The sequence below is a fragment of the Rhamphochromis longiceps genome, linkage group LG9, assembly GCF_057381845.1.
Source record: "Rhamphochromis longiceps isolate RC_006_pf linkage group LG9, R_longiceps_female_GT1.1, whole genome shotgun sequence".
NCBI lineage: Eukaryota > Metazoa > Chordata > Actinopteri > Cichliformes > Cichlidae > Rhamphochromis > Rhamphochromis longiceps.
The window spans coordinates 6,420,546-6,492,634 of record NC_140565.1 but is presented as its reverse complement, the minus strand read 5'-3'; the positions used below and the strand labels follow the sequence as shown (position 1 = coordinate 6,492,634).

General features: G+C 45.2%; 3 protein-coding genes and 1 pseudogene across 3 annotated transcripts in view; 2 read left to right on the top strand and 2 right to left on the bottom strand.

The window, feature by feature from the left end:
• Positions 1-422, bottom strand: part of LOC146661602 (dual specificity calcium/calmodulin-dependent 3',5'-cyclic nucleotide phosphodiesterase 1A-like) — a 41,281-nt gene extending 40,859 nt beyond the window's left edge. Inside the window, exon 1 of the mRNA XM_085418085.1 lies at positions 195-422. Within this exon, the coding sequence (XP_085274211.1) occupies positions 195-367 (173 nt within the window). The 5' untranslated portion in view covers positions 368-422. The remainder of the gene's footprint in view (positions 1-194) is intronic.
• A 45,811-nt stretch (positions 423-46,233) lies between these two features.
• On the bottom strand, positions 46,234-55,107 carry LOC146661601 (uncharacterized). Its single transcript, XM_085418083.1, has 2 exons — positions 54,382-55,107; positions 46,234-48,333 (listed from the first exon to the last, which is right to left on the bottom strand). The coding sequence occupies exon 2, from the start codon at positions 47,980-47,982 to the stop codon at positions 46,570-46,572; it is 1,413 nt and encodes a 470-aa protein (XP_085274209.1). The 5' UTR covers positions 47,983-48,333; positions 54,382-55,107; the 3' UTR covers positions 46,234-46,569.
• Positions 52,854-64,532, top strand: LOC146661600 (uncharacterized; annotated as a pseudogene).
• A 4,848-nt stretch (positions 64,533-69,380) lies between these two features.
• The window catches only part of LOC146661599 (uncharacterized), a 3,326-nt gene continuing 617 nt past the window's right edge, over positions 69,381-72,089 (top strand). The window contains exons 1-2 of the mRNA XM_085419488.1: positions 69,381-69,630; positions 70,411-72,089. The exon at positions 70,411-72,089 is cut by the window's right edge and continues 617 nt beyond it. Of these exons, the coding sequence (XP_085275614.1) occupies positions 69,381-69,630; positions 70,411-72,089 (1,929 nt within the window). The remainder of the gene's footprint in view (positions 69,631-70,410) is intronic.

Here is a 72,089-nt window from a genome sequence, read left to right as displayed (position 1 = left end):
CCTTATGAATAAAATAAAGTTCACTATCAGTAACATCATAGCACCCACCCAGTTGTATAAAAACTCCGTCAAGCTGGCTAGAACGCAGTACGAGTTATTGCAACTGAGGGTAAATAGTCAGCACAACGAAAATAAACTCCACCTAAACTTGGTTTATATCTGACCCAGATAGACTGCAGGTCATAACTTCTTACCTGAAGTTCAGTTCACCTGACACTCGGACTGGCGGCTGCCTCGGGGCTCTCCTCCTGCCTCCCCTTCCCTCATCCACCTGCTGGCCTCTGTGGAAGCCCCGCCATAGCCACCACCAAACAACTGAGTTATTTTTACACATTGACCTGCATCTGGCCAATCCACCACCTCTCATTGTTCATGCCATTACAAAATAAATAAATAAATAAGTCACCGGGCACATGCCCGGTATGCACGATGGCCAGTCCAGCTATGTTAACCTGCAACCAAATCTGCAGCTCCATACAGCAATGTTACGACTTAGATTATATCTTATAACTCATAACTCTTATGTTAGCTCCCCTCAGTAGCATACTGTCTGATATATTCGATGGCTGCAATAATTCTTTAACTGTTATTTTTTTTCTTTGGTATTCTAATTTCACCGAAGTTTACTAAACTCAACAAACTTAATATTACTTACCGGGACATTTATTCTGTCCTCATTTTCTTTCACCGAAAAATTGTTTCCTGCGGTGCCGTCTTTCGTGCTTGGCTCTCCTACCTTTGCTAACGTGATACACATAGCGCAGAAGCCGATGCTGCATTCACTTACACTCGGATATCTGAGCTTCGCCGTGAAAACATAATCGGACATTTGATATTTGATTGAATTTTATTGTTTTGCCTTTGGGGTGGCCACCCCGCTGGACACGCCACTGAGTGTGTGTGTGTGTGTGTGTGTGTGTGTGTGTGTGTGTGTGTGTGTGTGTGTGTGTGTGTGTGTGTGTGTGGTTCGATAACGTGAACCACAGTATTGTTTCGAAGTCTCACCTTGCTGGTTACTGTACTTCTGATGTTGACTCTGCATTGCTACCCCGGAGTGGCGTTATCTTGAACAGCACTTAGAATCACCATACTGGTTACACTAATATTATCAGCTACAGATGTTAGTGTGCAGAGAGGTGGTGGCAATGGTTAATGTCCTTACCCTCCAGATGTTCATAATAGGTTAGGCAGCACACAGATCAGCAATATACCCTCTTTTAACACGTAAGAACTGCATGCACATATTGATTGAAGAGACATCTCTGTCAATATTCCCTCTAAGCTGCGCACGTGCGCAATCTCTCCCGTATGGGATTAGAACGATGCCACCTTATTCCATAGTCCAGCCAATAATGCGATTTACATTCGTATATACGCAGCTAATCAACGTCGCTGACAGGTTATGACAGCGTCCTTATGACAGCGGTGTTTTAGCAAGCAAAGCGGCATGGCTGATGTGGAGTGAAGCCACGTTAATGACAACGTGGACAACCATTGGAGATGTGAGCAGGACAGACGGAACAATTGACGGAAAAAGTGTGTGGACTTTATACTGTGGAGGTATGTAGTAACGACAGGAGAGGTCTCAGTGTCTCACTCCAACTTTGTTGATAGGCCACGTAAAACCAGAGTTATGATAAAAAATATCTGCAATGTTTGGTTTTCTTCCTGAATACTGTCGTTGTTTATATTTACTGCGGGAAGAAACGGTAAAAACGACGTTTTATAAGAAAAAAGGCTCGAAAGCGCTCTCCGCCTGTGAGCAAAAACAAACTCCATCCCCGTCTCCCTTTCCTATTCGTCCAAAAAAGTACCATGTCGACCAATCAAAAAATGATATGGCAACGTGGCATCTAGTTGTTGTTGTTTTTTTTTTTTCTTTCTGTCTGTCCCGTTTGGCTCTTTTGCCATCAGAATTGTTGTCTAAAGGCAAAGAAAGATGCCCAACGGATTTACTTTACCAAATTGACCATCCCAGCCTTGCCGTAATGGTCTATTTGATTCACCTTTTATTGTTTATTTTATTTTCACTTGCTGAATACGGGACAGACTTGACTGGAGGAAAGAAGGGGAGAAAGAAAGAGGGAAAGAGAAACAGCTGAGAAGAGGGACGGGGGAGAAGGGCAAAAAACAAAAACCAACAGAATGAGCAGAAAAAAAAAAAGAAAAAAAAATACATATTTCAATCACCTGGATCACCTGCTGAGAAAGAAAAAAGAAAACAAGCAGAAGAGAACAAGAGTAATAGAATAAACAACATCACAATGATATATGGGAATATGACAGTAAATACTAAATATTAAACATTATTGTGCAGCACATAAGATCAACAGAACACAGTGTGCTTTGAGGTAGGAGCCAAAAAGGGTGTAGTTTGTGGGTGTGATCACCCGTGTGTACACCTGTGAGCATGGACGCGCTTGTTTTTTTTAAAAGGTTCCTTCATGTAATGATCTGCTAGAGGGTGTGGGGGGGCCACAGCCCCGTCCTCCAGGGCATGAAGCAGGTATGGAGGAGATCAAAACTCCAGACATCCAGAGGCCCCCAGAACACAAGAGACCAAGGAAGACCAACAGAGGGGCAGCCGCGCCACTGTCCCAGAAAGAGCTGAGGAGAGTCCCAGATGAGGGCTCACTCAGCAGCCGCGGAGCAGAAGCCAGGGGGAGTTGCAGTGACGCGCCCGTGAGCTCCGCCGGCAGCCAGCTGTGCCTGAGTGACCGAGCCCCAGGCCGAGAGGCCGGGGGCACCCCACCTCCGAAGTGGCCCGAGCGAGCCCCAGGCTCCAGGCCCCGATAAGCGGCCGCCAAGGAGCATCTAGTTGTTAAGAAACGGGGGGAAGTTTTGGGAGTGACGGCGGTGCTTTGAGATGTGAGAGATTTGAGACGTTTAGCGCAAATCTTGTGTCGTTAGTGTGTAGTGTAGTTTTGTTGTGTGTGTCAGAACAATGAGGCGACTGCTGAATGTTACAGATGTTACAGGAGTGATACATCTCCTGTTGTCAGGCCTGCAGGTATCAGGCTGTTGTTCTCCTTTATCTCATAGTGGACAGGGTGTCCATTTAACGCTAAGTTCCTTACAAAGACATATTTTCAAAAAAGGGAAGTATTTTTATAATCCAACCATATCTGAGCAAGAACATGAAAACACACATGAGAATCCACAGAGAGACAGAGGTTAATATTAACTATTGACTGAATGCTTTGTGCTGCATAAAGAAATGGTGAGTGAAAAAAGTTGAAGGAGAAACAAAACTAAACTTAACTTAAATATCCTGAGCCACAACTGAGCCAGCAGTCTGAGTAAAGATCTACATCTGTGATACCATACTATAAGCTCTTTAAGATGAGATGGGTCCTGATTATTGATGTGTAGAATGATTACAAATTTATAGTTTGGATTTAAAAAACTGAATTATTGATTTGGAATGATCAATTATTATCTTACCATTTAGAGAAGAGCTCCTGTCCAATCTGATGGTGCTTTTCTGTAACAGTACCTCATAAAACTTGAAAGTGGCAAAAAGGGCTGATCTACAATATTACTAGAGCTGGGCGATAGAACGATAACGATATGTATCGCGATATAACTTTTACTCGATAGAGAAATTAAGCTATCGCGATAGACCTCGCCGCTCTTGTCCTCTTAAAAAAAAAAAAAAAAAGGTCAGCCAATCCAAATTAAGTAGCGCAGAGCCGAACCAATCACAGCCGCAGCGTCACGTCGCGTGACTTGTTACGTACAGCACAAGTGCCAAGCTGCATGTGTGTTTGTTTGGGAAGCAGCCAGCGGGTAATGGAGCCAGCGCGTAATGGAGGAAATGAGTGTGCCGACTAGAAAAATCAACCGAGCGTGACCGAAGAGAAAACAGATGATGGTTCCAATGCCGGAGAGATTGTCGAACGGAAGAGCCATAGAAGTTCCGTAGTGTGAAGGTATTTCGGCTATTTCAAGTCTGACAAAAAACAGAGTAGCGTGCACTGTAAATTGTGCCGAAAGCAAGTCTGGAAATACAATAAACTGGTGCATGCGTCACACTGTGCGTCACGTTATTGTTTCGGTGAAATGAACTTCTACAATACTGTTACTGTTAATTGTACTCTCTGCAGTGTTTAAATGCTTACATATACACACAGTCCACACATACGACTCTGTTCTGCTTCTATGCCCCAGCTTTGTTTACTTTTTCCCACCGAGGCTTCTAGACTTCTGATTGGCCAACATTTCTGCACGGTTAGGAATCTAGCGCCACCTGCTGCTTTGGCATGTTCATAGCAGCGTTTTCTTTCATTTCTCCCTTTATGTGTGGACGGGATTATTTTTAAAACGAAAACGGAAAATCTCCGTTTTCAAAAATACCCGTGTACGTGTGGATGTAGCCTCAGTCTCTGACTGGAAGCGCTAATTCGTCATTCGGCTTTTGTCAGACTAAAGTAACTGTTTGAAAAGCTCAGCTATACAACAAGGAGAGATTGAGAATTTCCTTTTAGTTCTCAGTTTATTTGATATTGACAAAAGTTAGTCAGTTTTGTCTGTTCTTCTGTAAAACAAACTAAGATTTATTTTTAGAATTAATATTTTGTTTCTAAGTGGAATTGACAATTTAGTAGTCTGTTTCGTTTGTTCTATTTTGAAACTTAAACGCTTTAGCCGCTGCCTTTTGTGTAGTTTGCAATATTTGCCTTTATCTATCTGAAAAAGTCTCATGTTCCTTAAGTACATCTACCCTGTTGAACTTATTATGGGAAATAAATATTTAAATAAAAACAAGCTGCTGATTATTTCACATTTTACTTGTGAGCAACGGCACATTTAAATCTTATAAATACAGTTATTTGGCTTATATCGTGATAGATATCGTTATCGCCTGAAATGAAAAAAACATATCGTGATATGAAAAAATCTCATATCGCCCAGCTCTAAATATTACCCATTAAAAATGTTATGTGGCATTAAAATGTCATATTACAACATCAGTGCCATATCAACACCAAGTGTTTATGTTACCTAGGTTTCACAATAATGAAACAAGCCCAGGCATAACTGATAGCAAATGTCATTCACCATTTTTCAACAATGTAGAAACTAAAAGGAAGCTACTTTAACAACTGCCAACCAAGTACTTTCTAAAATATGCAAAAAAAAAAAAAAAGGTTCCTGTTAAAAGTATAAACAACAAATTTGTTTCACCACTTAAGGCATAAACACCATTGAGTAAAACTTAGCTATGAAGAACGAGGTGATGTCCTAAGCAAACGTAAAGACAACTACACCAACTGCTCCTGAAGTACTCCCTAGTTGCACTACAAAAGAATAAGAAAAGCAAAGATAGAAATTACTGATGTGGTTACATGTTGCAAAAGCAGTGGTTTAGGCAGCTGGTTTAAAAGCCTGAACCAAAATATAAAATTCCAGGCATCTTATTTCAACAGAGTCGCTCTTCAAATTGGGTAGTGTCTCTTCTCTCATCCCAACCGGTCGCAGCAGATGGCCCTGCTGGTTCTGCCAGAGGTTTCTTCCTGTTAAAAGGGATTTTCTTTTCCACTGTCGCCAAAGTGCTTGCTCATAGGGGGTCATATGATTGTTGTCTTTTTTTCTCTGTCTACCTTACAATATAAAGCACCTTGAGGCAACTGTTGTTGTGATTTGGTGCTGTATAAATAAATAAATTGAACTGATTAAAATTGAATCATTGACAGTAACTCAGTAGAAAAAGAATAGAAATGCTCTACCTTTATTTTTATTTCTAAATGCTGCTGCCTTCAAGCATCAATAAAACATTTTTCAGGATTACTTTCTTCTACATTTTCAAAAATGTTGTTATTGCATTTTTTAAAAAATATTGTAATGCATTTTTGAGGCACACTTCTACTGACTGGAAAGAATCTTTTTGTCAGTATCTTAACTATCTAACATGACAATGATCCAAAACACACTGCCAATGCATTATTCCTGGTTGAAAAACCACATCGACACATTTTCAATATTACTGAAGCAATCTGACAGAGACAGAGAATGGAAGAAGAGGCAGCCAACAAAGAAAGAAGAGAAGAGATTTGAATGCCGTTCAAGAAAAACATTCTTTAAGACCATTTAAAGAAATAAACGATGTGTGTCTATCTATTTGATAGTTATTTTTATGTATGTGTCCAAATCTGACCTTATAGCAGTCTTCTCAATGCTGTCTGGTGCATCAAGGATTGGCAGTTCATCAGCCAGGATCTCATCAGCACTGCGTGGGTCGATCAGAATTTCTTTGGAGTCAGTGACACCTGTTTGAGCTGTGACATCAGTGCACAGTGCATTCTGGGACCGTGAGCCTGGACAATTTTAATACAGATTGTTACCAGTAACACACACCACATTAACGTAACTCCTGAATATCCAGAGACTTTTATGTATTTTAGTGAGCAAAATACATATATTCATCATGGCCTGAAGACACTTTCAAGTATATAGAAAATTACATATACTGTGCAGAACTTACGTGAAAAGAGGGGTAGTGGGCGCTGGTTGTTGTCCCCTGCCTCATTGGCAACTGTGAAGCATAATTGTAATAAATACTCTTAAAATTGTAATTCTTAATATAAATCAGAAATGTAAAAGTTTGAAACTTTCATAATTCAGATATTTGAATCTATTTTTCTTGCCTGTTCAGACCTTCTGTCCAAGATTCATCCAATAAATTAAGTATAATTTGTAGTCTGTTACAAAAAAAATGGATACACCTTAACCAATGCATTTTGACTGCGGAAGACTGTTTTGTTATATACTAAGATACAGCTTTGTCTTATGAAAGATGTTGGAAGACACATGCAAGTTGTCTTAAAAGCGTTTTTGTATCAACATGAAACCTCTAACTAATTTGCTTGGAGTAAAATCTTATGAAAATCATAATACTACCTTACACAGAGAAAGGCTTTTGCTGTTCAACTGTGGGGTCGAGGAATGCACATAAAAGCTATCATCACGTTTAATGCAGGAACAGATGTTTAAAAAGTTGCTTTCTAAGGACAACGCTAGCAAGCACTCTGCTTGTGAGCAAAAAGACAAAAACAAAAAAACCCACCTGTTCTCTATTGGATTGAGATGTGAGAGATTTGTGACATCTAGTGCGTTTGAAGTGTCTAGTTAGTGTGTAGTGTACTCGTTTTTTTGTGTGTGTGTCAAAACATACTCAGATTTGGGGGGGAGGGGGGGGGGGTTGTCTGATTTTAGTTCAATTGTCTTAATACCATATGTCAACTTGAAAAAATAACTGTAAGTTCAGACGTGAGATTGTATAGAGGTAAAATGAATCAAAAACAGCTAATTTTACCCTAGAACCCAGAGGGTTAAATACACTTGTTTGTTATCTAAACCTTGTTTTACAAAATGGTAACACTGTGATTTTGTGTGTGTGTGTGTGTGTGTGTGTGTGTTCTATGCAAAGCCTTTTTTCATTGCTGAATGAGGCAGGTTGTATAGAGCGCTTTGAGTGCTCAGGTAGAATAGAGAAGTGAACCAGTTCATATACCATTTATGAATGAAATTGCCCAAAATGTCTTGCTATGCTAAAGCAGAGTTCGTTTCAGTGGAACTAAGAGCCCAAGCCCAACTTGTGAAAAACAACCCCACATCATAATCCCCCGTCAACCAAACTTTACACTTGGCACAATGCAGTCAGACAAGTGCCATTCTCCTGGCAACCACCAAACCCAGACTTGTAATCCAATTTGCGAAATGATGAAGCGTGATTCATCACTCAAGAAGACATGTGTCCACTGCTCTAGACTCCAGTAGTGCGGTGCGTTACACCACTGCATCTGATGCTTTGGATTCTGCTTGGTGATCTAAGGCTTGGATGCAGCTGCTTAGCCATTTAATGAAGTTCTCCCCAAACACTGTTTTCAAACTAATCTGAATCAGTATTGTGGATGAGTGAGTGAATACGTAATATAGTGTGCCCCCAAATGTGTCTATGTGAGTATGTGTGTTCAAGCACACATCTCTCTGTGTGTTTGTGTTTACATACCGCAGTATCCATGAGAACCAGAAGGCATGGGAAATGACTATGTCATCATTTTGACTGGTCCAATTAAATATGTGTTGTCAGTTGTTAGGATACTGAGCTCAGGGAGTTATTATCACTAATTGTGAGGCAGAGATAAAGAACAGGCAAATTATCCTTTGTGACCATTTTCTGCTGTAGTTTTCATCAATTCAGAGAAAAATATACTGGCTTACATTCATTTGACAAATTCCCAACAAAACCCTAATATCTATACCCTGACCAAACACACACACACACACACACACACACACACACACACACACACACACACACACACACACACACACACACACACACACACACACACAGAGGGATCTAGTTCTGTTAATGTAAATATAGGCAGTACCTCATTCACAATATAATTTCATCTCAAAATTTTCATATTGAAAAGGTTGTGATAATCACATTCTGATTAAAGAGTAGTCATTTAAGAATTCATAAGCTAGATAGAAAACTACCAAGCATTAACACAGAAATTATGCTTCAGTGTTGCATAGACCTAAATATGAGATCATACCGTGTTTAAATAAATAAATAAATAAATAAATAAATGAATGAATATATATATATATATATATATATATATATATATATATATATATATATATATATATATATATATATATATATTTTTGGGTTTTTTTTTCAAAGTCTCTTACCAATTGTAAAGCTGAAGCCATCAATGCTGAACGTGGCACTCCGACATTTTTTAAATCCATGTTTTTTAGATTTAGATTCTGCCATCGTGACTCTTGATTCTCCTGTACACTCCTGTAATACCTTGTTTGTGAGTGGATTAATGTTGAAAGCAGATCACTGTTTCCCAGGAGGGTTGAGATCCAGGAGGCTTTTTCCCCTCAAGTGGGTGTAACCTTGGCTTTGCTGATAGTCATTTCAGATGCTGGAGGCGGTGCTGAGCTTTGAGCAGTTGTTTTAAGATAAGATGAGATAAGATTACCTTATTTCATCCCACACATGGGGCATTTGTTTTGTTACAGCAGAAAGTGGACAGTGCAAAGTTATATAGCAAAAATTAGAGAACACTGGAATACAATAAGAATAAGATACTGTATAGAATAGAATAAAATAAAATACTATATACAATAGAATAAAATAAAATAATATATACAATAGGATAAAAATAGAATACAAATGCTATAATACAACTTTGTCAGAAAAAGAGTATTGCACTTAGTCTTATTGCACATTTGTGGGTTTGTGTGTTTGATCAGCTGCAAATTCTTTGTTGTAGAGTCTAAAGCAGAGGGGAGGAAAGACCTGCGAAATCTCTCCGCCCCACATCGTGGGTGCCGCAGCCACTGAAGGAGCTACTCAGTGCTGTCAGAGTCTCCGGTGGGAGATGTTGTCCAACAGGGATGACAGCTTAGCCACCATCCTCCTGTCACTCACCACCTCCACTGGGTCCAGAGGGCAACCTAGAACAGAGCTGGCCCTCCTGATCAGCCTGTTCAGTCTCTTCCTGTTAAGGAGTGGGTCCTTCACTCCAAAACACCTGAGTCTCCACAGCAGGTACAGCCTGCTCTGCCCTTTCCTGTAGAGGGTTTCAGAATTATGAGTCCAGTCCAGTTTATTGTTCAGATAAACACCAAGGTACCTGTAGCTGTCCACAGCCTCAATGTTCATACCTTGGATGTTCAGTGGTTGCAGTGGAGGATGTTTGTGCCTGCGGAAGTCTACCACCAGCTCCTGGGTTTTAGTGTTGATCTGGAGGTAGTTCTGCTGGCACCAATCCACAGTTTTTAAAAGGAATGTAGGTTTTCACGTGCTGCCTAACTCTTTTCTCTTCATTTCTCAAAGCTACTCTGATCCTGGAAGAGTATTCACAATAGCACCTTCCTCACTCACTTCTGTTTTATTGCTATTATTAACAGCCAGTGTTGGTCAAGTTACTTGAAAAAGTAATTATTTATTTTCAAAAGTAATTAGTTACTTAGTTACTATTTAAAAACATGTTACACAACCTGAATACATAATAAATAGACCTTTGTTGCACATTTGGATTGAAAGGAATTGCAACCAGTGTAGCTTTGTGAGTTCACCTTTACTGTGTCTGCATTGTTACACATTTGTTTTACACAGTCTCACACAGCTCTTTTAGGAAGCACTGCATTATGGTTAGTGGCTGGGCTTATTTACTCCTGCTAGAGCTGCTCATTTTAGGGGATACTCCCTCTTGTGGTGTAACAAAGGAATAACTACCTTTCCCGCACTATGTCTTATTGGAGACTGAGGCACACATTATTTTACAACAACCAAAGAAAATAATATATTTGAACAATCAGACCATTTTAACCAAATATAATATTGTAACTAAAAGATTATGGGGGGATGTCTTGTTTTTGTCCATAATGCCTCTCTTGTCCTTCGACCTTTCAGCCCTATTCTTTTTTTTTTCTGCATAATCCACCATGTGAAACTGAATCAAATGAAAAAGCCTCTTCTTAAAAATTGTTTCACTAGTTTTAATCTTTTAACTTTATGCACATTGCATTAAGCAAAAATTAAATTGTATGCAACAGTGTTTGACTTGAAGACTCAGGTATTGGAACAGGTTTTCTACCCATCAGTAGATACCCCAAGGTCATTGTTTCAGTCCCAGCTCCTACAATTTATTTGCTGTAGTGAAATACTGAACTTCGAGTTGCCCCTGCTTAATGATGAAGTTCTTGGAGTGTTTAGGTGTAGATAAAAAGACTGTAGGATAGGTCTGGCTGTAAAACCACTTGCTCATTGGCTGACAACTGACAATGTTGTCAGCCAATATTTTTCCAGTTTTTTAGAATGTTTTGGAAAAGCCATGTTTTTTTCCCTCAAATATCATAGTAAGCATTTATATTAAAGATCGGATACATACGAGTCAGCAAGTGTATTATTAAGTGATGTTTCAAAATCAAGTTTCAGAATCTATTGGATACGACTGTTTGAACAAGTCATAATGTTGCATTAATAAATGGTTTAAATGTGCAGTCAACTTAACAGATAAAGAGAATACAGTGTTAATTATCTGCAGTAAAAGGAACAACGGAGTCTAGTTCTGTTTTTTTTCTAGCACAATGTTATGTTATGTTCCATGTTTCCCTCATCCCATCATGTCCATCCTCTCTCGTGCCCCTGCGTGTTCTCTCTCTCTCCCCTTCCAGGCTGTCTCTGTGTCCTCCCCGTTTTGTCACGTGTGTAATTGCCCTCAGCCGTGTCTCCCAGCTGTTCCCTGTTTGCCGTGTTCTCCTTGTGTATTTATTATTTGTGCTCACCTCCGTTCGTTGTCCCCTCACACTGTGTGTTTTCCTCCATGCTTCCTAGTTCCTTGTGCCCAGTTTAGCTTTTTTATTTGGTTTGAGTTTCATGTTTGTAGTTCCTTGTGTTTAGTTTCAGTATTAGTATGATCCCAGCAATAAAGCTGCCGTTTTGAGTTTCATTCCAATGTATGAGTACTGCGTTTGCACCCTGTTTCCTGCCTGCTACACAGCGAAACATGACACTTTTATGATTGCCTCTCTGCTACTCTGTTACATTGCTACTTACAGTGCATTTCACAAAGATAATTTTGGGGTTATCTTCAGTGTAAACATTCTGGGCATCATTTTTTTCAAACACAAGAACAGAAGTAATGTCCACTTTAAAACCCATAAACCCCAAGTGGTCCACAGTTACCTGACATATTGTATTTTTTCAGATGAGAAAGGCAGCACAATACCATTTGATGTTATTAATCAGATTCTGTGAAATAGGATAAAAAAACATATTTTTGTCATATCTTCTGCATGAGAGGCACCTTTCTGAGAAAAAAATTGAGGGTACCGATTTTTTGTTTTGAATCTATAATACACAGTTCCACGGGCAGATTACAATTATAAGAATTATGACAGATATATCTTATTGTTTCCAAAATTGGAATGTAAACAAAAGTGTCTTTCACTGAGACTTTATGATACAGATGACAGAAATAGTAGCCCTCCTATGAAAATTTCATTTTTTAAAAGTATTTCCTCAGTGCTTTTAAACAGCGCAAATACTTTTAAACACACTTTTCCAAAGTTTTAATTAATTTTACTCTTTTTTTTTTCCTACAAAAAGACTGTTAAGTTAAAAATAACAAGTTAAAACAATTAGGCTCCCAGATGCTAATGGTCAGTTGTGTATCCTTTTTTGACTGATAACAGCCTGCAGTCATTTGTTTTAGTTATCAATAAGTCTCAAAAATATTTAAGAAATTCTAGCTGATTCTTCTTTGGAAAAGCTGTCAACCTCCTCTAGATTTGCTGGTCTTCTGGCATGGACCTTGGCCTTTAGTTCACCCCACATATTTTCAGTGGGATTCAAGTCAAGGATTTGTGCATGCCAGTAAGTAATATTCAGTTTGTTCTTCTGGACATAGTTCTTCACCAAGTGTTAAGTAAATTTAGGGTCATTGTCATGTTGGAAGAGAAAATGGTGCTCCTGACTGCTTGAGGTTTTTCTTCCAGAATTTTCACATACAGCAGGTAAAATAAGTATTGGACGCATAACCCATTTGTAAATATATTTCTAAAGGTGCTATTGACACTAAATTCTCACTAGATGTCAGTAACAACCCATCCAATCCACACATGCAAAGAATTCAAACCATTGCTGGTTATAAGCTATGTGTAATAGTGAGAAATGGCACAGGGGAAAAGTATTGAACACAGTTACCTACATTTATTTAATATTTCATACAAACGACTTTCTTGGTGATGACAGCTTCAAGACGCCTCCTGTATGGAGAAGCTAGGTTCATGCATTGCTCAGGTGTGATTTTGGCCCATTCTTCCACATAAGCAGTCTTCAAATCCTAAACATTTCACTGGTACCTTCATAAACTTTCAGCTTTAGTTCTTTCCATAGCTTTTTAATTGGATACAGGTCAGGTGATTGGCTACACCATTCAAGAAGCCTTTTTTTTTTCCTGAAACCAATTGAGAGTTTCCTTGGCTGTGTGTTGGGATGATTGCCCTGCTAAAACATCCACCCTGGTTAAAACTTCATTATACTGGTTAATCGCAGCAGATTTCTGGTCCATTTCTCCATTCATCCTTCCTTCAGTTAAATGAAGCATGGCAGTACCATATGCTAAAATAAAGGCTATGATGTTTTTAGGGTGACATGTAGTGCCTTTTGACCTCCAAACATGGTGTACCTTATGGCATTTAAAGAGTTCAATTGTTCTAATAACTCTATATTCTCCCAGAATTTCACATGATTCTCTAAATATTGCTCAGCAAACTTTAAACATACTTCAACATACTTTTTTTTATTTCTCTTTGTGTGGTGTATACAAGTCACGGTGGTTGAGTGCATTGCTTTTTGTTTTCTTTGAAACAATTGTACCTGTTGATTCCAGGTCTTTCTTCAGCTCTCTTCTTTAGCAACTCTTGTCATAATTGTTTTCACTGATCTGTGTGAATTTTGAACTTAAAGATTTCATCTAGTTTGCACCTCCCTTTCTTCATGTGTTCAATACTTTTTCCATATCATTTCTCAATTTTACACATAATTCAATTTATGATCTACGGTTGGATTTCTTGCATGTAAAAATTGGATGGGTTATTGCAGAAATGTGGTTAGAATTTCTAGTCAGTAGCATCTTTAGAAATGTATTTACAAATGAGTGATGTGTTCAATACTCCCGGTAGTGGCATGTGGATACTTCTTTAAGACACTCCGACTAGCCCGCCCACACCCCATAGCTACGTATAAAACAGTTGTGCAAACGTGACACCGGTGATTGTTTGATCTCCACTTGTTTGTACATGTGTGGTTGACAGGTGGTACCTGTGTTTGGTACTATGTGTGTGTTTCTGTGTGTGACAGTGGCAGTGGTGTCCGCTCGTGGGAGCCTGTCTTGGCATCCTCCCTGGAGGCTGCCTATCTCCTAGCCCCCTATCTCACTTAGTAAGCAAAGGCAATTGTAGCTGCTGTGCTCAAGTGGCTATAGTAGGCTGTGTTCCCCTGGCATATTGCCGGTGTTTCAGCAGCTTATGCGCCAGTCGGACCTCACTGCGGCGAGTGAGAGTTCTCCAGTCTACTTAGCCGGGTTTCTGTCTGGCGTATTACCCACAGTGCGAGGGTTTATACGGCCAGCGGGGACTGTGACAAAGTGGAGGAGCAGTTGCAATGCTCTCCATTTGTCCCATATGTGTTTACCTTTTTTTTTGCACATTGTACACATTGCACATTGTTTCTATGTATTTGCTATGATTTGCTATTTGTCAAGTAACATTGCTTCACTCACTATCCCGGGTTTGTTTGTGTAAGCGTTTTGTTGCCAGCAAATCAAACATTCTGCAAATTAAGGCAAATACTCAGGTACATGTTTCTTTATATTTTATTATGTTACAGATTAAATTTGTTCATACTTTGTTTGTCTTTTCAGTCTTCATGAGGGTCAGGTGTGGGGAAACGATAGTGATGTGGCGTTCTGTATCGAGGCTTCAAAGCTTGTGTTGAGTAATTTAGGGGGCGTTTCCGCGATGCGCGTATCGAGGCTTGCTTCGTTTATGGGAGGAGCTGAAAATGATGACGTCCGAAGCCTCGTTGCCCGGCTGTACCACGTGACTGGTTCATGAAGTGGTTCGAACTTTGCCGCGAGCTATGACAGCGATATAAACCCCTCAGACTTCATTCAAAATGTAGGTGTTTGATGGAGAGTTGCGGTTAGTGAGAGTTTGGAGGTTTATCAGAGAAAGTCAGGAGAGAATGGCAATCCGGTTGTTCAGTGATGACGCGACGAATCCTACTTCCGGGTCTAAAGTAGTCTGCGTTTAATATGGCTTTTGTGTTGTTAACATGTTTAATGTTATGTATTTTCTTCTATTTGATCTCAAAAAGCTCCTAAAACAGTCAGTGATCACTGTTGACCTCCCTCGGCTTTTATTACCACTAATCATTTATTTAAGCTCAGTTTTTAACACCTTAGGATGTAACTACAGCCCAGCCCATGCAGCAGTATATGAATGACTAACCTCGTATTGTGGATGGATTATCTCAGTTGTTCTCCTGGCTGAAGTTTGGTCCTTTTACAGCATCCTGCCATGCGATTACATTTGTTCCTGACCACCGAGAACACTCACGTTAACTTTTATCGAGTGGAAAAAAAGTTAGCTTGTTTATATTATGCTAACATAGCTGTGTCGCTAGCGGTCACGTAGCACATCATTATATACCAGCTAGCCCAACTTCAGTAACCCTACAAACGTCACTGCTGTTTAGTTTTCTGTCTTCATTTATGCTGGAAGTGATAGCAGAGCTGTACGTTTTAATTTGTTTCCAAAACCCCGCAGTCAGGACATGCTATATTGTATTTAGATAGAAGCTAGCGAGCTAACTCCCTGCTAACTTCTAACTCCGTTAAATGTCATAAATTCCGTTTTCATGGATGCCTGGATGTTAAACTCAATTGTTACACCTGGTAGAGCAGAACACTGATCATTTTATTAAAGATGAAAGACTTTAGACAGTTTTTCAACTCTCAGTAATGCCATAGTGATCGTTTGATATATGGACCTGCAGCGGAGTTTAGACCCAGACACGGCTAGTGACGTCAGACTGAACAATTGGATAGAAACGCTGCCTTTTGTTTGTGTTAAGGTTTAAAGGGATTTGTTGAATGTTTTTCCTTTCGTTAATACTGCCATTTAGTTGTGTAAATGTGCATATTAGAAGTGTGAAGAGATTTTGTGTTTTTAGATCATCTGTGTAGAGTTTTAGATCCCTCAGTTTGAGTGAGTGGTACTGGCTGGACAATTGGAGGGAAATCGATGGCCCTATTTAAAGCCAGTCTCTACCAGATGCAGCAGAGAGGAGAGGTGAGCTGTGTTACCAGGTCCATGTTCTGTTGAGTTTTGTTAATTGAGTTGATTTGGGGGGGGGGGAAGTTTTATTAAGTTACACATTAAATTAAGTTCACTGTAAATAAATTGCTCACCTCTGGAAATCTGAAATGTCTGCATAGTCTGCTTCCCTACCACCTTCCTTGACGTTTGAGTCTGACTACTTCACAAATGGTGGCAGCAGTGGCTCCAGGCCAGTAGGTAGCAGCAATGCAGAAAGGGGTTAGACCAATAAAAGCACCAAGTGCCAATGGACTCTGCAAGTGAGGAGCCTCCAGTGCTCAATCAGCTAGAGGAAGCAGAGCAAGAGCAAGGTATTGACTGCATAACCTTGCTGAACTTTCTAACCTCCTGCGTGGTTTTATGAGGCAACAAAGTGACAGAGAGGCCCGATGGAAACTGGAGAAGCAGCGGCAGGAAGATCGCTTTCATCTAATTAGAAATCCCAGTCTTCAATTAATTCAATACAAAATATTACATAGAGTGCACTATACAGGTCATCGGATGTTCAAGATGGGCTTTACGTCTACCAACAACTGCTCACACTGCCAAACCAATTCACCGGACAATTATATCCACGCTCTTTGGTTCTGTCCACCAGTTCAGAAGTTTTGGCGCGAGATATGTGAGGACTTATCAAAGTGTCTGAAATGTAACATTCCAACTTCCCCCTTAGTGTGTTTGTTGGGCAGCTTAGATAATGTCACTTCAGAAAAGAATATAGCCCATATGGTTTTCACTGCCCTATGCATAGCCAAGAAAACAGTCCTCATGAACTGGAAAAATAAAAATAATCTTAATTCTAACCAATATAGAAATTATCTATTAGATTACATTAGTCTTGATACAGCCTCTGCCACCACATCAGATCAATTGCTCTGGGCTCCTTTGATCAGCTCCATCACCTAGTGGGGGTGGGGGTGTCTTAGTTTGGTCCCGCCTTCACTGTTGTGATTGGTGTGGGGGTAGGGACAGGTCTAGGGCGTCGGGGGGTTCCCCGGAGGCATCTTCCTTGGGGGGCTCAACCCGGGGTAGCGGTCATGTCCGGTTAGGGGCTCTGTTGGCTCTCAGGTGACTGTTTCCTCGTGGCTGCGTGCAGCGCGGCTAGGGGAGGGTCTGTGCTGACGGACGTGGGTTACTGACCTGGTAGCCTGGCTGCCCCTGGGTGGGTCCGGGATGGGCGTGAGGTTCTGGGGGCGCTCCGTCTCTGGGCTGGGGCCCTGGCCGGGCCTCGGGGGCTTGGGTCCTGGTTGGTGTGTTGCCGGGGTTGTGGGCGGGTGGGTGCATGGGGGCCCATCCCTGGCGTAGGGTGCCGCCGGTGCGTCAAGCCACCTGGGGGGCTCTTCAACTGGTGGGGAAGATTGTCACATCTTGCAGGAGCTTTCCTCTCTTCAGGAACTCTCTCTGCAGGAAGGGGAGATACAGGAGAGGTGGAGGAAGATCTCAGCCTGGGTGTCTATTGTCTTATGTAGTCTGGAAGATGAGTGGATGGTGGGGTTTTCTCTGTGGTGGGGTTGGGTGGACTGTCCCGGGCTCTGTGGGGCCGGGAGGCGCTGCTGCACTGGGCCCCGGTCTGGATGGGCCTGGGCCCCCTTTCCCTGGCGGGTCGGGAATATATGGGGGTGCCTACTGGGGTCAGCGGGGGAGCTGGCCCCAGGGAGGGGTCACTTGCCCCTCCCTTCCTTCCCTCCCCATCTCCAGCTGCCTCCCTCTTCCCGCTCCACCACAACCACCCACACATGCAGGGCCTTGGAGTAGGGGTGTGTCACCAGGGTGCAGAGGAGGCTACCCCCCCCCCCCCCCCCCCCCCCCCCCTGTCCCCTTCTGGCTGCCTCTGCCTCAATTTTATCCCACAACTTAGACATTCACATTACTCACTCTCATTACACATACATATAGGATCTTGGGGGTGGGCACGATACACGGAGTCCAAATTACCATCAGGGTGTACGCCTCACCCCTGGCGTCGTTGCCCACCCCTCAATTTTAAATACACGTAGACATTGAGGGCTAGCAGGAGGGACTATGCGCTTACCTGCTGCTCTCTGGCAGGTAGCTCCATGCCCTCCTGGGTTTTAAATGCACCTTAGAACACACATGCATCAACACTACAATGAGCGGGTGGAGGGAGGTTTGGAGTCTTCTCTCACCCCCATTCTCTGCGACCTGCTGGAGCGGGGGGGCTAGGAGGAGGAGTTGGCCATCCGACTGCGGTCTGGAGTGTGGGGCCTCCCTGCTGTTGCGGAGTCGGGGCGGTCTGCCTCTCCCCACCGCAGGGAAAAGGGTAACACCACCTGGGTCTGGGTGCAGTTCCCCCCTCCAGGGGTAAGGGTACCTAGACCTGGTTCGTAGAGTACGCTTGGGGAGTGTGATCGTGTGTACAGCGTCTCTTCATGTCTGTCTCCACGTTGGTTGAGTGTGGAGTAAGTGCATATGAGAGCATGAGGGTGGGAATGGATGTTTGTGTCTATGTGTGCCTGTATGTCTGTGTCTATATGTCAGGTTGGGTATCAGACGCCACCTCTCTGGGGACATCTCAGGCCCTCCAAGGTTTGGAGGTCTATCTCCCCCCACCACCACTTCCCCTGCCAGTGGCGGACTCCCTCAGACATCGGTGCGTTGGTGGTTCTTTGTGTCTGGGGATGGGCTTCCAGGTACACACCGGCTCACTCCTTGGTGGCCGCTTATCGGGGCATGGAGCCTGGGGCTGGCTCGGGCCACTTCGGAGGTGGGGTGCTCCCGGCCTCTCGGCCTGGGGCTCGGTCACTCAGGCACAGCTGGCTGCCGGCGGAGCTCACAGGCGCGTCACTGCAACCCCCCCTGGCTTCTGCTCCGCGGCTGCTGAGTGAACCCTCATCTGGGACTCTCCACAGCTCTTTCTGGGACAGTGGCGCGGCTGCCCCTCTGTTGGTCTTCCTTGGTCTCTTGTGTTCTGGGGGCTTCTAGCTGTCTGGAGTTTTGATCTCCTCCATACCTGCTTCATGCCCTGGAGGATGGGGCTGTGGCCCCACCACACCCTCTAGCAGATCATTACATGAAGGAACCTTTAAAAAAAAAAAACAAGCGCGTCCATGCTCACAGGTGTACACACAGGTGATCACACCCACAAACTACACCCTTTTTGGCTCCTACCTCAAAGCACACTGTGTTCTGTTGATCTTATGTGCTGCACAATAATGTTTAATATTTAGTATTTACTGTTATATTCCCATATATCATTGTGATGTTGTTTATTCTATTACTCTTGTTCTCTTCTGCTTGTTTTCTTTTTTCTTTCTCAACAGGTGATCCAGGTGATCGATAGATGCATTTTTTTTCTTTTCTTTTTTTCTGCCCATTCTGTTGGTTTTTGTTTTTTGCCCTTCTCCCCTGTCCCTCTTCTCAGCTGTTTCTCTTTACCTCTTTCTTAAAAGTATTCACATAATGAAAACCTATACTTTGTCTCGGGTGAGTTTCCCATTCAAATGCATGTAACAGTGAGAAACACACTGTCTTGGCGAAAGAAAGCATTTTCGTACCACTTCATATAAATCGCTGTAACTTTTGATAGAAGACTCAGAAACAGATGTTCATGGCTTTATCTTATAGAACTCAATATCCCCGTGCTGGGCAAACAGGTTTTGCAGCCGTTTGAGCTAAGATTTTAAAATTATTCACATAATGAAAACCTATACTTTGTTTCAGGCGAGTTTCACATTCAAATGCATGTAACAGTGAGAAACGCATTGTCTTGGCGAAAGAAAGCGTTTTTGAACAACTTCATATAAATCGCTGTAACTTTTGATAGAAGACTCAGACAAACATGTTTATGGCTTTATCTTATAGAACTCAATATCCCCGTGCTGGGCAAACAGGTTTTGCAGCCGATTGAGCTAAGATTTTAAAAGTATTCACATAATGAAAACCTATACTTTGTCTCGGGTGAGTTTCCCATTCAAATGCATGTAACAGTGAGAAACACACTGTCTTGGCGAAAGAAAGCATTTTCGTACCACTTCATATAAATCGCTGTAACTTTTGATAGAAGACTCAGAAACAGATGTTCATGGCTTTATCTTATAGAACTCAATATCCCCGTGCTGGGCAAACAGGTTTTGCAGCCGATTGAGCTAAGATTTTAAAATTATTCACATAATGAAAACCTATACTTCGTTTCAGGCGAGTTTCCCATTCAAATGCATGTAACCGTGAGAAACGCATTGTCTTGGCGAAATAAAGCGTTTTTGAACAACTTCATATAAATCGCTGTAACTTTTGATAGAAGACTCAGACAGACATCTTCATGGCTTTATCTTATAGAACTCAATATGTTTTGCAGCCGATTGAGCTAAGATTTTAAAATTATTCACATAATGAAAACCTATACTTTGTTTCAGGCGAGTTTCCCATTCAAATGCATGTAACAGTGAGAAACGCATTGTCTTGGCGAAATAAAGCGTTTTTGAACAACTTCATATAAATCGCTGTAACTTTTGATAGAAGACTCAGAAACACATGTTCATGGCTTTATCTTATAGAACTCAATATCCCCGTGCTGGGCAAACAGGTTTTGTAGCCGTTTGAGCTAAGATTTTAAAATTATTCACATAATGAAAACCTATACTTTGTTTCAGGCGAGTTTCCCATTCAAATGCATGTAACCGTGAGAAACGCATTGTCTTGGCGAAATAAAGCGTTTTTGAACAACTTCATATAAATCGCTGTAACTTTTGATAGAAGACTCAGACAAACATGTTTATGGCTTTGTCTTATAGAACTCAATATCCCCGTGCTGGGCAAACAGGTTTTGCAGCCGTTTGAGCTAAGATTTTTAAATTATTCACATAATGAAAACCTATACTTTGTCTCGGGTGAGTTTCCCATTCAAATGCATGTAACAGTGAGAAACACACTGTCTTGGCGAAAGAAAGCATTTTCGTACAACTTCATATAAATCGCTGTAACTTTTGATAGAAGACTCAGACACACATGTTTATGGCTTTATCTTATAGAACTCAATGTCCCCGTGCTGGGCAAACAGGTTTTATTTGTCTGATTAGAAGAGAACAGAATATACTGGAGTTTTCTGCCCCAACTGAACAGGAGCAGATAAACGGGGAGCCAAGGTCGTAGCTTAGGCGCCGTGTGAGAGAACAGCATGTGAATGTTTAGGCTTTTATGATAAGGTGGGAGAACCAGAGGCTATAAGAGTTTGAGCAATGCTCCACCATTTTGAGATCTGAGGCTGTCTGCATACGGTGTCCATCTCCCACGTGTGTGATCATTAAAATCATCGTTTGACTTATCCCGGCCGGACCAGTGTTGTTATTGTGGTTTTTTCTCTTGTCTCCATCCCCAATATTTTGAACCTTAACAATGGCCTCACAGGAAGCACTGTCTCTGGTGTAATGTGTATTTCCTCAGCCAACACCACTGGCCCTGGTGTAATGGGGATGGCATCAGCCAGTAGCACAAGCCCTGGTGAAATTTGGATGGTTTTAGCCTGCACGACAGGCCCTGGTTTAATGTGGACGGCATCAACGAGTAGCACAGGCCCTTGTGTAATGTGGATCACATCAGCCAGCAACACAGGCTCTGGTGAAATGTAGATGACCTCAGACAGCAGCACAGGCCCTGCTGTTGTCAAGTTGGCCTCAGAGAGAGCACTAGCCCTGGTGCAATGTGGATGGCCTAAGCCAGCAATACATGCCCTGATGTGGTGACGATAGCCTCATATGGAGCACATGCTGTGGTATAATGTGGATGGCCTCAGCCAGTAGCACAGGCCCTGTTGTAATGTGGATGGCCTGATCTACAAACACTGGCCCAGGTGAAATGTGGATGGTAATGGCCAGCACCACAGACCTTGGTGTAATGTGGATGGCCTTGGCCAACACCACTGGCCCTGGTGAAATGTGGATGACATCGGCAAGGACCAATGGCCGTGATGTAATGTGGATGGTTTCAGCCAACAGCACAGTCCCTGGTGTGGTGAAGATGGCCTCACATGAAGCACTGTCCCTGGTGTAATGTGAATGGCCTAAGCAAAAAACAATGGCCCTGGTGAAATGTCGGTGGTATTGGCCAGCACCACAGGCCCTGGTGTAATGTAGATGGCATCAGCCAGTAGCACAGGCCCTTGAGTATTGTGAATGGAATCAGCCAGCAACACCACTGGCCCTTGTGAAATGTGGATGGTTTCGGCCAGCAACACAGGCCCTTGGGTAATGTGGAAGGCTAGCAGCACTGACCCTTGTGTAATGTGGATGGTATCAGCCAGCACCACACGCCCTGGTGTGATGATGATGGCCTCACAGGAAGCACTGTCCCTGGTGTAATTTGGATGGCCTCATCCAACAAAACTGGCCCTGGTGAAATGTGGATGGTATTAGCTCGCACCATAGGCCATGGTGTAATGTGAATGTCCTCAGCCAGAAGTACAGGCCCTTGTGTATTGTGGATCGCATCAGCCAGTATCACAAGCCCTGGTGAAATGTGGTTGGTATCAACAAGTAGCACAGGCCGTTGTGTAATGTGGATCGCCTCAGCACAGACCCTTGTGTGGTGAAGATGGCCTCACAGGAAGCACTGTCCCTTGTCTAATGTGTATGGCCTCAGCCAATAACAGTGGCCCTGGTGAAATGTGGATTATATTGGCCAGCACCACAGGCCCTGGTGTAATGTGAATATCCTCAGCCAGTAGTAAAGGCCCTTGTGTTTTCTGGAACGCATCAGCCGGCAACACATTCCATGGTGAAATGTGGATGGTATCATCGAGTAGCACAGGCCCTGGTTTAATATGGATGGCCTCATCCAACAGTACAGTCCCTGGTGTGGTGAAGATCGCCTGACAGGAAGCAGTGTCCCTGGTGTAAAGTGTATGGCCTAAGCCAACAACAGTGGCCCCGGTGAAATATGGATGGTATTGGCCAGCACCACAGGCCATGGTGTAATGTGAATGTCCTCAGCCAGAAGCACAGGCATTTGTGTATTGTGGATTGCATCAGCCAACAACACAAGCCCTGGTGAAATGTGGTTGGTATCAACGAGTAGCACAGGCCCTGGTGTAATGTGAATGTCGTCAGCCAACACCACTGGCCCTGGTGTAATGTGGATGGTATTTGCCAGCACAACAGGCCCTGGTGAAATGTAAATGTCCTCAGCCAGTACCACAGGCCCTGTTGTAATGTGAATGGCCTCATCCAACAACACTGGCCCTGGTGAAATATGGATGGTATTCGTCAGCACCACACACCGTGGTGTAATGTGAATGGCCTCAGCCAACACCACTGGCCCTGGTGTAATGTGGATGGCATCACCCAGTATCACAGGCCCTTCTGTGTTGTGGATGTCATCAGACAGCAACACGAGCCCTGGTGAAATGTGAATGGTTTCGGACAGCACCAAAGGTGCCTGGTGAAATGTGGATGGTATTGGCCAGCACCAAAGGCCCTGGTGTAATGTGGATGGCCTCAGCCAAAAGTACAGGCCCTGGTGTGGTGAAGATGGCCTCACAGGAAGCACTGGCAGTGGTATAATGTGGATGGTCTCATCCGACAACTCTGGCCCTGGTGTAATGTGGATGGCATCAGCCAGTAGCACAGGCCTTTGTATATTGTGGATGGGATCAGCCACCAATACAGGCCCTGGTGAAATGTAAATGTCCTAAGCCAGTAGCAAAGGCCCTGGTGTAATGTGAATGGCCTTAGCCAACACCACTGGCCCTGGTGAAATGTGCATGATATCGGTCAGCACCACAGGCCCAAGTGTAATGTGGATGGCATCAACGAGCAGCAAACGCCCTGGTCGGGTGAAGATGGCCTCACAGGAGGCACTGTCCCTGGTGTAAAGTGTATGGCCTAAGCCAACAACAGTGGCCCTGGTGAAAAGTGGATCTCATCAGCCAGTATCACAGGCCCTTGTGTTTTGTGGATGTCATTAGCCATCACCACAGGCCCTGATGAAATGTAAATGTCCTCACCCAGTAGGACAGGGCCTGTTGTAATATGGATGGCCTCAGCGAACAGCAAAGAACCTTGTGTGGTGAAGATCGCCTCACAGGAAGCACTCTCCCTGGTGTAAAATGTACGGCCTCAGCCAACAACAGTGGCCCAGGTGAAATATGGATGGTATTGGCCAGTAACAAAGGCCCTGGTGTGATGTGGATGGCCTCAGCTAACAGTACAGGCCCTGGTCGGGTGAAGATGCCCTGATAGGAAGCACTCTTCCTGGTGTAAAATGTACGGCCTCAGCCAACAACAGTGGCCCTGGTGAAATATCAATGGTATTGGCCAGCACCACAGGCCCTGGTGTAATGTGAATGTCTTCAGCCAGTAGCAGAGGCCCTTGTGTATTGTGAATGGCATCAGCCAGCAACACAAGCCCTGGTGAAATGTGGATGGTATCAACGAGTAGCACAGGCCCTGATGTGGTGATGATGGCATCACAGGAAGCACCGGCAGTGGTGTAATCTGGATGGCCTCAGCCAACAACACTGGCCCTGATGAAATGTGGATGGTATTGGTCAGCACCACAGGCCCTGCTGTAATGTGAATGGAATCAACGAGTAGCACAGGCACTGGTGTAATGTGGATGGCCTCATCCAACACCACTGGCCCTGGTGTAATGTGGATGGCATCAGCCAGTGTCAAAGGCCCTTGAGTTTTGTGAATGTCATCAACCAGCAACACAAGCCCTGTTGAAATGTGGTTGGCATCAGCCAGTATCAAAGGCCCTTGTGTTTTGTGAATGTCATCAGCCAGCAACACAAGCCCTGGTGAAATGTGGATGGTTTCGGACAGCAAATCAGGCCCGGGTATAATGTGGATGCAATCAACGAGTAGCACAGTCCCTGGTGTGGTGAATATGGTCTCACAAGGAGCACTGGCCCAGGTGTAATGTGGATGGGATCAGCCAGTAGCACAGTCCTTTGTATATTGTGGATGGGATCAGCCACCAAGACAGGCCCTGTTGTAATGTTGATGGCCTCATCTAACAACACTGTCCTTGGTGAAATATGGATGGTATTGGTCAGCATCACACACCCTGGTGTAGTGTGAATGGCCTTTGCTAACACCACTGGCCCTGGTGAAATGTGAATGATATCCAGCACCACACCCCCAGTTGTAATGTGGATGGCATCAACGAGCAGCAGATTCCCTGGTTGGGTGAAGATGTCCTCACAGGAAGCACTGTCCCTGGTGTAATGTGGATGGCATCAACGACTAGCACAGGCCCCGGTGAAATGTAGTTGGCCTAAGCCAGTAGCACAGGCCCTTTTGTTATGTGGATGGCATGAGCCAGCAATGCAGGGCCTTGTGAAATGTGGATGGCCTCATCTAACAACACTGGCCTTGGTTTGGTGATGATTGCCACACAGGAAGAACTGTACCTGGTGTAATGTGGATGGCCTCATCCAACAATACAGGCCCTGGTGTGGTGAAGATGGCCTCACAGGAAGCACAGGCCATGGTGTAATGTGGATGGCCTCATCTACCAACACTGGCCCAGGTGAAATGTGGATGGTAATGTCCAGCACCACAGACCTTGGTGTAATGTGGGTGGCCTTAGCCAACACCACTGGCCCTGGTGAAATGTGGATGACATCGGCAAGGACTAATGGCCCTGATGTAATGTGGATGGTTTCAGCCAACAGCACAGTCCCTGGTGTGGTGAAGATGGCCTCACAGGAAGCACTGTCCGTGGTATAATGTGGATGGCCTCAGCAAACAACACTGGCCCTGGTGAAATGTCGGTGGTATTGGCCAGCACTACAGGCCCTGGTTTAATGTAGATGGCATCAGCCAGTAGCACAGGCCCTTGAGTATTGTGAACGGCATCAGCCAGCAACACCACTGGCCCTACTGAAATGTGGATGGTTTCGGCCAGCAACACAGGCCCTTGGGTAATGTGTAAGGCTAGCAGCACTGGCCCTTGTGTAATGTGGATGGTATCAGCCAGCAGTACAGGCCCTGGTGTGGTGATGATGGCCTCACAGGAAGCACTGTCCTTGGTGTAATTTGGATGGCCTCATCTAACAACACTGTCCTTGGTGAAATATGGATGGTATTGGTCAGCATCACACACCCTGGTGTAGTGTGAATGGCCTTTGCTAACACCACTGGCCCTGGTGAAATGTGAATGATATCCAGCACCACACCCCCAGTTGTAATGTGGATGGCATCAACGAGCAGCAGATTCCCTGGTTGGGTGAAGATGTCCTCACAGGAAGCACTGTCCCTGGTGTAATGTGGATGGTTTCGGACAGCACCACTTGCCCTGGTATAATGTGGATGGCATCAACGACTAGCACAGGCCCCGGTGAAATGTAGTTGGCCTAAGCCAGTAGCACAGGCCCTGTTGTTATGTGGATGGCATGAGCCAGCAATGCAGGGCCTTGTGAAATGTGGATGGCCTCATCCAGCACCACAGGCCCTGGTTTGGTGATGATTGCCACACAGGAAGAACTGTACCTGGTGTAATGTGGATGGCCTCATCCAACAATACAGGCCCTGGTGTGGTGAAGATGGCCTCACAGGAAGCACAGGCCATGGTGTAATGTGGATGGCCTCATCTACCAACACTGGCCCCAGTGAAATGTGGATGGTAATGTCCAGCACCACAGACCTTGGTGTAATGTGGGTGGCCTTAGCCAACACCACTGGCCCTGGTGAAATGTGGATGACATCGGCAAGGACTAATGGCCCTGATGTAATGTGGATGGTTTCAGCCAACAGCACAGTCCCTGGTGTGGTGAAGATGGCCTCACAGGAAGCACTGTCCGTGGTGTAATGTGGATGGCCTCTGCAAACAACACTGGCCCTGGTGAAATGTCGGTGGTATTGGCCAGCACTACAGGCCCTGGTTTAATGTAGATGGCATCAGCCAGTAGCACAGGCCCTTGAGTATTGTGAACGGCATCAGCCAGCAACACCACTGGCCCTACTGAAATGTGGATGGTTTCGGCCAGCAACACAGGCCCTTGGGTAATGTGTAAGGCTAGCAGCACTGGCCCTTGTGTAATGTGGATGGTATCAGCCAGCAGTACAGGCCCTGGTGTGGTGATGATGGCCTCACAGGAAGCACTGTCCTTGGTGTAATTTGGATGGCCTCATCCTACAACACTGGCCCTGGTGTAATGGGCATGGCATCAGCCAGTAGCACAGGCCTTTGTATATTGTGGATGGGATCAGCCACCAATACAGGCCCTGGTGATATGTAAATGTCGTAAGCCAGTAGCAAAGGCCCTGGTGTAATGTGAATGGCCTTAGCCAACACCACTGGCCCTGGTGAAATGTGCATGATATCGGTCAGCACCACAGGCCCAAGTGTAATGTGGATGGCATCAACGAGCACCAAAGGCCCTTGTCGGGTGAAGATGGCCTCACAGGAAGCACTGTCCCTGGTGTAAAGTGTATGGCCTAAGCCAACAACAGTGGCCGTGGTGAAATGTGGATGGCATCAGCCAGTATCACAGGCCCTTGTGTTTTGTGGATGTCATCAGCCATCACCACAGGCCCTGATGAAATGTAAATGTCCTCACCCAGTAGGACAGGGCCTGTTGTAATATGGATGGCCTCAGCTAACAGCAAAGAATCTTGTGTGGTGAAGATCGCCTCACAGGAAGCACTCTCCCTGGTGTAAAATGTACGGCCTCAGCCAACAACAGTGGCCCAGGTGAAATGCGGATGGTATGGGCCAGCAACAAAGGCCCTGGTGTGATGTGGATGGCCTCAGCCAACAGTACAGGCCCTGGTGTGGTGAAGATGCCCTGACAGGAAGCACTCTCCCTGGTGTAAAATGTACGGCCTCAGCCAACAACAGTGGCCCTGGTGAAATATCGATGGTATTGGCCAGCACCACAGGCCCTGGTGTAATTTGAATGTCATCAGCCAGTAGCAGAGGCCCTTGTGTATTGTGGATCGCATCAGCCAGCAACAAAATGCCCTGGTGAAATGTGGATGGTATCAACGAGTAGCACAGGCCCTGATGTGGTGATGGTGGCATCACAGGAAGCACCGGTAGTGGTGTAATCTCGATGGCCTCAGCCAACAACACTGGCCCTGGTGAAATGTGGATGGTATTGGCCAGCACCACAGGCCCTGGTGTAATGTGAATGGAATCAACGAGTAGCACAGGCACTGGTGTAATGTGAATGGAATCAACAAGTAGCACAGGCACTGGTGTAATGTGGATGGCCTCATCCAACAACACTGGCCCTTGTGAAATGTGGATGGTATTGGCACAGGCCCTGGTGTAATGTGAATGTCCTCAGCCAACACCACTGGCCCTAGTGTAATGTGGATGGCATCAGCCAGTATCAAAGGCCCTTGTGTTTTGTGAATGTCATCAGCCAGCAACACAAGCCCTGGTGAAATTTGGATGGTTTTAGACAGCAAAACAGGCCCGGGTGTAATATGGATGCAATCAACGAGTAGCACAGTCCCTGGTCAAATGTAGTAGGCCTCAGCCAGCAACGCAGGCCCTGGTGAAAGGAGAATGGTATAAGCCAGCAGCACAGGCCCTGGTCTGGTGAACATGGCCTCACAGGAAGCAGTGTCCCTGGTGCAAAGTGTATGGCCTAAGCCAGCAACAGTGGCCCTGGTGAAATATGGATGGTATTGGCCAGCACCACAGGCCCTGGTGTAATGTGAATGTCCTCAGCCAGAAGCACAGGCCCTTGTGTATTGTGGATCGCATCAGCCAGCAACACAAGCCCTGGTGAAATGTGGTTGGTATCAACGAGTAGCACAGCTCCTTGTGTAATGTGTATGGCCTCATCCAGCAACACCACAGGCCCTGGTGTTATGAGGATGGCATAATCTAACAACACTGGCCCTTCTGAAATATGGAAGGTATTGGTAAGCACCACAGGCCCTGGTGTAATGTGAATGTCCTCAGCCAGAAGCACAGGCCCTTGTGTATTGTGGATCGCATCAGCCAGCAACACAAGCCCTGGTGAAATGTGGTTGGTATCAACGAGTAGCACGGGCAATGGTGCAACGTGGATGGCCTCAGCTAGCAGCACAGGACCTGGTGTTATGAGGATGGCATAATCTAACAACACTGGCCCTTGTGAAATATGGATGGTATTGGTAAGCACCACACACCCTGCTGTAATGTGGATGGCCTTAGCTTACACCACTGGCCCTGGCCCTGATTGATCCAAGATGGCGCCGCGTATGGATGCCCTGGTGCTTCAGTGCGTTACTTCTGTTGTGTTTTTGTGCATAACTTCTGTGTCTGGGCACTCCTCTGGATATTCCTACACCAGAGAAGAGCTTCTTAACTACAGGACTACAACACCTGTGGATTTCCTTCCAATATTTGTCGCATCTGCGGCAGATTTACTGCAGACTCTGATCAGGAAAGGAGACGCCGAAAGAGAGGTAAGCGAGCCGGCGCACTCGTGCGTCTGAGGAGACGTGGACTGCGAACTGCTCTTCCTGGGATCTTCCTTTCCAATGTACGCTCACTCAGGAATAAAATAGACAAGCTGGCCCTGATGAGAAGCATGAACAGAGACTTTGCCTCCTCCTGTGTCTTATGTTTTACGGAGTCGTGGCTCTGTGAGGACATCCCGGACAGCTCGCTCAAGCTGGAGGGCTTTCATCTGCTGCGCGCGGACCGGCAGGCCTCTCTCTCTGGTACGACCAAAGGTGGAGGTGTCTGCTTCTACCTTAATAGTGGCTGGTGCACAGATGTAACAGTGATTGCTCAGCACTGCTCTTCCTCTCTGGAATACCTTTTTATTCACTGCAAACCGTTTTATTCTCTGCGGGAGTGTGCTTTATTCATCCTGGCCGCTGTTTACATCCCGCCAGATGCGGATGCGCAGGCAACTCAGTGCGCACTCGCGGAGCAGATACTGCACATGGAGCGGACATTCCCGGACTCTCTCATTATTGCTCTTGGGGACTTTAACAAAGCCAATCTGAGCCATGAGCTTCCCAAATACAAGCAGTATATTAAATGCCCGACCAGAGAGGAGAGGACATTAGACCACTGTTACAGCACGATCAGCGGGGCCTATCGTGCGGTGCCCCGCGCTTTACTCGGATTTTCTGACCATGTCATGATCCACCTAATCCCCGCGTACAGACAGAGGCTGAAGCTCTCCAAACCTGTCGTGAGGACCAAAAAACTGTGGAGCAACGAGGCTGTAGAGGAGCTTCGCACGTGTTTGGAGTCTACAGACTGGGACACAATGAAGGCTGCTTCTAACAGCTTGGACGAGTTTACGGACACTGTCACCTCCTATATCCACTTCTGTGAGGACAGCATTGTGCCATCACACACCAGGGTGAGTTATAACAATGACAAACCTCCTAAACTCAAGAAGCTGTGGCTGGAAAAGAGAAAGGCGTTCAGAAGCGGAGAGAGGGACTGCTACAGAGAGGCCAAGTACAGGTTCACTAAAGTAGTGGACGTTGCTAAACATCAGCACTCTGAGAAGATGCAGCAGCAGATCTCAGAGAATGACTCGGCCTCTGTGTGGAAAGGTTTTAGGAATATCACCAACTACAAGCCTAAAACCCCCCACTCTACTGATGACTTGCTCTTGGCCAACACCCTCAACGACTTTTACTGCCGTTTTGACGAGCCATCAGGCAGCCTTCACACCTCCAACGGCCCCAACAATAGAGACACTTTGGACACTCATTACCCCACCTCTCCCCCCTCCATAGAGCCATCACCACCTTCAAACACTTCACCTACAACACCCCCCCCCCTCACCCCACACAAAAGAGGATTTCACACCACCTCCTCCCACCACAACTCTTCATATTCAAGAAGAAGGTGTGAGGAAGCAGTTTAAGAGTCTGAATGCTCGAAAAGCTCCCGGCCCAGACGGTGTGTCTCCTGCCACCCTCAGACACTGTGCAAACGAGCTGGCCCCAGTGTTTTCTGGCATTTTCAACTCCTCACCGCAGGCATGTCATGTGCCTGCCTGCTTCAAGTCCTCTACCATAATCCCTGTCCCCAAGAAACCTAGGATCACTGGACTAAATGACTACAGACCCGTGGCTCTGACATCTGTGGTCATGAAGTCTTTTGAGCGCCTGGTTCTCTCCTATCTCAAGACCCTCACGGCCCCCCTCCTGGACCCCCTGCAGTTTGCATACAGAGCCAACAGGTCTGTAGATGACGCCATCAACATGGCCCTACACTTCATCCTGCAGCATCTGGACTCCCCAGGAACCTACGCCAGGATCCTGTTTGTGGACTTCAGCTCTGCCTTCAATACCATCCTTCCAGACCATCTCCGAGGCAAGCTTTCCCAGATGAATGTACCTGATCCCATCTGCCGGTGGATCACTGACTTCCTGGCGGACAGGAAACAGCATGTGAGGCTGGGAAAGAATGTCTCGGACTCCCGGACCATCAGCACCGGCTCCACTCAGGGCTGTGTTCTTTGTCCCCTGCTCTTCTCCCAGTATACTAACTGCTGCACCTCCACCCACCAGTCTGTCAAGCTAATCAAGTTTGCAGATGACACCACCGTTATTGGACTCATCTCGGACGGGGATGAGTCTGCCTACAGGAGGGAGGTTGAACGTCTGGTGTCCTGGTGCAGCCACAACAACCTGGTGCTGAATGCCCAGAAGACAGTGGAGATTATTGTGGACTTCAGGAAGCACACAGCTCCACTCCCCCCCCCCCCCCAATCATCCTGACTGACACCCCCATCACCTCTGTGGATGACCTGTGTCCTGGGTACAACCATCACCCAGGACCTGAAGTGGGAGCCCACCATCACCTCCGTCATCAAGAAAGCCCAGCAGAGGATGTACTTCCTGAGGCAGCTGAAGAAATTCAACCTGCCAACACGGACGATGATGCAATTCTACACTGCAATCATCGTGTCCATCCTCACCTCGTCAGTCACCGTGTGGTATGCTGGAGCCACTATCAGGGACAAACAGAGACTGCAGCGTGTTGTGCACTCTGCTGAGAAGGTGATTGAATGCAGACTCCCGTCTCATGGCCTCATCTAACAACTCTGTCCCTTGTGAAATATGGATGGTATTGGTCAGCACCAAACACCCTGGTGCAATGTGAATGGCCTTAGCCAACACCACTGGCCTGGTGAAATGTGCATGATATCGGTCAGCACCAGAGGCCCAGGTGTAATGTGGATGGCATCAACGAGCAGCAGAGGCACTGGTGGGGTGAAGATGGCCACACAGCAATCACTGTCCCTGGTGTAATGTGGATGGTAGAAGCCGGCATCACAGGCCGTGATGTAATGTGGATCGCCTCAGCCAAAAGCACAGGCCCTGGTGTGGTGAAGATGGCCTCACAGGAAGCACTGTCCCTTGTGTAATGTGTATGGCCTCAGCCAACAACAGTGGCCCTGGTGAAATGTGGATTATATTGGCCAGCACCAGAGGCCCTGGTGTAATGTGAATATCCTCAGCCAGTAGTAAAGGCCCTTGTGTTTTCTGGAACGCATCAGCCGGCAACACAAGCCCTGGTGAAATGTGGATGGTATCATTGAGTAGCACAGGCCCTGGTGTAATGTGGATGGCCTCATCCAACAGTACAGTCCCTGGTGTGGTGAAGATCGCCTCATAGGAAGCAGTGTCCCTGGTGTAAAGTGTATGGCCTAAGCCAGCAACAGTGGCCCTGGTGAAATATGGATGGTATTGGCCAGCACCACAGGCCCTGGTGTAATGTGAATGTCCTCAGCCAAAAGCACAGGCCCTTGTGTATTGTGGATCGCATCAGCCAGCAACACAAGCCCTGGTGAAATGTGGTTGGCATCAACGAGAAGCAAACACCCTGGTGAAATGTGCATGATATCGGTCAGCACCACAGGCCCAGGTGTAATGTGGATGGCATCAACGAGCAGCAGAGGCCCTGGTGTGGTGAAGATGGCCTCACAGGAAGCACTGTCCCTTGTGTAATGTCTATAGCCTCAGCCAACAACAGTGGCCCTGGTGAAATATGGATGGTATTGGCCAGCACCACAGGCCCTGGCGTAATGTGAATATCCTCAGCCAGTAGTAAAGGCCCTTGTGTTTTGTGGAACTCATCAGCCAGCAACACAATCCCTGGCGAAATGTGGATGGCCTCATCCAAAAGTACAGGCCCTGGTTTGGTGATGATTGCCACACAGGAAGAATTGTACCTGGTGTAATGTGGATAGCCTCATCCAAAAGTACAGGCCCTGGTGTGGTGAAGATGGCGTCACAGGAAGCACAGGCCATGGTGTAATGTGGATGGCCTCAGACAGCAGCCAGCCCCTGGTGAAATGTAGATGGCCTCAGCCGGCAACATGTACTCTGGTGAAATGTAGTCTGCCTCAGTCAGTAGCACAGGCCCTGTTGTGGTGAAGATGGCCTCACAGGAAGCACTGTCCCTGGTGTAATGTGTATGTCCTCAGCCAAAAACACTGGCCCTCTTTAAATGTGGATGGTATTGGCCAACACCACAGGCCCTTGTGTAATGTGAATTTCCTCAGCCAACACCACTGGCCCTGGTTTAATGTGGATGGCATCAACGAGTAGCACAGGCCCTTGTGTAATGTGGATCACATCAGCCAGCAACACAGGCTCTGGTGAAATGTGGATGACCTCAGACAGCAGCGCAGGCCCTGCTGTCGTGAAGTTGGCCTCAGAGAGAGCACTAGCCCTGGTGCAATGTGGATGGCCTAAGCCAGCAATACAGGCCCTGGTGTGGTGACGATAGCCTCACAGGGAGCACATGCCGTGGTATAATGTGGATGGCCTCATCTACCAACACTGGCCCAGGTGAAATGTGGATGGTAATGGCCAGCACTACAGACCTTGGTGTAATGTGGATGGCCTTAGCCAACACCACTGTCCCTGGTGAAATGTGGATGACATCGGCAAGAACCAATGGCCCTGATGTAATGTGGATGGTTTCAGCCAACAACACAGTCCCTGGTGTGGTGAAGATGGCCTCACAGGAAGAACTGTCCCTGGTGTAATGTGGATGGCCTCAGCAAACAACACTGGCCCTTGTGAAATGTCGGTGGTATTGGCCAGCACCACAGGCCCTGGTGTAATGTAGATGGCATCAGCCAGTAGCACAGGCCCTGGTTTGGTGATGATGGCATAACAGGAAGCACTGGCAGTGGTGTAATGTGGATGGCATCAACGAGTAGCACAGGCCCTGGTTCAATGTTGATGGCATCATCCAACACCACAGGCCGTGGTGTGCTGATGATGGCCTGACAGGAAGCACTGTCCCTGGTGTAATTCGGATGGTATTGGCCAGCACAACAGGCCATGTTGTAATGTGAATGTCCTCAGCCAGTAGCACAGGCCCTTGTGTATTGTGGATCGCATCAGCCAGCAACACAAGCCCTGGTGAAATGAGGATGGCCTCATCCAGCAACACCACAGGCCCTGGTGAAATGTGGTTGTTTTCGGCAGCAACACAGGCCCTTGGGTAATTTGGATGGCTAGCAGCACTGGCCCTGGTTTGGTGAAGATGGCCTCACAGGAATCACTGGCCCTGGTGTATTGTCGATGGCATCAGCAAGCAGCAGAGACCCTGGTCTAGTGAAGATGGCCTCACAGAAATCACTGGCCCTGGTGTATTGTGGATGGCATCAGCCACCAACACAGGCCCTCGTGAAATATAGGTGGCCTCAGCCAGCAACACAAGCCCTACTGCAATGTGAATGGCCTCAGCCAGCAACACAGTCCCTGGTGTAATGTTAATGTCCTCATCCAACCCCATGGCCCCGGTGCAATGTGGATGGCCTCAGCCAGCAGCACAGGACCTGGTGTAATGTGGATGGCATAATCTAACAACACTGGCCCTTGTGAAATATGGATGGTATTGGTAAGCACCACACACCCTGGTGTAATGTGGATGGCCTTAGCTTACACTACTGGCCCTGGTGTAATGTGCATGATATCGGCCAGCATCACAGGCCCTAAGGTGGATGGCATCAACGAGCATCAAAGGCCCTGGTGGGGTAAAGATGGCCTCACAGGAAGCACAGGCCCTGATGTAATGTGGATGGTAGAAGCTGGCATCACAGTCTCTGGTGTAATGTGGATGGCCTAAGCCAACAACAGTGGCCCTGGTGAAATGTGGATGGTATTGGCCAGTGCCATAGGCCCTGGTGTAGTTTGAATAGCTTCAGCCAGCAGCATAGGCCCTGGTGTGGTGAAGATGGCCTAACAGGAAGCACTGTCCCTGGTGTAATGTGGATGGCCTCAGCAAACAACACTGGCCTTGGTGAAATGTCGATGGTATTGGCCAGCACCACAGGCCCTGCTGTAATGTAGATGGCATCAGCCAGTAGCACAGGCCCTTGATTATTGTGAATGGCATCAGCCAGCAACACAGGCCCTTGGGTAATGTGGATGGTATCAGCCATGACCACAGGCCCTGGTGTTGTGACGATGGCCTCACAGGAAGCACTGTCCCTGGTGTATTTTGGATGGCATCAGCCACCAACACAGGCCCTCGTGAAATACAGGTGGCCTCAGCCAGCAGCACAGGCCCTACTGCAATGTGAATGGCCTCAGCCAGCAACACAGTCCCTGGTGTAATATTAATGTCCTCATCCAACCCCATGGCCCCGGTGCAATGTGGATGGCCTCAGCCAGCAGCACAGGACCTGGTGTAATGTGGATGGCATAATCTAACAACACTGGCCCTTGTGAAATATGGATGGTATTGGTAAGCACCACACACCCTGGTGTAATGTGGATGGCCTTAGCTTACACTACTGACCCTGGTGTAATGTGCATGATATCGGCCAGCATCACAGGCCCTAATGTGGATGGCATCAACGAGCATCAAAGGCCCTGGTGGGGTAAAGATGGCCTCACAGGAAGCACAGGCCCTGGTGTAATGTGGATGGTAGAAGCTGGCATCACAGTCTCTGGTGTAATGTGGATGGCCTAAGCCAACAACAGTGGCCCTGGTGAGATGTGGATGGTATTGGCCAGCACCACAGGCCCTGGTGTAATGTGAATGTCCTCAGCCATGACCACAGGCCCTGGTGAAATGTGGATGGCCTCATCTAACAACTCTGTTGCTGGTGAAATATGGATGGGATTGGTCAGCACCACACGCCCTGGTGAAATGTGCATGATGGTCAGTTTGCTGACGACCAGGTGGGCCTGATCTCTTATAACAATGAGACGGCCTACCTGAAGGATATTAGGAATCTGGAGAACTGGTGCCAGAGGAACAACCTCCTTCTAAACGTCAGTAAGACAAAGGAGCTGATAGTGGACTTCAGCACTAAGCAGGAGAGGAACTACCAGACCACTGTCATCAACGAGTGCCCAGCGGAGAGAGTGGACAGCTTCAAATACCTTGGAGTTCACATCACGCAGGACCTGTCATGGTCCTGTCACATCAACACCGTGGTGAAAAAGACCCGACAGCGTCTCTACCACCTCAGACGCTTGAGAGACTTCCAACTGCCCTCCAAGGTGCTCAGGAACTTTTACTCGTGCACCATAGAGAGCATCCTGTCGGGAAACATCTTAACCTGGTTCGGGAACAGCACCATGCAGGACAGACGAGCTCTACAGAGGGTTGTGCGGTCAGCTGAGCGCACCATCCGCTCCGAGCTCCCTGACCTGCACTCAATCTACAGCAGGCGGTGCTGGACCAAGGCCAGGAAGATCGTGAAGGACCTCAGCCATCCCAACAATAGACTGTTCTCTCTGTTGAGGTCAGGAAAGCGATTCCGCTCCCTGAAGACCAACACAGAGAGACTGAGGAGGAGCTTCTTCCCACAGGCGATACGATCTCTCAATCACACCACCACACAGCACTGACCCACACATACAGTTCTTACACACACACTGGACATTCTGGACATTGTTTTCACTTCATCACTTAAATCACTTTAAGCATATTTGCACTGCACAAGACATAATGTGGATTGCACAACACCGGACATTATATTCTTCATTTCCAGTTAATACTTGTACACCTGCTGTTATTGTGTATATATTTATTTATATTTCTTCATACATTCTTATATAGTTCTATATTGTGTATTTTGTTGTACAGTTATTTTATTTTCAACTTTAATTTATATATTTTATCTTATTCTTTCCCAGTTAAATTTACCCTTCATTCTAATTTGTGTTGTACAGTTATTTCATTTTTAACCTTAATTTATATTTTATTCCATCGTAGTTAACTTTACCCTTTTTAATTTTTCATATTTATTTCCTATCTTATTCATAGCCTTTTCCTTTTTTGTTTTCTTTAGGTCACGAGCAGTTGTCCAAGCATTTCACTACAAATCGTAATGTGTATGACTGTGTACGTGACAAATAAAAATTTGAATTTGAATGATATCGGTCAGCACCACAGGCCCAGGTGTAATGTGGATGGCATCAACGAGCAGCAGAGGCCCTGGTGTGGTGAAGATGGCCTCACAGGAAGCACTGTCCCTTGTTTAATGTGGATGGCCTCAGCCAACAACACTGGCCCTGGTGTGGGGATGGTGGAATCACAGGAAGCACTGTCCCTGGTGTAATGTGGATGGCCTCAGCCAACAACACTGGCCCTGGTGAAATGTGGATGGTATTGGTCAGCACCACAGGCCCAGGTGTAATGTGGATGGTATCAGCAAGTAGCACAGGCCCTGGTGTGGTGATGATGGCCTCACAGGAAGAACTGTCCCTGGTGTAATGTGGATGTCCTCATCCAACAGTACAGTCACTGGTGTGGTGAAGATGGCCTCACAGGAAGCACTGTCCCTGGTGTAAAGTGTATGGCCTCAGCCAACAACACTGGCCCTGGTGAAATGTGGATGTTATTGGCCAGCACCACAGGCCCTGGTGTGGTGATGAATGAATCAAAGGAAGCACTGGCAGTGGTGTAATGTGGATGGCCTCAGCCAACAACACTGGCCCTGGTGAAATGTGGATGGTATTGGCCAGCACCACAGGCCCTGGTGTAATGTGGATGGCCTCATCCAGCACCACATGCCCTGGTGTGGTGATGATGGCCTCACAGGAAGCACTGGTAGTGGTGTAATGTGGATGGCATCAGCCAGTATCACAGGCCCCTGTGTTTTGTGGATGTCATCAGGCAGAAACACAAGCCCTGGTGAAAATTGGATGGTTTCGGACAACACCACAGGCCCGGGTGTAATGTGGATGGCCTGTGCCAGTAACACAGGCAGTGGTGTGGTGAAGATGGCCTCACAGGAAGCACTGTCCCTGGTGTAATGTGTATGGCCTCAGCCAACAACAGTGGCCCTGGTGAAATGTGGATGGTATTGGCTAGCACCACAGGCCCTGGTGTAATGCGGATGTCCTCAGCCAACACGACTGGCCCTGGTGAAATGTGCATGATATTGGTCAGCACCACAGGCCCTTGTGTATTGTGGATGGCATCAACGAACAGCAGAGGCCCTGGTGAGATGTGGATGGTATTGGCCAGCACAACAGGCCCTGGTGTAATGTGTATGGCCTCATCTAAAAGCACACTCCCTGGTGTGGTGAAGATGGCCTCTGTCATGAGGCTGAACTGAGGGTGACACTGGAGACTGAACTGAGGGTGACTCTGTAGACTGAGCTGAGAGTGGCTGCGGGGTAGCTAACCGAGCTGAGAGTGGCTGCCGGGTAGCTAACCGAGCTGAGAGTGGCTGCCGGGTAGCTAACCGAGCTGAGAGTGGCTGCGGGGCGGCTAACCGAGCTGAGAGTGGCTGCGGGGCGGCTAACCGAGCTGAGAGTGGCTGCGGGGCGGCTAACCGAGCTGAGAGTGGCTGCGGGGCGGCTAACCGAGCTGAGGGAGGCTGCGGGGCGGCTAACCGAGCTGAGGGAGGCTGCGGGGCAGGTGACACTGGGAGCTGAGCTACTGGAGACACAGGTGACACTGGTGTACTGGGGTGAAGGCAGCGAGGATGCAGTTTCTCTCTTAAGGGAGGATCGAATGATTTAGTGATAAATCTTGATGTGAAAGGATGCTGATGCTGAGAATACCAGGCAGCGAGGGCTTCCAGGAGGGTAGCTGACCCTTCCTTGCCTGGACCGCCCATGCCAAACAGTTCGAAGCAAATCCTGGCCCTCAGAGCTGTTAGCCGTTTTAATCTGTTAATGTCCAAAAAAACCAGCTGTGCAGAGGGTGGAAGACAAAAAGTTGTCGAAAAAGACCACCTGAATGAGTCTCTTGGGGGTGTCCTCAGCGTGGATTACGCCCCGGCAGTAATTCCACAACTGCGCGAGATACTGAGACTGTGAGTCCGCAGGATCCATTTGATGGTTGCGTCGTTCTGTCATGGTTGGCTGTGTGGCAGGCGGGCAAGCAGGAGTGGTGGATCCAAAATGCAGGACTCAGACACAGAAATTCAACTTAAAGCGCAGCTTTATTGCTGGAAACCCTCTTACTAACTAAAGGCATCAAAAGACAAACAAAAACGCTGGTGGACTAAAACACTGAAGCAGAAAACACTGAACTGGAAACAAAACACTGGCAACACGGAGGCAAAACACACACAGCTTGTTGAGGGTACGACGCAACACTGACTCAGAGAAACACAGGGTCTAAATACACTGGGAAGTAACGAGGAGAATGAGACACAGAAGGAGAGCACAGCTGGGGGAAATTAGAACTGACGAGACAAGCAAAGCAGGACACATTCACATAAGTCACGGACCTTCAAAGTAAAACAGGAAGGATCACACAGAGACGCGAACTTGACACCGTGGAGACAGCAACTAAGAAACATAGAGACATAAACCATAAGGCAGAGGACTCTAAGAACCGATAGACACGGAGGGGAACTCAAACATGCAGACACAGACTTACAGAACAGAGGGGACACAGAGAAATGAGAAGGGCAAGGGATCGAAACTAGAAACTATAGAATAACTCACACCAAGTACAATAATACAAAAATCACAAAGAACTAAAACGCTGGGTCAGGAGACCCAGGACCCTGACAGCCTCACAGGAAGCACTGTCCCTGGTGTAATGTGTATGGCCTTGTGATGTAGCATAACTTAAGCAGCAAGGAAGGTTATAAGTAAATAGCATTAGCAGACAATTGAAGTTCTTTTTAAGCATACTTTATTGCTAGCATCTCCCTTTTACCATAAAACAATCAATCAGGCATGCAAAAATCCCACTGGCTTTATACAAGACTTTGCCCACACCTGACCTCGTTAGTCCCTACCATTGAACAAAATAGGTCAAACCAAATAATACAATTCTAAACAAAGAACAGGAATAAAGTCATGCATGAAACTGACAAACTCATTTACTCAACTAAATAGTTTGTAAAGTAAAACACTGCATACAATATAACTCAAAAGGCTACTTTAAAGAAAACAAACAATACTATACAAAATGAAAAACCCTCCATTTGGTTACACCCAGTGATCCAATCATTGACCTCATGACCCTATATAAACAGGAAGTAGTGGGCGGCCCTTCCCATACACCTGTCTCACATATAGGACCTGCAAGCACAACATGGACACCATGGTAAGTATAACCAAAGCAACATAAAGAAACATAATTTGCTAGACATGTGCCTGTAAACAGAAGAGAATTCAGATGATCTGATGGTTAGTAGTGTTTGCTTTAAAACACATGCATGGATGTAAAGAATGTAACTACTGCTACCACAAACAAAACCCGGGATATTGTGTGTTAAGAGAAGTTACACCAGCAATGTCTAAATTAAAGCATTATGGCTGACTGTAAAATAACAGAACACAGAATAACAATATACGCAAGTGACAAATGGCAAATGAATTCTGTCCTAGCCACTTTGTCACAGGCCTCAGCTAAAAACAGTGGCCCTGGTGAAATGTGGATGGCCCCAGCCAACAACACTGGCCCTGGTGAAATGTGGATGGTATTGGTCAGCACCACACACCCTGGTGTAATGTGAATAGCCTTAGCCAACACCACAGGCCCTGGTGAATTGTGCATGATATTGGTCAGAACCACAGGCCCAGGTGTATTGTGGATGGCATCAGCAAGTAGCACAGGCCCTGGTGTGGTGATGATGGCCGCACAAGAAGAACTGTCCCTGGTGTAATGTGGATGTCCTCATCCAACAGTACAGGCCCTGGTGTTGTGAAGATGGCCTCACAGGAAGCACTGTGCCTGGTGTAAAGTCTGTGGCCTCAGCCAACAACAGTGGCCCTGGTGAAATGTGGATGGTATTGGCCAGCACCACAGGCCCTGGTGTGGTGATGAATGAATCAAAGGAAGCACTGGCAGTGGTGTAATGTGGATGGCCTCCGCCAACAACACTGGCCCTGGTGAAATGTGGATGGTATTGGCCAGCACAACAGGCCCTGGTGGAATGTGGATGGCCTCATCCAGCACCACAGGCCCCTGTGTTTTGTGGATGTCATCAGGCAGAAACACAAGCCCTGGTGAAATGTGGATGGTTTCGGACAACACCACAGGCCCGCGTGTAATGTGGATGGCCCCTGACAGTAACACAGGCAGTGGTGTGGTGAAGATGGCCTCACAGGAAGCACTGTCCCTGGTGTAATGTGGATGGTAGAAGCCAACAACAGTGGCCCTGGTGAAATATGGATGGTATTGCTCAGTACCACACACCCTGGTGTAATGTGGATGGCATCAACGAGCAACAGAGGCCCTGGTCGGGTGAAGATGGCCTCACAGGAAACACTGTCCGTGGTGTAATATGGATGGTAGAAGCCAACAACAGTTGCCCTGGTGAAATGTGGATGGTATTGGCCAGCACCAAAGGCCCTGGTGTAATGTGGATGGCATCAACGACTAGCACAGGCCCTGGTGTAATGTTGATGGCATCATCCAGCACCACAGGCCCTGGTGTGCTGATGATGGCCTTACAGGAAGCATTGTCCCTGATGTAAAGTGTATGGCCTCAGCGTAATGTGTAATGTGGATGGTATTGGCCAGCACCACAGGCCCGTTGATGCCATCCACATTAAACCAGGGCCTGTGGTGCAGGCCCAAACCATCCACATTTCACCAGGGCTTGTGTTGCTGGCTGATGCGATCCACAATACACAAGGGCCTGTGCTACTCGATGATGCCATCCACATTTCACCAGGGATTGTGTTGCCGGCTGATGCGTTCCGGAAAACACAAGGGCCTTTACTACTGGCTTCACCACAACAGGGCCTGTGCCACTGGCTGAGGCAGACTACCTTTCACCAGAGCGCATGTTGCCGGCTGAGGCCATCTACATTTCACCAGGGCCTGGCTGCTGTCTGAGGCCATTCACATTACACCAAGACCTGTGCTTCCTGTGAGGCCACCTTCACAACACCAGGGCCTGTACTGTTGGATGAGGCCATCCACATTACACCAGGTACAGTTCTTCCTGTGTGGCAATCATCACCAAACCAGGGCCTGTGGTGCTGGCCAATATAATCCACATTTCACCAGGGCCACTGTTTTTGGCAAAGGCATACACATTACACAAGGGACAGTGCTTCCTGTGAGGCCATCTTCACCACACCAGGTCCTCTGCTGCTCGTTGATGCCATCCAGATTACACCTGGGCCTGTGGTGCTGACCGATATCATGCACATTTCACCAGGGTGTGTGGTGCTGACCAATCCCATCCATATTTCACCAGCGACAGAGTTGTTAGATGAGGCCATCCACATTACAACAGGGCCTGTGCTACTGGCTGAGGCCAACTACATTTCATCAGGGCCTGTGGTCATTGCTGAGGACATTCACATTACACCAGGGCCTGTGGTGCTAGCCAATACCATCCACATTTCACCAGGGCCACTGTTGTTGGCTGAGGCCATACACATTACACCAGGGACAGTGCTTCCTGTGAGGCCATCTTCACCACACCAGTGACTGTGCTGTTGGCTGAAACCATCCACATTACATCAGGGCCATTGGTCCTTGCCGATGTCATCCACATTTCACCAGGGCCAGTGGTGTTGACTAAGGTCATCCACATTACACCAAGGTCTGTGGTGCTGGCCAATACCATCCACATTTCACCAGGGCCAGTGTTGGTAGATTAGGCCATCCACATTACAACAGGGCCTGTGCTACTGGCTGAGTCCATCCACATTATACCACGGCATGTGATCCCTGTGAGGCTATCGTCACCACACCAGGCCCTGTATTGCTGGCTTAGACCATCCACATTGCACAAGGGCTAGTGCTCCCTCTGAGGCCAACTTCACGACAGCAGGGCCTGCGCTGCTGTCTGAGGTCATCTACATTTCACCAGAGCCTGTGTTGCTGGCTGATGTGATCCTCATTACACAAGGGCCTGTGCTACTCGTTGATGCCATCCACATGAAACCAGGGCCTGTGGTGCTGGCCGAAACCATCCACATTTCACCAGGATGTGTGTTGCTGGCTGATGCGATCCACAATACACAAGGGCCTGTGCTACTGGCTGATGCCATCCCCATTACACCAGGGCCAGTGGTGTTGGCTGAGGACATTCACATTACGCCAGGGCCTGTGGTGTTGGCCAATACCATCCACATTTATAGAGGGCCAGTGTTGTTGACTGCGGAAATACACATTACACCAGGGACAGCGCTTCCTGTGAGGCCATCTTCACCTCAACAGGGCCTGTGCTACTGGCTGAGGTAGACTACATTTCACCAGAGCGCATGTTGCCGGCTGAGGCCATCTACATTTCACCAGGGCCTGGCTGCTGTCTGAGGCCATCCACATTACACCATGGCCTGTGCTTCCTGTGAGGCCATCTTCACCACACCAGGGCCTGTACTGTTGGATGAGGCCATCCACATTACACCAGGTACAGTTCTTCCTGTGTGGCAATCATCACCAAACCAGGGCCTGTGGTGCTGGATGAGGCCATCCACATTTCACCAGGGATTGTGTTGCTGACTGATGCGTTCCACAAAACACAAGGGCCTTTACTACTGGCTGAGGATATTCACATTACACCAGGGCCTGTGGTGCTGGCCAATACCATCCACATTTCACCATGGCCACTGTTGTTGGCTGAGGCCATACACATTACACAAGGGACAGTGCTTCCTGTGAGGCCATCGTCACCACACCAGGGCCTCTGCTGCTCGTTGATGCCATCCACATTACACCTGGGGCTGTGGTGCTGACCGATATCATGCACATTTCACCAGAGTGTGTGGTGCGTACCAATACCATCCATATTTCACCTGCGACAGAGTTGTTAGATGAGGCCATCCACATTACAACAGGGCCTGTGCCACTGGCTGAGGACATTTACATTTCCCCAGGGCCTGTGGTCATGGCTGTGGCCAATTACATTTCATCAGGGCCTGTGGTGCTGGCCAATGCCATCCACTTTACACCTGGGCCAGTGTTGGTAGATGAGGCCATCCACATTACAACAGGGCCTGTGGTGCTGGCCAATAGCATCCATATTACACCAGGGACAATGGTGTTGGCTGAGGACATTCACATTACACCAGGGCCTGCGGTGCTGGCCAATACCATCCACATTTCACCAGGGCCAGTGTTGTTGGATGAGGCCATTCACATTACACCAGGGCCTGTGGTGCTGGCCAATGCCATCCACTTTACACCAGGGCCAGTGGTGTTTGCTGAGGACATTCACATTACACCAGGGCCTGTGGTGCTGGCTAATACCATCCACATTTCACCAGGGCCAGTGTTGTTGGATGAGGCCATCCAAATTACACCAGGGACAGTGCTTCCTGTGAGGCTATCATCACCACACCAGGGCCTTTGGTGCTGGCTGATACCATCCATATTACACAAGGGCCAGTGCTGCTAGCCTTCCACATTGCCCAAGGGCCTGTATTGCTGGCCGAAACCATCCACATTTCACAAGGGCCAGTGGTGTTGCTGGCTGATGCCATCTACATTAAACCAGGGCCTGTGGTGCTGGCCAATACCACCGACATTTCACCAGGGCCAGTGTTGTTTGCTGAGGCCATCCACATTTCACCAGGGACAGTGCTTCCTGTGAGGCCATCTTCACCACATCAGGGCCTGTGCTGTTGGCTGAAACCATCCACATTACATCAGGGCCATTGGTCCTTGCTGATGTCATCCACATTTCACCAGGGCCAGTGGTGTTGGCTAAGGCCATCCACATTACACCAAGGTCTGTGGTGCTGGCCATTACCATCCACATTTCACCTGGGCCAGTGTTGGTAGATGAGGCCATCCACATTACAACAGGGCCTGTGCTACTGGCTGAGGCCATCCACATTATACCACGGCATGTGCTCCTTGTGAGGCTATCGTCAACACACCAGGGCCTGTATTGCTGGCTTAGGCCATCCACATTGCACCAGGGCTAGTGCTCCCTCTGAGGCCAACTTCACGACAGCAGGGCCTGCGCTACTGTCTGAGGTCATCTACATTTCACAAGAGCCTGTGTTGCTGGCTGATGTGATCCACATTGGAAGGGAGACTCGGCTTCGCACCCTTCATTCACCCGTAGCTAGCCAGGCCCCTGTAACTGGTGCAGCCGAAGATAGCGTAGACCCCGCTAGCTGTTCCCCGGCAGACCCCAAGCAGCTGGGGAAAGAGGGCGGCTGGGTGACGGTGAGGAGGAAGCATAGTCCTAAACAGAAGCCCCAGGTACACCACCAACCCGTTCATGTGTCTAACTGTTTTTCCCCACTCGGCGACACGCCCGCCGGGGGTCAAACTCTGGTAATTGGTGATTCTGTTCTCAGACATGTGAAGCTAGAGACACTGGCAACCATAGTCAATTGTCTTCCAGGGGCCAGAGCAGGCGACATTTAAGGAAATGCAAAACTGCTGGCTAAGGATAAACGTAAATTCAGTAAAATCATAATTCACGTTGGCAGTAATGACACCCGGTTACGCCAATCGGAGGTCACTAAAAGCAATATTGAATCTGTGTGCAACTTTGCCAAAACAATGTCAGATTCTGTAGTTTTCTCTGGTCCCCTCCCCAATCAGACCAGGATTGACATGTTTAGCCGCATGTTCTCCTTAAATTGCTGGCTGTCTGAGTGGTGTCCCAGAAACGATGTGGAATTCATAGATAATTGGCAAACCTTCTGGAGGAAACCTGATCTTGTTAGGAGAGACGGCATCCATCCCACTTTGGATAGAGCAGCTCTCATTTCTAGAAATATGGACAAATTTATTAAACCCCCTGTTAGGGAAAATGTTCTAAAACACTTCTTCAGTAAAGACTCAGAGAAGAGAAACACACAGAACTTCTTGCTAGCAAGGGCAGCCTCCACTCCAAGAGACTCCAGTGAGAGAACTGCCCCGGTCTTTATTTTATACTCCATTGAGCGTATGTGTGTGTATGTGTGTGTGTGGGGGGTCAGAGTGTGGCCCCATAAACAACTTCCCTTAACCTGCTGGTCTGGAAAGTCCAACAGTTCATCTATATGTAAAGAAGCACTTAAACTAAAACAGACATAGCTACGTTAATCCTACCGTAAAGCAATAAGACAAGGTACGAGCTCTCATGCTCCCAGGACGTGGGGGTGCATTCCTGGGGTGCACACATCCTGTCACTACACAATTAATTATATGCTTCTAAGTATACATGGTTAAACATTTCCTAATACAAATAACTACAAACAGCATCCTACCATAAGCAAACTTATATCACTAAAAGATTATACTGACTACTAAATACAATTTTCCATTGACATTCCCTCCTGTTGTCAGAAAAAACTTTTAAAGTGAGATATCAGTTTGTAACATCTTGTCGTACATTTTCTGTCACATCGTCATTAATCACACAAAGTCTTCATGTTCCAACAGGCCAAAGTTATCATCATCATTTGTCACAGCTGTATATGCAGCAACAGTAGAAAATATTATGCGGTTAATCATGAGTCTTAAGCATGGCAATATACACGTTACAAAGACACAAAATAAAAGTAAAAATATCCCAACTCCGATGAGTAGTCTTTTTAGCACCTGTAACCAGGAGCCAGTGTATAGCCAAGAGAACCAGTCACGTGTATCACTTACATAGTCCTGATTTTGAGCCTGCTGGATCTGTCTCAAAACATTCAGGGCGTCAGTCATGTTTGATGAATGCACGTCGTCTGGTATGTAAGTGCAGCATGTGGTATTAAAAAGGACGCAAAGTCCCCCTTTCTCTGCTAATATCATGTCCAGAGCGACTTGGTGTTGCATCGCTGTAATCCGTAATGCATCAATTTCCTGGTTCTGTTGTTCGTTGATCTTACATGAAGCGTTCAGGAAAAGTCCAAACCGGTAATCCAGAGTTTCAATTCTCAGCATATTTTTTCCAGCTCCCACCCAGGGGAACAATGAATGGAGTACTTTCTGTCCAGTAGTCCATAACTTGAATTCCTTGGGCACGTCGCCTCCCCATATCGGGTCATGTGCTTGAAGTTTAGGAATCACTAATCTTCTTTTCCGGCGTACTGTAGAAGTGGTGTTCACTGCAGTCATCCTGAAGGTGTGGTCTGACAGGAATATAGGAGCACATGTTCCTGTCCAGTCTGGGGGCAATATGAAATATGCCCGTTGTCCACATAGCCAGGCCATTCCTTGCACCCAGTATGTGCCGTTAGAGGGTCCATTCATGTTCACAGGTGCGCCCTCTCCGTGGCCTGCAGTTTGGACACAGTTTGTGGTGTCTCCAAGGGGTCTGTTACCTTTCTCTTGCTGGTAACACATGGAGTGGTTCTTTCCTGGCACTTGGTCCAGGAACACTGGGAAATGGATAGAGATATTCCGATTTGTCACATTGAAGTCGATCCAAAAGAGTTGATCACATGTTCCATTACTAAGTCCAACAGCGTGTGAGATTTTATCATCGATGATGATTCGACTGTGTTGGAATCCAATGCCAGCAAAGCTGGCTGCACACTTTGCTTGAGTGTTGTTCATATATTTGCCATATAATGTGGGGTGTGTCGACGTGCTGGGCATATGAGAACAGACATAACAGTCTGTATTTGTCAATTCTGCCTTTGTTCTGTCGTGGATATAACGGTACCAGGCATTATTCATCCACGGATGAATGTGATCTTGCGTCATGTCCCTTAGGTGAGAGTTGTCGTGTGTCCATCTCTTCTGCCTGCCTCCTGGTTCAGCTGCTGTTGAGGTCAGCTGAAGTCCTGTAAGAGTGAGCATCGTAGTCAAGGTAACCAGGAGGGTCCACCTCCCCATGGTTGCACACAGATCCGTCACACCTCACACTTGGTTGCCCTAGAGTTGATCAGTTGATCAGAGGCTGGAGGTTGAAGTGCGAGCTTACCCTACGGGGGCTCAATCAGCACTCCCCCCTCACCACTGAAGCAACCAAGCGTGAGATTTCTCTACTGTGCTGTCTTGGGGGTGTCGGGGTTCCCTGGGACCTCAACCTTTTTGCAGTGGCTCTGATGTATCCAGGAGGGTCTCTCCGCTATTTTGCAGGCAGTTGGAGTGGTCAGAAGCACTTGAAATGGCCCCTCCCACCGTGGCGAGCTCCAATTTTTCCTTCGGAGTACTTGAACAAGGATCCAATCACCTGGCTTCAACCTGCAAGAAATAGGTGAAAGAGAGTCTTGCGGCAGTTTATTATTCAACACAACTTCTCTGTTTGTCAACAATTGAGTCATCCATTCTGCCAGAGTGGTTTCACGAATCGATTTATCTAGTGGCTCGCTAGTAACTGGTAGCGGAAAAGGTCTCCCATGTATAATCTCAAATGGGGACAGCTTGTTGCTTCCTTGTGTTATTCTCATCCACATCTTGACCAGGCCCAGACATTCTGGCCATGGTCTGCCAGTTTCTTCCATTATTTTCCTGAGCCTTTGTTTTATAGTGCCATTCGTTCTCTCCACTAATCCTGCACTCTGTGGATGATAGGCACAGTGATGTTTCAAACTGAAACCTAACACTTCAGACGCTTTGCTGATCACATCATTTACAAAATGGGTTCCATTATCTGATCTTATCAGAGTAGGAATGCCATATGTTGGAATGAAATGATTGCAGAGACACTTTGCAACTGAGATTGCATCTGCTTTTTTCACTGGGTATATTTCCGGCCATTTTGAGAATACATCTATAATTACTAGAGCATTTTTTGAGCCCTGACACTCATTCAATTCAATAAAATCCATGTGAATTGTATGAAATGGATGAGGTGGTGTAGGAAAATGTCCTCTTTTTGGTCTTAAATTACCTTGGGTATTATGTTTTTGGCAAATCATACATGTTCTCACATACTCTTTTGCTGAAGTTTCAAAATTTATAGCATAAAATTGTTGGGTTATTATAAAGGTCATTCCTCCTGTCGAGATATGACTTAAACCATGACTCACTAGAGCGGCTGTCTTGTGTAACGATTTAGGAAGAATGGGTTTTCCTGCAATTTTCATTATACCATCAACATCTAGTACTGCGCCATACTTTAGCCATTGCTTTTGTTCCTTTGATGGTGCTGCTTTTTGTTCGTCCTGCAGTACAGATATCTGAATGCTATGATTTTCATGAGTGGCTAATAAAATTGTAGTTGTCATGGCTGCTGCTTTCGCAGCTTTATCAGCAAAATTGTTTCCCTTCGTAATTTCAGAGTCATCTTTCTGATGTGCTGCACATTTACAAATTGCTAAATGTCGCGGTAATTGGACTGTCTGTAACAGTCGCTTTAGCAAATCTGCGTGCTGAACTGGGTTTCCAGAGGAGGTAACCATTCCTCTGTTATCCCATATTTTTGCAAAGTGATGAACTGCTGCAAATACATACTGGCTGTCTGTGTGGATATTAATATCCTTACCTTCATGTATCTCACATGCTCTGATTACTGCAATTAGTTCTGCACTCTGAGCTGAATGCGTGTGTGGCAAAGCTCTTGCTTCTACTATAGTGTCTAATGTAGTTACTGCATATCCTACACAGTTACGCCCTAGTGCATTTTTTGATGCTGAACCATCAACAAAAATGTCAATGAAACTTTCTTGTGGTGTGCTATAAATGTCAGCACGTGGTTTAGTTTCCTCTTCTAATTTTTCCACGCAGCGATGTGTTTTTCCCTCTGTGGGTGTTGGCAACAATGTGCCAGGATTTAAAGGTCCACATCTCACTATGTTGATATGGGATTGTGAAAGCAATATGCCAACATAGGAGAGTTGTCTCACATGTGTTAAGAAAGGTAAATGTGCTTGTAGCAGTATAGAAGTTACTGCATGCGGTACTCTAATAGTCAGGGTGTGTCCCAAAACTATGTCGGCAGATTTTTGCACTACCTCTGCAGCTGCTGCACACACTTGTACACAGGTTGGCATTCCCGAGGCCACTGAATCGAGTTTGCTTGAATAAAAAGCTAGTGGCCTTTGTTTTTCTCCAAATGATTGTGTCAATACTGCTTTCATGTATCCCTGTGTTCCGTCTACGTTTAAGTAGAATGTTTTGTCATAATCTGGTAATGCAAGCACAACGTTTGTTTGGAGCATGACTTTTAATTTATTAAATGCTCCTTCTGCCTCTGGTGTCCACTGTATTTTATCTTTTAAAACGAGATTTTTTCCATAAATTAGGTTTTGCAGTGGTTGTACCTGTGCCGCATATTCTGGAATCCACGCCCTGCAGTAATTGCATAACCCGAGAAAACTCATCATCTGTTGCTTAGTTTGTGGCTGTGGTGCATTTTGTATAGCTTCTTTTCTTTTGTTTAGGAGTTTCCTTCCTTCACCTGAAAGGGTGTGGCCTAAGTATGTTACTTCAGGTCTCCATAATTGGAGTTTATTCAGAGACACTTTGTGGCCTTGCTCTGCCAGGTGACGCAGCACAGCCATAGTGTTCTGTTTACACCCTTCCTCTGTGTGGCCAGTCACTAAAATATCATCTACATAAAGTAGAAACTGTCCTTCTGCTGGCAGAGGGCAGGACATCATTGATTTCTTTAAAGCGTCAGCATAGAGAGTAGGGCTGTTTTGAAATCCCTGAGGTAACCTAGTATAGGTATATCTCTGTCCCTCAAATGTGAAGCCAAACAGATGTCGCGCATCTGGATGTAAAGGTACTGAGAAAAGGGCGTTTGATAAATCTATCACTGAAAACCATTGTTCCTTTGGAGTGACTTGATTTAGTATAGTGTGAGGATTTGCTACTACTGGTGGTATCATTTCAGTAATTTCATTTATTGCTCGCAGATCATGTACCAAACGATATTTTCCGGTGTTAGCTTTCTTAACTGGGAAGATTGGAGTATTGCAGGTAGCAGAATTAGTTTTTATTAGAATTCCTGCTTTTTCCATATCTTTTATTACTGGCTTAATCCCTTCTATTGCTTCCTTAGATAAGGGATACTGTGATTTAATGGGCCTGTGGGATGAAATGGTCTGTACTTTTACCGAATCTGCGTTTTTTATTAATCCCACATCAGTTGGACCATCCGACCACAGTGTAGAAGGTAAACTTTTAAGTGCTGGCTCTTCCTCTAACGAGAGAATTTCTCATTTTTGCGTACTGTCGTACAAATGAGTGTTGGGTGTAGTTTTTACCACCCAGCCTAGTGTGTATCTCATGCACCCTGTTCTTTTACCCTGTGCCCAACCCTCTTCTTCCGTGGGCGTATATTTATCATTTTCTACTTTTTGCAGGATGTTACCTAATTGGTTCCATTGTGTACTTGTCGTTTTTGCAACTGACACATGGGGTTTTGTGATCCTATTCAGGTTTTTTATTTGATCTCGTTGGATCACGGAACATACTGCATTTCTGCTTTTTGTAACATATAAGTGTTGCAAAGTCAAATATGGGCTTTTTAGGCTGTGCACCTGTTTATCATACAGAGGGTCTGGGCCTGGGGTTTGTTTATAGCGCAGGGTGTTGTGATACTCAGTTGGCTTCATTTTTTCGGCACTTGCGGGGAGATGTTTTTCAGCTGCTTCTTTGAGCTGCATAAGCGGTGGCAAATCTAATGACCAATAGTAGTTTGGCTCTCCCTTTCCTTCCCTCTGATAGGGGTCTCCCTCTACTAACATTATTTCTGCCGTCATACCTGTTTCTGTGGGGATGACTCCTATCCCTAATTTTGTCATCGCGTCTCTTCCTAGTAAGTTCACTGGGCAGGTTGGGTCTATTATACATGGCATGTTACAGGAGCGTTGACTGGGTTTATGCAAAAATGTCAGTGGCATTGTTAGTGGCTGGGTTTTTACATGCCCTGACGCTGTTTTCACCATTACTACTTCTCTAGAAAAGGTTGTGCGCGGGGGCTCTGCTTTAAGCACTGTTTTACAAGCTCCTGTGTCACACAACACTTGCAACTTTTTGCCATTTACATAGATCGTAAGCGTTGGCTTCCCGTCCAGTAAACTTACTAGCTGATGAACATTATATACTTCAGTTTCATCCTGTTCTAAATTATTTTCCACATTTGTTAAAACTTTTGCTTCTTTTTCATCTATGTGGCTCTCCCTGTCAGCTACCTGGCTGTTTGCAGCCACAGTGATTGCAGCTAGTCATTCTGTGTCAAGTGTTCTTTGTGTCTTACAGTCACGTGCAAAGTGTCCCCTTTTCCCACACTCCCAGCATGTAATGTTAAAATCACTGTTTGGTGTTTGTCTAAACCTTCCTCTACCTCTTGCTTCTCCTCTATGCATTCCTCTCCCTCTCCTTTGACCTCTGAAAACTCCCCTGTAGCCCCCACTCCCACTAAAAGCCGTAAAGACAGTGTCAGTGTCTAGGGCAAAGACTGAGGCCTTCTCTTTGTTTTTCACTACTGTTTGTGCATGATTAGCATATTGAAGCGCCTCATCTACTGTGCCTGTATCTTGTGTTACCCAGTATTTTTCTACGTGAGACCTAATGCTTGGCAGTAATCCTTTAATAAAAGCACGTTTAAATTGTTGCTGGTATGGTGATTGCGGGTCATCAGCATAATTTAGACCTGAGTTCTGTCTGAAAACTGGTCTCAGCCTGTCCATGTATTCATGTGGGTTTTCCGTGTTACTTTGTTTAACTTGGTCTATTTTACCATAGTTGGCCTTTGGCGCTAATTGTTGACGGGCCCTATCAAACACAGGTATTAATGCTGCTTGGAGATCAGCATGACCTGGGGGAAACGCTCTACCATCTGGTAGGGAGCCAGTAAAGTCTCCCCTAATTCTTCCCCAGGAGAGCCCTAGGCAGTCTTGAAATAATTGTATCACCTCGTGACCGTTTAAATGCCACTGGGTAATTACTTCACGCACGGCAACTTGCCATGGTTCGTATCCTTCCTGTATTAGTGGAATGCCTTTTATTACATTCTGCCTATCTTTATGTGTCCACAACAAGGATCGTGGGTCTGTCATCCCTGCCTCCTCCATGACTATCACCTAGGAGCGTGCCATATCTGGGGTTTGCCACTTCAACTAATGGACACGCTAATGTAGATGATGGTGGTGGTGGGTCTGGGTGTGAACCACGACTGTTGCACCCTTTTTCAGAGCCATGATCAGATCTTCCTGGATGAAAATCTATTTCATGCTCAGCTAACAGCGTTTGTGCGTCCCTGTATGCATTGTCAAGTTTAATTTTCCTATGTCTTAGCCACATGGGAGATCGTTCAAAATGAGGTTTTGATGTAATGCTGGCTGTTTCTCCTACAGTTGGTGCAGAAAATTTAACGGAGGGGTCTAAAAGAGAGTTATGTGGGTCTGTTAATGGAGGTCTTTGTTCAGTACATGCTTGTTTTGTAGTTTCATCATCAGGGGTTATTAAAGCTGCTGCTAGTTGTTTTTTCTTTTCCTCTTTTTTTATTTTATTTTCAGTTCTCCTTTCAGTTTCACTTTTCCATGCTTGGAAAAACCTATACTCTTCATTACGTTTTAATTTCTTTTTTGGGTCTTTCGTTAATGTAATCTCTTGTTTTAAGGCAGCTCCCAGCTGGGTAACAGCTGAGGGGCTGCATTTCCCTTTCCAGTTACAGCTTTTTGTTTTTCGTGGATTTCTCCACCTGTTTAGACTTATTTGTCCGGCGCCTGGACATTTCTTTTCTAGCCACTGCTCGTCAGCAGTGAGTTTAATGGGCTGATTCCCCATTTTCACAGAACTGCAAAGCTTTCTCTGGCACGCTCGACTCAGGAATGGTTTACTGATACGGCCTTCGACTTCACCCTAACGGTGAAGCGGTATCAGTTTTATGAGATGAAACTCAACCTTTTTCCTTTGTCACCAGTACATGGGCTCTTGCAGGATACACAAAAATGGAAGTAGTTCAGCAATTTATTGTGCTGTAAAATCAACTTACTTCCAGACACACACACATATGGACATTTGCGCGCTTTTACAATTTGTCACGAAGTAATTTCAGCTACTTCTAAAACTAGTCAAATTCGGCTCCTTCCGGCGAACCCAACCTAATTTGTCACGAGATAATTTCAGCTACCTCTAAAACTGGTCGAAACACAATTCTTTTTGGCGAACTTAAACCTAATTTGTCACGAGATAATTTCAGCTACCTCTAAAACTAGTCAAATTCGGCTCCTTCCGGCGAACCCAACCTAATTTATCACGTTACTTAAACGTATTTTTAATTTGTCACGTTACTTTAAATCTTTGCGGCCGTCTTATATACCAAATAGTGTTTCTCACCCCCGATGTCCCACTGACGGTTCGGATCACCAGACTGAATCCCAGCGCCGTGGACCTGGTCACTGGCCCAGACTCGAATTCACGCTCTGGGACTCTCTCCTCGTCTAAGAGGGCTGTGCACAGACTTCGGTGCCGGCTCCCCACGGCGTCAGGAATCAGTGCTGGATCCTGGAACAGAGTCACAGATAACAGTTCTGATATATTCTGCTCCGGCTACGAAGGACCAAGTAAATGTTAGGGAAAATGTTCTAAAACACTTCTTCAGTAAAGACTCAGAGAAGAGAAACACACAGAACTTCTTGCTAGCAAGGGCAGCCTCCACTCTAAGAGACTCCAGTGAGAGAACTGCCCCGGTCTTTATTTTATACTCCATTGAGCGTATGTGTGTGTATGTGTGTGTGTGGGGTCAGAGTGTGGCTCCATAAACAACTTCCCTTAACCTGCTGGTCTGGAAAGTCCAACAGTTCATCTATATGTAAAGAAGCACTTAAACTAAAACAGACATAGCTACGTTAATCCTACCGTAAAGCAATAAGACAAGGTACGAGCTCTCATGCTCCCAGGACGTGGGGGTGCATTCCTGGGGTGCACACATCCTGTCACTACACAATTAATTATATGCTTCTAAGTATACATGGTTAAACATTTCCTAATACAAATAACTACAAACAGCATCCTACCATAAGCAAACTTATATCACTAAAAGATTATACTGACTACTAAATACAATTTTCCATTGACACCCCCCAAAATATGACTATCCAGAGTTGGGACAGGAAGCAGAGTTGCAGTCTTAAACGCATCTCTGCAGCTTCTCTCCTCCTGCTACCCCCTCCCAACCCCCCCCCCCCCCCCCCCCCCCATCTCCTTACACAGAGTTTCTGTCTGATTTCTCAGATTTTTTATCTGATTTAGTGATTTAGTGCTCAGCTCAGATAAAATAATTATTGTGGGTGATTTTACATCCATGTAGATGCTAAAAATGACAACCTCAACATGGCATTTAATCTGTTATTAGACTCAATTGGCTTTTCATAAAAAGGAAAAGAACCCACCCACCACTTTAATAATCACACTCTAGATCTTGTTTTAACATATGGCATAGAAACTGAACATTTAACAGTGTTTCCTGAAAACCCTCTCCTGTCTGATCATTTCCTGATAACATTTACATTTAAAATAATTGATTACACAGCAGTGGAAAGTAGACTTTATCAAAGTAGATGTCTTTCTGAAAGTGCTGTAACTAAGTTTAAGAATATAATCCAACCACTGTTATCATCTTCAATGCCCTGTACCAACATAGAGCAGAGCAGCTATCTGAATACTACTCCAACAGAGATGGATTATCTTGTTAATAATTTCACCTCCTCACTACATACGACTCTGGATACTGTAGCTCCTGTGAAAACTAAGGTCTCAAATCAGAAGTACCTGACTCCGTGGTATAATTCTCAAACACATAGCCTAAAGCAGATGACTCGTAAGCTGGAGAGGAAATGGCGTGTCTCAAATTTAGAGGATCATCATTTAGCCTGGAGAAATAGTTTGCTGCTTTATAAGAAAGCCCTCCGCAAAGCCAGAACATCTTACTATTCATCACTGATTGAGGAAATAAGAATAACTCCCGGTTTCTCTTCAGCACTGTAGCCAGGCTGACAAAAAGTCAGAGCTCTTTTGAGCCAACCATCCCTTTAACGTTAACTAGTAATGACTTCATGAACTTCTTCACAAATAAAATTTTTATCATTAGAGAAACAATTACCAATAATCATCCCACAGATGTAATATCTACAGCTACTCTTAGTACCATTGATGTTATATTAGACTCTTTTTCTCCAATTGATCTTTCTGAGTTAACTTCAATAATTACTTCCTCCAAACCATCAACGTGTCTTTTAGACCCCATTCCTACAAAACTGCTCAAAGAAGTCCTGCCATTAATTAATTCTTCAATCTTAAATATGATCAACCTATCTCTAATAATCGGCTATGTACCACAGGCCTTCAAGCTGGCTGTAGTTAAACCTTTACTCAAAAAGCATCTCTAGACCCAGCAGTCTTAGCTAATTATAGGTCAATCTCCAACCGTCCTTTCATATCAAACATCCTTGAAAGAGTAGCTGTCAAACAGCTAACAGATCATCTGCAGAGGAATGACTTATTTGAAGAGTTTCAGTCAGGTTTCAGAGCTCATCACAGCACAGAAACAGCTTTAGTGAAGGTTACAAATGATCTTCTTATGGCCTCTGACAGTGGACTCATCTCTGTGCTTGTCCTGCTAGACCTTAGTGCAGCATTCGATACTGTCGACCATAATATCCTATTAGAGCGATTCGAACATGCTGTAGGTATTACAGGTACTGCACTGCAGTGGTTTGTATCATATCTATCTAATAGACTCCAATTTGTACATGTAAATGGAGAGTCCTCTTCACACACAGAGGTTAATTATGGAGTTCCACAGGTTCAGTGCTAGGACCAATTCTGTTTACACTATACATGCACCCCCTAGGCAGCATCATTAAAAGATATAGCATACAATTTCACTGCCATGCAGATGACACCCAGCTCTATCTGTCCATGAAGCCAGATAACACACACCAATTAGTTAAACTGCAGGAATGTCTTAAAGACATAAAGACCTGGATGGCCGCTAACTTTCTGCTTCTTAATTCAGATAAAACTGAGGTTATTGTACTCGGCCCTGAAAAGCCTAGAAATATGGTATCTAACCAGATTCTTACTCTGGATGGCATTACCTTGGCCTCCAGTAACGCTGTGAGGAACCTTGGAGTAATTTTTGACCAGGATATGTCCTTCAACGCGCGTATTAAACAAATATGTAAGACTGCGTTCTTCCATTTGCGCAACATCTCTAAAGTTAGAAATATCCTGTCTCAGAGTGACGCTGAAAAACTAGTTCATGCTTTTATTACTTCCAGGCTGGACGACTGTAATTCATTATTATCAGGATGTCCAAAAAACTCGCTGAAAAGCCTTCAGCTAATCCAAAATGCTGCAGCAAGAGTCCTGACAGGGACTAGAAAGAGAGCATATTTCTCCTGTTTTGACTTCCCTTCAAACCCAGAATTGAATTCAAAATCCTGCTCCTCACATACAAGGTCTTGAATAATCAGGCCCCATCTTATCTTAATGACCTTGTAGTACCATATCACCCCATTAGAGCACTTAGAGCACTGATCCTGAATCCTCCCGTAGTTATGCTGCGATAGACGTAGGCTGCCGGGGATTCCCACGATGCATTGAGTTTTTCCTTTCCAGTCACCTTTCTCACTCACTATGTATTAATACAGCGGTCCCCAACCCCCGGGCCTCGGTACCGGTCCATGAGTCGTTTGGTACCGGGCCACGAGAGTTGAGAGTTGAGGCTCAGGTGTGAAATGTATGGTTTTCAGGATTTTTATCGTTTTTTTAGCGTTATTTTGTTATCGTTTTTATCGTTAACTCGGTTTTCCTGGGTCTTTTCACGTGTGTTATGAATAAATCTTCTTTTTTACGGTACCGGTACTAGGCCAGTCCGTAAAAATATTGTCGGACTAAACCTGGGACATTTGTGGCCCCAGTGCATGTGCCCTATCTGCCTTGTTGGTGTCCTTGATTTTTAAAAGTAAAATGTCTTATTATGCTATAAATAAAGCCAGAGAGTGAAATCTGTGCTACACACAGTGGGACACTGCCATAGACTGGTGACCTGTACAGGGTGTACCTTGCTCAGTCTGTGACAGCTGCTCCAGCCCTTCATGACCCTGAATCAGATACACCATTAAAAAGGGGGTGGATGGATTGACAGGGGATCAGAGGTATGGTGGACTGTAACTAAATAATTAAATAGAAAAAAATCAACTGTAAAAATAAATCTGTTAGGGTGCCTGGGTTCGCTGACCCAAAATTTTGAGTTTTACATTATTATTGAACTTTGATTTTGCCATTATTTATCATTTCTAGTCTTTTGGTTTCTTAGAGTTCTGTCTTCTGGTTTCTGTCTCTGTGTTACATAGTTGTTCTGTCTCCCCCTGTCTGCTGTATCCCCTCGTCAAGTCCGCGTTGTCTGTGTTATGTTTCCTGTTTTACTTTGAAAGTCCATGTCTCATGTTAATGTATCTAGATTTGCTTCCCTTGTCTCGCTACCCTTATTTGTCCCAGCTGTGTTTCTCTGTTGTCTCCCATTCCCTGATGGCTCTCTCTGGGTATGTAAGCCCTGAGTTTTCTTTGGTCTTTGTCGCGATCTCCCTCATCCTATGCTGTGTGTTCTGTTTGGCTGCCTGTGTAAGTTTCTTTTGGTATTCTTGCTTTTGTTATATTTGTGTTTAGCGTTAAAGCTGTTTTAAGTTCACACTTTTACCTCCAAGTGTCTGCACATTGGGTCCACAGTTCCTGCCTGCACACAGCACATGACAAAATCATTGTGTAAAAACAAAACAAAATGCTGTCTTCTTTATTGACCATTTACCGTCAAACACATTTCAACTATAAGCTTTCATCAGTGCAAACCAAAGCCACATCCCCAGATATAGAACCATGGGAGGTTTAAACACTAATTAGTGTGAATGCTTGAAAAGTTAAATCAGAAGAGCAGGCTGTCTTTACACTGTCACCACGTCCATATAATAAACTCCACAGGCATGAAAAATGAGAATTCAGTAGACATGACATATGTGAGTGAAGTTGCCCCCCCAACCTTCTTCAAATCCAACAAAAGTGGTATCAAACGTTTGTGCTGGTTTGTGCTGCAAAAATTGTCGTTTGTGCTATCATTTTAAAGATATTAATCAAAATTTCTAGAGGTCATCAGAGGTCAACCAGCCCCCTCACATTAATTAAATCAAACAAAATGGGTGTCAATCAACTGTGCTAAGTTTGTGCTGGTTTGTTCTGCAAAAATTGTCGTTTGTGCTGCTATCATTTTAAAGATATTCAAGAAAATTTTTAGAGGTCATCAGAGGTCAACCAGCCCCCCCACATTAATGGAATCAAACAAAACTGGTGTCAATCAACTGTGCTGTGTTTGTGCTGGTTTGTGCTGCTAAAATTGTCATTTGTGCTGCCTCTGTTTTAAAGATATTAATGAAAATGCAAACGTCAAAAGGTCAACCAGCCCCCCCACATCACCCAAATCAAACAAAAGTTGATGTCACAGGTTTGTGCTGCAAAAAATTTTGTTTGTGGTGCTATTATTTTAAAGATATTAATAAAATTCCATCCATCCATTTGCTTATCCTTTTAAGGGTCGCAGGGGGTGCTGGAATCTATCCCAGCTGTCATAGGGCAAGAGGCAGGGTACATCCTGGACAGGTTGCCAGTCTGTCACAGGGCCAACACACAGGGACAGACAACCATTCGCACTCACATTCACACCTATGGGCAATTCGGATTAACCAATTAACCTCTCACCACAAGCTGCATGTCTTTGGAGAGAGCCCGGAGAGAACCCACGCAAACATGGCGAGAGAACCTGCAAACTCCACACAGAAAGACCCTGGCGTGATGGTGGAATTGAACTCAGGACCTTCTTGCTGTGCGGCAACAGTGCTAACCACCGTGCTGCCGTAATAATAACATTAAATAACATTTATGAAGAAATTAAAAGGGGCATGCCAGTAGGTGCGTATCAGTTTATAATTGGATAAGGTGTTTTGAGCCATTAAGCATGTGAGTGAAGTTGGCCCCCCCACCTTCTTCAAATCCAACAAAAGTGGTATCAAACGTTTGTGCTGGTTTGTGCTGCCTCTGTTTTAAAGATATTAATGAAAATGTAAAGGTCAAAAGGTCAACCAGCCCCCCCCCACATTAATGGAATCAAACAAAACTGGTGTCAATCAACTGTGCTACGTTTGTGCTGGTTTGTGCTGCAAAAATTTACGTTTGTGCTGCTATCATTTTAAAGAAATCCATACAAATTTCTGGAGGTCATCAGAGGTCAACCAGCCCCCCCACATTAATGGAATCAAACAAAACTGGTGTCAATCAACTGTGCTACGTTTGTGCTGGTTTGTGCTGCCTCTGTTTTAAAGATATTAATGAAAATGTAAAGGTCAAAAGGTCAACCAGCCCCCCCACATTAATGGAATCAAACAAAACTGGTGTCAATCAACTGTGTTACGTTTGTGCTGGTTTGTGCTGCCTCTGTTTTAAAGATATTAATGAAAATGTAAAGGTCAAAAGGTCAACCAGCCCCCCCACATTAATGGAATCAAACAAAACTGGTGTCAATCAACTGTGTTACGTTTGTGCTGGTTTGTGCTGCCTCTGTTTTAAAGATATTAATGAAAATGTAAAGGTCAAAAGGTCAACCAGCCCCCCCCCCCACATTAATGGGATCGAACAAAATTGATGTCAAACGTTTGTGCTGGTTTGTGCTGCTAAAATTGTTGTTTGTGCCGCTATCATTTTAAAGATATTCAAGAAAATTTGTAGAGGTCATCAGAGGTCAACCAGCCCCCCCACATTAATGGAATCAAACAAAACTGGTGTCAATCAACTGTGCTACGTTTGTGCTGGTTTGTGCTGCCTCTGTTTTAAAGATATTAATGAAAATGTAAAGGTCAAAAGGTCAACCAGCCCCCCCACATTAATGGAATCAAACAAAACTGGTGTCAATCAACTGTGTTACGTTTGTGCTGCAAAAATTTACGTTTGTGCTGCTATCATTTTAAAGAAATCCATACAAATTTCTGGAGGTCATCAGAGGTCAACCAGCCCCCCCACATTAATGGAATCAAACAAAACTGGTGTCAATCAACTGTGCTACGTTTGTGCTGGTTTGTGCTGCCTCTGTTTTAAAGATATTAATGAAAATGTAAAGGTCAAAAGGTCAACCAGCCCCCCCACAGTAATGGAATCGAATAAAAGCCTTCAGTTTTCAGGCCCCTCTTCTGTGGAACCAGCTTCCAGTTTGGATTCAGGAGACGGACACTATCTCTACTTTCAAGATTAGGCTTCAAACTTTCCTTTTTGCTAAAGCATATAGTTAGGGTTGGACCAGGTGACCCTGAATCCTGTCTTCGTTATGCTTCAATAGATGTAGGCTGCCGGGGGATTCCCATGATGCATTGAGTTTTTCCTTTCCAGTCACCTTTCTCACTCACTATGTGTTAACAGACCTCTCTGCATTGAATTATATCTGTTATTAACCTCTGGCTCTCTTCCACAGCATGTCTTTTATCCTGTCTTCCTTCTCTCACCCCAACCGGTCGCAGCAGATGGCCGCCCCTCCCTGAGCCTGGTTCTGCTGGAGGTTTCTTCCTGTTAAAAGGGAGTTTTTCCTTCCCACTGTCGCCAAAGTGCTTGCTCATAGGGGGTCATATGATTGTTGGGTTTTTCTCTGTATCTATGAAGCGCCTTGAGGCGACTTATGTTGTGATTTGGCGCTATATAAATAAAATTGAATTGAATTGAATGTTTCATTAGAGTGGATGTGGCACACTTAATCAAAATGATTTGCCAGTGGGACTGTTTGAGGGAAAAAAGCCTCATCGGGTGAGGGATTTCTACGTGCGATCAATGGCACAACTTGTCAAGTCCCAATCCTTGGAAGAAGCAGAGGTCCTAATACGCAGCATTGCTATTGTGGCATTAAGTGAGACAGAAGGCTGTGACAGTTTTGGAAACCTCATTATGTCAGAAGTGTCCAAATCAAATCTGAAAAGAAAAATTGCAGATGAGACTATGTCTGTTTCTGATGACAAGGAAGAAGAAGACATTAGATTGGATCCATGCACAGAAATAAACACCGACTTAAGGCAGTGGGTGGCAGATATTTGTGAGGGGAGCAGGTGCCATGCTGAAGATCATGGTGATCGAGACAATATGCACTATCTACCTGAGCTCGTCCCACACCTAATTAGATTGGGAGGATACCTACCACTCTGGACTGGAGAAATGGTTCCCCTATTTCAGAGCAAAAAACTCACTGCAACTTTAGCTAATGTTGAAGCAGAGTTCAAGAACATTAAACATGGTCTGTTCAAGCATGAAAATCTCCCTATAAGGATAGATAAATTCATTGCACGTCATCTTGGTTTTATTGAAGGGAACATGCGGATCTCTTCTGCAAAACAAATACGAAAAGAAGCAGAGGTTGCCAGACAGGATGGTACAGTGAAGCGTCAGTATCCACACAAAGCCTTTGTGGAGCAGGAAGTGGATGATAACCCCTCTCAGGAGCCCAAAATTGACACAGACATAGACATACAGGAAGGGCACGAAGTACTGCAGTGCGTTTCACGTTGATATCAGGCGCCTCCTAAAAAGGGAAAAGAAAAGTTCATTTAAGGCAAAGTTTTCAGGTGTCATTCTTTGGGGAGAATACATGTTTATGAAACTGCATGACATCAGACTCTACCAAATTTTGGAGACTTTTCTTTTAAGATACAACCTTTCTGTCTCTTGTGACAGAGAGTCTGTTTCTTAATCATTTGACAAAAACCCTACACAGTATTTTAAAATAGTGTTCTCCAGATCAGAGCTGTAATCTATATAGAACATGGGGTTCAAAGCAAGGAAAAATTATGTGTTTATCAGTGAAACCTTTAATTTGTGTTAATTTTATCATTATCAATATATGAAATCTTCACCTTAAGGGACTTAATGAATGGTTTCTTCTAAAAATTAGAAATGATTGAGTCATTTCACATCATATGAAAATATTAATTTTTAATACAAATTTGGCCCTACAAAAATGGAAACTCAGTAACAAAGATAATGGAGATTCTCTAAACACGAGCAAATATCACAGTAAAATTGTTGATTGTGATTTACACATTGGATGTATCCTCAGTGATTTGGTACAATTATACAACATTTTATAAGAACTGAACAACTGATGAAACTAATTATAGGCCAATCTCCAACCTTCCTTTCATATCAAAAATCCTTGAAAGAGGATTTTTGTTAGCTGTTTGATCTGTTTGATCTGTTAGTCAAACAGCTAACAGATCATCTGCAGAGGAATGGTTTATTTGAAGAGTTTCAGTCAGGTTTCAGAGCTCATCACGGCACAGAAACAGCTTTAGTGAAAGTTACAAATGATCTTCTTATGGCCTCTGACAGTGGACTCATCTCTGTGCTTGTCCTGCTAGACCTTAGTGCAGCATTCGATACTGTCGACCATAATATCCTATTAGAGCGATTAGAACATGCTGTAGGTATTACAGGTACTGCACTGCAGTGGTTTGTATCATATCTATCTAATAGACTCCAGTTTGTTCATGTAAATGGAGAGTCCTCTTCACACACTGAGGTTAATTATGGAGTTCCACAGGGTTCAGTGCTAGGACCAATTCTGTTTACATTATACATGCTTCCCTTAGGCAGCATCATTAGAAGACATAGCATACATTTTCACTGCTATGCAGATGACACCCAGCTCTATCTGTCCATGAAGCCAGATAACACACACCAATTAGTTAAACTGCAGGAATGTCTTAAAGACATAAAGACCTGGATGGCCGCTAACTTTCTGCTTCTTAATTCAGATAAAACTGCATGGCATTACCTTGGCCTCCAGTAACGCGGTGAGGAACCTTGGAGTCATTTTTGACCAGGACATGTCCTTCAACGCACGTATTAAACAAATATGTAAGACTGCGTTCTTCCATTTGCGCAATATCTCTAAAATTAGAAATATCCTGTCTCAGAGTGACGCTGAAAAACTAGTTCACGCATTTATTACTTCCAGGCTGGACTACTGTAATTCATTATTATCAGGATGTCCAAAAAACTCCCTGAAAAGCCTTCAGCTAATCCAAAATGCTGCAGCAAGAGTACTGACAGGGACTAGAAAGAGAGAGCATATTTCTCCTGTTTTGGCTTCCCTTCATTGGCTTCCTGTTAAATCCAGAATTGAATTCAAAATCCTGCTCCTCACATACAAGGTCTTAAATAATCAGGCCCCATCTTATCTTAATGACCTTGTAGTACCATATCACCCCATTAGAGCACTTCGCTCTCGCTCTGCAGGCCTACTTGTTGTTCCTAGAGTATTTAAAAGTAGAATGGGAGGGAGAGCCTTCAGTTTTCAGGCCCCTCTTCTGTGGAACCAGCTTCCAGTTTGGATTCAGGAGACGGACACTATCTCTACTTTCAAGATTAGGCTTAAAACTTTCCTTTTTGCTAAAGCATATAGTTAGGGCTGGACCAGGTGACCCTGAATCCTCCCTTAGTTATGCTGCAATAGACATAGGCTGCCGGGGGATTCCCATGATGCATTGAGTTTTTGCTTTCCAGTCACCTTTCTCGCTCACTATGTATTAACAGACCTCTCTGCATTGAATAATATCTGTTGTTAACCTCTGTCTCTCTTCCACAGCATGTCTTTTATCCTGTCTTCCTTCTCTCACCCCAACCGGTCGCAGCAGATGGCCGCCCCTCCCTGAGCCTGGTTCTGCCGGAGGTTTCTTCCTGTTAAAAGGGAGTTTTTCCTTCCCACTGTTGCCAAAGTGCTTGCTCATAGGGGGTCATGTGATTGTTGGGTTTTTCTCTGTATCTATGAAGCGCCTTGAGGCGACTTATGTTGTGATTTGGCGCTATATAAATAAAGTTGAATTGAATTGAATTGAATGAAACAACTTACTTATGTGACAACATATGAAGTGTTATAACTTACCACAAAAGGTGAACTGTGCCACTGACCCTTGGTAGATCTGCACATGATAAAAAAAAAAGCATTATAAATACTAACACAGCTATTAATAATTAAACTAGTGGGGTACATTTAAGATGTTAATGTCACAAAATAAAATAGACTGGTAGAAAGAAGTACAAGGAAATGGTAATGGGGGGAGCCATGAAAATATATCTTTTCAACATGATTCAGTGTGACAAAGCAAGGGCATGATTTTTTTTAAAAAACAAAAAATAAACAGGTTGTCACGGTCCTGGGTCAGTGACCCAGTGTTTTGAGTTTCTTGTGCCTCTGAGTTTTTTGTATTATGTTCTTAGTTCTCTTTGTTGTCCCAGCGTATTCTTTAGTGTAGTGTCTTAGTTTGGTTTTCTTGTATTCTGTTTAGTTCTGAGTATTTGGTAGCTGCCCTCTGTGTTTCTTAGTTGCTCTGTCTCCCCTAGTCTAGTTTGCATCTGTGCTAATTCCTGTTTTACTTTGAAGGTCTGTGTCTCATGTGAGTGTATCCTACTTTGCTCCCTTGTCTCGTCAGTTCTGATTTCTCCCAGCTGTGCTCTCCTTCTGTGTCTCATTCCCCTCGTTACTTCCCATTGTATTTAAACCCTGTGTTTCTCTGAGTCAGTGCTGCGTCGTCCCTTAAGCTGTGTGTTTCTTCGTGTGCCTCTCTGCAAGGTGTGAGTTTATATTTTCCCAGTTTAATTTTGTATGCTCGTTTTCTGTGACTAGCAATTAAAGCTGTGATTTTGAGTTCATCCCCCGAGTCTGAGTCCTGCATTTTGGGTATCTATAGACTAGTGATGGCCAAATGAAGCTTTCCGAAGCACTGAAGCTTGTATTGAAAAACGGTTCATTACTCGAAGCTTTTCAACACAGTCCTCTCCGGTGACATCTGGTGGTGAAAATTTTGAAGAGCAGCTTGAATCTGCAAAATAAAACAGACTGCTCAATTATCACTGCTCACTCAAGAGTGGAGTTCTCTCTGATATTGGGCCACCGTTCCGTTGCTTTGAACATGTAATTGGTTTTGTTTTCTCGATTGGGGGGCTGAAAAAAATGTAATGCGTATTTGCGTAATACATTTTGATCAATAAACTTTCCCTATTTAAACATGCACTATGGTGGCCTTTCTTTGCTCATAACTCCTTGATGTTGGTAAATACAATAAGTGAGCAATATATATAATATACATATGATAATGCACAGCACATTATGGAGTATGCCCCTGCTGTGAAGTCCTGCCTCCATCTACTTGTCGTTTAATCACTGGACAGCTGGACAGGTTCATACAAAATATTAGATTAGGCCAATTGTCCTATACATATTTTTGACCTAGGGGTGGGATTGATTGTGAACTGGAAAGGGAAAATGCTTAGGAAGCTGAGTAGGGCTGCATCGTCACTGATTTGTAGAATCATTTTGATTCGATACAGGATCCGATTCAATTTGATTGGAATCTGGAAAGTTTTGCCTCAGTCAGAAATATTACAAGTCTGATCATTTAACAGTATATATCCATAATTTCGTATCTATTAAAAGAAAGCTGACACATGTGAGACTTAATTAGAGATGTAAACAGAGAGTTATGAAACCTGCAGCTGCAGAAGCCAGCGGGGAAAAAAAGAGGCAAACACAGCGCGGACCCGCCGACACATCAAAATCTGACTCTGACGCGTCGGGTCCGCGCTCTGTGTTCACGTTTGTATGCAGAATCCGTAAACCTGCTCCCAGTTACTGTTTTAGCTGCATGGTGTTTGACGACATGTTGTGAGGTTTAACCTGAGATGCTGGCGTTTCAGGCATAATAACGTTAATTTACAAATCGACACGGGATTTTAATGAATCAATATCACTTTATTCAATTTAGCATGGATTGTAATCAGAAAGGCGATAATCAAAACCCACCCCTAATCAAGAACTTGCAAAGTAAAAACATGATCAATGTAAGGTAGCCCTTTTGTTATTTACAGTTAACAAGAGGATTAGTGTTACTGTGCGCTGGCTGAGTCTGTTTCTTTTCTTAGAAATAGTTTCTCCTGCCCTGAAGAAAATCCACTTGCATGGAACAGAAGAGGCTGTGGAGTGCAGGAACTACACTGCAAGTTGGTAGATATGCAGGTATTCCTGGGTCCTGCAGACTATCACCTAAAAACAATAAACAAAATGATTTTCTAAACTGTGTAGCAATGTCATGTACGTATAGTGTCAAATACATTTTTGTAGTCTTCATCAGCTTTAATTCACATGGAAGTGTTCCTAAAGTCATATGCTGTAATGATATTTACATTATGAAAACATGATTTTGGACATTTCAAGTTTTTCACTTCGGCAGATAAAATGAATTGAGCAAAATCAACTCAAAATATTCCCACACGCCAGAACGTCCTCTCTTCCTCGCTGGCTCCATATCTGTCAGTGGAATGATCACCTCGTCGCTATCTGTCACCATCAACACACTCCACGAATCCCGTGGATGATTCACTTCCTTATATCTGTTTGAATCAGGTACCGAAGCAGTTACGTGCGTAATGAAGCTTCGGACGTCACTGGTCACGTGACTTTTGCCAAACGAAGCAAGCCTCGACACAGTGCTTCTGAACCAGTGTGTTGTTTTTTTCGACACACGCTCCGGAGCGTCAGCTTCAAGCGGGCCATCACTACTATAGACTTTATCAAAGTAGATGTCTTTCTGAAAGTGCTGTAACTAAGTTTAAGAATATAATCCACCCACTGTTATCATCTTCAATGCCCTGTACCAACATAGAGCAGAGCAGCTATCTGATTGCTACCCCCAATTTCACCTCCTCACTACATACGACTCTGGATACTGTAGCTCCTGTGAAAACTAAGGTCTCTAATCAGAAGTACCTGACTCTGTGGTATAATTCTCAAACACGTAGCCTAAAGCAGATGACTCGTAAGCTGGAGAGGAAATGGCGTGTCACAAATTTAGAGGATCATCATTTAGCCTGGAGAAATAGTTTGCTGCTTTATAAGAAAGCCCTCCGCAAAGCCAGAACATCTTACTATTCGTCACTGATTGAGGAAATAAGAATAACTCCCGGTTTCTCTTCAGCACTGTAGCCAGGCTGACAAAAAGTCAGAGCTCTTTTGAGCCAACCATCCCTTTAACGTTAACTAGTAATGACTTCATGAACTTCTTCACAAATAAAATTTTTATCATTAGAGAAAAAATTACCAATAATCATCCCACAGATGTAATATCTACAGCTACTCTTGTACCATTGATGTTATATTAGACTCTTTTTCTCCAATTGATCTTTCTGAGTTAACTTCAATAATTACTTCCTCCAAACCATCAACGTGTCTTTTAGACCCTGTTAGGTATTTTAGTACCATGGGAGCATTTACTGGATATTGTTTTATAGTGACATTATACAGGAAAACTCTGTCATTCAATAAGGCCCCTTTGTTTTAGTTATTTTTCTCTTTGACCCAAGAATTGATGTGTGAGAATCACAGGCTGGTACAAGGTTGAAATACCACAGAGATCACTCCCTCAGCTACATTAGTTTCTAAATCTCTTAGGAGACGCCTGTTGAAGGCCAGATGGTTTGTTTCAGAATTCACTAATGAAAGAACTCTTTATTTCGTGCCTTGAAAATATGTCGCTGAGATAATCACCATTGTAGCTGAACTGATAAACTATACAAAGGGTGCTTCTTCACCCAAGGGCAGGAAGACGCTCCCTTATCTTGGTCTGTACTGGTTTAAACTGATAATCTGCTTACCCTCTATATAAACTGTTGTACTTGTGAATAAAGTTGAGTCAATTTGGGAAGACAACCTGAAGCAGTCTCTGTTTTCTTGTTCTCCCAAGCTGCTCCCGAGCTCGTACTAACACGCTGAATGGCATGCTTGAATATTACTTGAGAATATATTTGACTGTGTTACAGACTAAGGGACATTCTCTGCTGATAGGTGAAGGTACATTCTCTGCTGATAGACGTCCACGCCTCGGAGGAAGCCGATCTGAATAATCAAGATGGCACCAGTATGTTCGGCTCGCCGTCACTCCACTTGTTTTCTGGTTTTCTGTTTGCTGTTCATTGCCTTAACTGTGGAAATTAACTCACTCCGGACTTATGACCGAAAAACTCTTTTTATCATCCGAGACTCGGCAGTGACAGCACCTTTGTCCTTTGTTTTTGATGGGCAAACAAGCAGTGCGCCTCCACCGCTCGATGGCATTCCGCCTTACCTACGTCGCACCTGGTTCCTCCCTCCCAAGCTACACCGGAGAAAACGCTGGAGAAGACGAGGGAAGCGAAGTGGTCTCCTGGCTCGTACAAAGGCATTCCTGTCACTTTCTTGCCTGGCTGATCCTCTCCTTGTACAAATGGGTTTCTGCTACTCTGCCACTGTGAGAGGCTCACTCCAACCCAGAGGACCCTGGGTGCGCACTGTCTCTCCAACTCCGCCTGGTGCTGCTCCTCTTTCACCGGTGGGCCCGCTTCTCGGCCCGCGCTTCCTTCAGTCGTCTGGTTCACTCCTCACCATGCCGGCGGTGGCGTCCTCCTCAGGTGAGCGACTCTCTTCCACCTCCAGCCCGCGCCTGATGCCTGCTCCTCTCCTGCGTGACTCTCAAAGTACGTCGCTGGTTGCTTCTGTTCCGGGTGTTGGGTCATCGGCTCCTCTCCAGCCACGGATCCACAGACTTGGTATCGTTATTTCAAACCTCCGCCCACTCAGCCGCACATCAACCCCGATGACAGCTACTGATCTCACCTTATCTATGGCTTTGATCAACACTCGATCTCTCTCCAATAAGACGTTTCTACTCAAGGATTTTTTCTCTTCTCCTGAACTGGATTTTATGTTCCTGACTGAGACCTGGCTACATGCCGGTGAGACTGTGGCTTTCTCTGAGCTTCTTCCTCCAGGCTGTTGTTTTTTCAACTCTCCCAGGTCTTCTGGTAAAGGTGGAGGCCTTGCCTGTGTTTTTAAATCAGTTTATGACTGTCATCAGATTTCATCTTTCTCCTTTTCCAGCTTTGAACTGCAGCTTTTTAAATTGAACTCATCTACTCCATTACTGTGTGCAGTAGTGTACCGTCCTCCCAAATTCAACAAGGACTTTATCAGTGAGTTTGGGGAATTCTTATCAGGACTTTCAGTAGATTTTGATCATTTTCTTATTGTTGGCGATCTGAACATCCATGTGTGTTGTCCATCTAAACCTCTGGTTAGAGACTTTGTATCACTGCTGGACTCTTTTAACCTGACTCAGTGTGTGTCTGGCTCCACACATGAGAAAGGTCACACACTGGACCTCGTCATGTCTCACGGCCTGAGTATCCACGTCTCTGAAATCTGTGAGAGTGCGTGTATCTCTGATCACCTTCCTGTTCTGTTTTCTGCCACTGCAGATTGTTCTGTTGCTGCAGTTAAAGCTCCTTCACGCCGCCACCGGATCATCAATACCCATGTACCATCCCAGTTCTCTGCTGCTTTCAACAACTCTGAGCTCTCCACGGTGGACTGGATTGACTCCCTGTGTGCAGAAGATTTAACTGCTCTTTTTAACTCAACATGCACTTCTATTCTGGACTCCATCGCTCCCCTAAAATCACTCCGTCCCAAAGCTCACGCTGAACCCTGGATTACAGACTCTGTTCGTGCTCTCAGGCGCTCCTGCAGGTGTGCTGAGAGAAAGTGGAAAAAGGACAAGCTGCAAATCTCCTTCAATATCCTGAGAGACTCTCTTTTAACTTATCAGAAAGCTGCTAAAGAGGCTAAGTCCTCCTACATATCTAACCTGGTCAGCAGTAATGTCCATAAACCTCAGACTCTGTTTCGTGTTTTAAACTCCATTGTTAATCCTCATACGTCCACCTGCCTCACACCTTCTGCCACCCTCTGCAATGACTTTTTATATTTCTTTGTTAATAAGATTTCCTCCCTGCAGTCTGTCATTCCACCTCCACTTTTCAACCCCCGTGTTTCTCCCTCGTGCCACTCTGCCTTTAACCAGTTTGAGCTAATCTCTCTTTCCCAGCTGCATGAAACAGTCTGCAAGGTCAAGTCTACCAACTGTTCCACTGACGCTATTCCCTCTCGTCTTCTGAAGCAGGTCCTGGACTCAGTTGGACCTGTCCTTCTGGTCCTGATCAATGCCTGTCTCAGCTCTGGTTGTTTCCCAACACTTTTTAAGCATGCAGTTGTTCAACCTCTTCTCAAAAAGCCTAATCTGGATCCATCTATACTCTCCAATTATAGGCCCATTTCCAATCTGCCCTTTCTGTCCAAAGTACTGGAACGAGTTGTCCTCAGGCAGCTCCAGTCATTTTTAGACAACAACAGTCTCTATGAGAAGTTTCAGTCTGGTTTTAGAGCTCGTCACAGCACTGAAACCGCCTTACTGAGAGTTTTTAATGATTTGCTTTTAACTGTAGACTCTGGTTGTGCTGCAGTCCTAGTAACCTTAGACCTGACAGCAGCCTTCGACACTGTTGATCACAACATACTGTTATCCCGCCTAGAACACTGTGTCGGTCTGAAAGGTACTGTTTTAAAGTTTTTCCAGTCCTATCTGGATAACAGGAGTTTTTCTGTTCACCTCGGTGACCTGTCATCTCCCAGAGCTCCTTTAACTTGTGGTGTACCTCAGGGGTCCATTCTAGGCCCCCTGCTGTTTATTCTGTATTTGCTCCCTCTGGGCGATGTGCTGCGCAAACATAATGTGTCCTTCCACACCTTTGCTGATGACATTCAGATCTACCTCCCTCTGAGATTAGACTGTAAGGACTCTCTGCAGCCGTTATTCTCCTGTTTGTCTGACATTAAGACTTGGATGGCTCTTAACTTTCTACATCTAAATGAAAGTAAAACTGAAGTCATTGTGTTTGGGCTTCCTAAAGACCCCAACCTTTCCTTTGATTTTATGGGACCCCTAACTTCCGAATGTACTTCCTCCATTAAGAGCCTCGGTGTTACTTTTGACAGTGCTTTTAAATTTGATAAACAAATCAGCTCCGTAGTCAAGGGATCTTTTTATCATCTACGGATTTTAGCTAAAGTCAAGTCCTACCTGTCCAGGAACGATCTA

Bases quoted from the DNA above. Each gene is read 5' to 3' on its own strand.
- LOC146661601 (XM_085418083.1), bottom strand. From the start codon at position 47,982: ATGGGGAGGTGGACCCTCCTGGTTACCTTGACTACGATGCTCACTCTT.